The sequence below is a fragment of the Globicephala melas genome, chromosome 1, assembly GCF_963455315.2.
Source record: "Globicephala melas chromosome 1, mGloMel1.2, whole genome shotgun sequence".
Taxonomy (NCBI): Eukaryota; Metazoa; Chordata; class Mammalia; order Artiodactyla; family Delphinidae; genus Globicephala; species Globicephala melas.
In genome coordinates, this window is record NC_083314.1 from 58,518,974 (window position 1) to 58,591,062 (window position 72,089).

The 72,089-nt window shown below is 37.5% G+C and overlaps 1 protein-coding gene across 5 annotated transcripts; it reads right to left on the reverse strand.

Annotated features, from left to right (window-relative positions):
• Positions 1–12,758: 12,758 nt before the first annotated feature.
• On the reverse strand, positions 12,759–36,080 carry GORAB (golgin, RAB6 interacting). Of its 5 annotated transcripts, none has more exons than XM_030875500.2 (5): positions 35,945–36,080; positions 26,124–26,475; positions 23,581–23,682; positions 21,072–21,212; positions 12,759–14,584 (listed from the first exon to the last, which is right to left on the reverse strand). In XM_030875500.2, the coding sequence occupies exons 1-5, from the start codon at positions 36,003–36,005 to the stop codon at positions 14,125–14,127; spliced, it is 1,116 nt and encodes a 371-aa protein (XP_030731360.2). In that variant the 5' UTR covers positions 36,006–36,080; the 3' UTR covers positions 12,759–14,124. The 5 variants fall into 5 exon arrangements, with proteins under 5 accessions (XP_030731360.2, XP_060152506.1, XP_060152521.1 ...); XM_060296523.1 differs by lacking the exon at positions 26,124–26,475 and adding an exon at positions 35,315–35,444; XM_060296532.1 differs by having other exon boundaries at positions 14,401–14,649.
• Between the last annotated feature and the right edge of the window lie 36,009 nt (positions 36,081–72,089).

Consider the following 72,089-nt stretch of genomic DNA (forward strand, 5'->3'; position numbering starts at 1 on the left):
CACAGGGAGCGTGTGCTTGTGATGTATGTATGGTGCCTTGGCATGGTCTCTGAAGAAAAGATCGTGCTATGAGATTTCTGGACTCTAAATACCACTGTCCTTTTGGGACTTTAGAACTCCTCTGAGGCTGTTCCCAGCCTGAGCCAGAATGGTCACGAGAGTCCTGGGAACAAACATAAGACACGCAGCCTTGAGGCAATAGCGATATGTTCACGGCATTTTTTCCTTTCTTTTTTCTTTTTTTCCTCTCTTTCTCTATTTTCCTTCCTCTCTCCCTTCCTTCTCCTTCTCTCCTTCCCTTCCTTCCTTCCTCCTTCAATACCTTCATTATTGATTGTTTAACTTTTATTTTTGAGTTTTATGGTATATTTTTCAGAGGGCTGGACAGGTGGAAAAGGTTAGTAAATGATACGTATTTGTCAAACGCCTTCTTATAGCTTTCTTTTTTTTTCCAAGATGGTTATTATTTTTACTGTGTTGCTGCTTCCAGCAGTGGGGAGTAGCATTGAAGTCCATAGACAAATGGGTTACCTGCCACGATGAATAGATCTTTATGTGCCATTGAGAGTCATCTAGTCATCAAACAGGGAGACCAAGGACTCAGAAGAAAACACTCATCAAAGCTCCTTGAAACACTCATCAAAGCGAGTATACCAAGAGATATATGCACAAGCCCTGTCCTCCAAAAATTACAGGCTAGTGTAAAAAGCAAAAACCCGAGAACCAACACTTACTGCACACTGATTATTCATTAATTCATTTAATACACATTAATTGAGAACATGCTCTGTGCTAGGAACTCTTCTAGGTGCCAAAGATAAAGCAGGGAACAAAAGAGACAAAGCTCTGACTTACTTCGTAGTGTAAGGGACCAGGTACTCTGTATATATGACTTTATTTGATGTTCCTAAGAACTCTGTAAGCTGGATATTATTATTTCCAGGTTACACATGAGAAAATGAAACTGCAGAGAGGTTAAATTACCAGTTCATTAGGGAAAGGTCCCAGATCTCCAACTAAGTCTATTTGATTCCAAACCCTATACACTTTCTATTATCTCTCATGGCCTTCAGAGGCTAATGAAATCATATGAGATATCACAGGGCAACGCAGACTAGCCTAAGTACCAGAGGAATCCAGATGAGAGAGACCCGGGAAAGCCTGGAGCAGCCCGTGAGAGTTTCATGGAGGCATCTAGTCCGAAGGATAGAAAGACAAGAGCTTAGACAAGAGAAAAGAGGGGAACCAGAGCACATTGAAGGTGCTGAGGCACATGTGTGCGTAGCCTGGTTAAGGACAAGTAGAAATGGCCTAAATGAAAAGAAAGATTCTCATAGGAAAAAATTTGGAGACAGAGCTAAAGAGACAGAGCCGCAGTATATGTCCTCCAGCTCTATTATTGCTAAAAGGTTTTTTACCTTTTCAAAGTTATGATTTCCTTGTCAGTGAGATAGAGGATAATCATGGACATGTTTTTAGATGACTTCAACAATGACCAGCTAATAGGAACATTGGTTAATTGCTGGACAAAGGGTTAGCTCATGATTAGATTTCTACCCTGGATATATTTTTTAATACCCACTCAGATTCTTCTTTGGGCGGGCTTGGTGTTCATATAACTGGATACATGAGTATTTAGCCAATAAAACTGGTTGAAGAATGTGAGAAATTTATCTAGTACATGAAGTCATTGTTTCATATTTGTCTGAAGCTCCCAGCGGACTCTGAACACCAGATTTTCGTTCCCCTCTGCTTTCCACATTGCTCTTTCCCATGAGGAGATTCTTTTGATATCAGCATGGGGTATATGGAATTCTTTGGGGGTGAAAGGTGTTCTTTCTATTATAGTAACTTTTTATTTAACTAGTTCATTTCCATGTAAAAGCTGCTATTGATGCAATAAAATAAGAAGGGGCATATCAGATTTGTTTTTAATTTTCCTCTGGTGGGGCAGAGTTGCTGAGCAAATTTGTTGAGCAGCTGGAATGGCTAAGGTCACACTAACTTTGAAAAAAGAAGGTCCTGACATCAACATAGCCAAAGATCTGAATAATTCTGGGCTGCCTCCAATTCTGAAATCTATTTCTTCAGGCTGTTCATTTCTTCCTTTCTTTCTCCCACATTGGTTTCTGGCTTTTCCCCTTTTTCTAACGAACCCAATACTATGTGGATGTTTTAATTTTGCCTGCTCTAATGCAAACAGTTCCTATGGTATAACCTTTAGGTCAATTTTATCAAGCATTATTTGCTTGGTCGGTTCAGGAAGAAAAAAATCACATTCTTCTGCCCAGATCTCATGTAATTGCATGAATTCTCTGATTTAGTTGGCTCTGTGAATCTATCCCAAGGTGCACTGACTGCAGAAATGGAAGGGAATTCATTATACATTCCCTGTTGAAATAGTGACCTGCAAATAATGACGGGGAAATCAACCTTGATCGCTGTGCTTTCCCTTTAGTCTAATTTCTTCTGAACTTTAGACTGTAACTTGTTTTTTGGCTGGATAGCCCCAGGACATACTGGAGTCTGACCGAGGGGGTGCTGAGACCTGGATTTTCACACCATGAAGCTGGTAACAGTTTTGACTTCAATGCCTTGAAAAGTGGGTGATTTCAATTGCCCTGTTTCCTTTCAGGGGAAAATGCTTTCTTTGCACCTAAACAATCTTCCGGTGCTTTTGACTGACAAGCATATTGTTATGATTATGACTGGACTTCTTGACTCCTGCAGGGATAGCATTTAAAACTGCCTGAGACTGGCACAAATCAAAATATTCATCAACTTAAACTATGTCAGCTAAAATGGAAAAGCCAAAATTGTAGTGTTTTATATCATGTCAGAAGTCCATGAACACGGTGTAAGACTGCTTAACTCTTTCCCTGCCTAAAGAAAATTGTAGCATATAATAGAAGGTATCTGGATACTTTTTCAAAATTATGTCTGTCATTAAATGCCTTATATTTCTCCCCTTATAGTATCCATTGATTTTGGGGGGAGGGCTTATTGGTTCAATTAACTCTTTTTTTTGTTCCCATTCATTGATTTTTTTTTTAATTTATTTATTTATATTTGGCTGTGTTGGGTCTTCGTTGCTGCGTGTGGGCTTTCTCTAGTTGCAGTGAGTAGGGGCTACTCTTCATTGCTGTAAGTGGGCTTCTCATCACAGTGGCTTCTCTTATTGCGGAGCACGGGCTCCATGTGCGCGGGCTTCAGTAGTTGTGGCGCGCGGGCTTAGCTGCTCCATGGCATGTGGGATCTTCCTGCACCAGAGCTCGAACCCGTGTCCCCTGCACTGGCAGGCAGATTCTTAACCACTGCGCCACCAGGGAAGTCCCCATTGATTCTTCAATGGATGCTTTTGAATCCTGTACTCTGCAGGGCACTGTGTTTGCCTTTGTGGGGAGGAGAAACAAAGTTCTTGCCCATGGTTGCTTGTCCCATTAGAAGAGAGACATATCCCTAAATAGCTATGAAGTGAGTAGTCTGGTAGGTAGGTAGAGATAAGCTGCCAAGATAGCTTTGGAAAGGCGAAGTCACTTCCACCCAGAGAACAGTAAACTAGACATCTAAAGCACTATGTGTCTAACCTCTTATTTTTCAAGAATTTTCCTTTCTTCTGTTGGGCATGGGCACTTGGCAGTCTTTGTAAAATGGGATTCTGCCCTTCCCTACAAGTGCTCTCTCAGCTATTGTTGCTTGATCATTGACCACACTGATCGATCCGTTCCATTAGAATTCATATATTAGAACAAGAAGATTTCAGTCTCAGCACAGTAGCAGGAGGAGTTCAAATGCAGGCCCTATCTACAGAGGGGCCAGAGAGCGCCATGGCGTACACAGAGCCAACATGAAAACAGAGAAAGCTTGGTTCTGATAGAAATTTACGTCCCTGGTGGCTTCGTGAAGCATGATTACTTTTCTGTCTCAAATCCTTCCCGCTCCTTCTCTCAGCACCTGCATTTCATTCAGGGAGCGGGTGGGCAAAAATGGGTTGACTTCTATTACTTACGTCCCAAAGACCCCTTTCTAATGCAAAAGACTGTAAGAAAGGAGAAAGACGGGTTTGTCATTGAACAAAGAATGAGAAAGAGAATAGGAATCCTAGTGTAGCAGGATAATATTTTTATATATTAACAAATGTGTTTTTCCCCGTGATTTCCTGTTACCCTTGACCCTCCCCCACCGGGCAGCCAGACCATGAGTCATTCCTTGCCTCAAGGGAGGGTTGTCACAGCAGAACCAGAGAACAAAAGAGACAAATTCTTGGCTTTCAGAGTTTAAAAAGCTGAGCTTCAGGCTTCAGACAAAAAAGATTTGGAAGAATATTTGATCAACTTGAGCCAATATTTTCCTGCCCACGTAAAATAAAAATTCCCCTGGCTGGGAGACAAGAGGCCATTCTAAAGCAAAGCACGAGGGTTAGATACTGGTGACTCGCTGAAAGGGACTCTTGCACTCTATTCTTGCCCCCCTCCACAGGCTGAACCCTAGCTTAAGTGTGGGTTTTTCAGGTTCTGAGAACAGGGAGACCTATGCCTTATTTCCAGGTTGGAAGCCAAAAGATGGCAAACTTCCCAAAGATCCCCTCTACCCAGCATTGTGCCAGAGACACTGCCTGGCACACCTAGAGCAAAAGGGTATGGGTTGCCTCAGAGAATTTTCCATGGTCCTAGAGTGGCAAAGGAGTTGTGAGCCTAAAATTTTCTTTGGTCCTGAGAGGTATAGAAATGGCCAAGAGGAAGCCAGATGTGGAAGAATCCCACAGTCTGGTCCAAGCGATGTTGAAGATGTAATCCACATGAATGGAATACGAGGGACAAGTGGTACCATATACGACTTAAGAGGATGCCAGCCTGGACAGATAACCAAGAACCAGACCCTAAGACAGGCAAGGGCAATTCTGGGAAAGTAGCTCAGCTTCCCTTTGGGTAGTGATCTGAATTTAACCCACAATTCTTTGCTCTCTGCACCGAATACTACCTCAAATGAAGGCTCTGATCAGGTCGTTTAGGCATCATTTAGATATGGCACACACCTCCTTAGATGGGACAGAGTTTCTGCTAATCACCTTAAGGGAGGCTGACCTCCCTCACGGCCAACTTGTATTTTGTTGCCTCATATAAAAGCAAGAGCTCCTGATTCAATCTACTGCACCATATCAATTATTTATTGCTGTGTAAAAAACCATCCCTAAAACTTAATCCCTTTAAAACAAAAATCATTTTATTTGCTTCTGATGCTGTGTATAGAACATAAAAACTGCCCCTCTGATCCTAGTCCGAATTGCTGACCCACAGAATGGTGAGAAAATAAAATAGTTGTTTTAAGTCACTATTTTTTTCTCAAAGGCTTATTTGTTGAGTGAGGCATGTGTATATAGAGTGAAATTCACCCTTTTTTTTTTTTTTGCAGTACACGGGCCTCTCACGTTGTGGCCTCTCCCGTTGCGGAGCACAGGCTCCGGACGCGCAGGCTCAGCGGCCATGACTCACAGGCCCAGCCGCTCCGTGGCACGTGGGATCTTCCCGGACCGGGGCACGAACCCGTGTCCCCCGCATCGGCAGGCAGACTCTCAACCACAGCGCCACCAGGGAAGCCCGAAATTCACCCTTTTTAAGTGTATAGTTTTATGTAAGCCATACCTGATTTAGATGAGACTGGACGTTAGACTTCAGATGCTGGAATAAGTTAAGGGTTTTGGAGCTGCTGGGATGGAATTTGTTTTAACAGCATCCCAGTTCTTGCTACATATATGTGTATTAGTCAGCTTGGGTTGCCATAACAAAACATGATAGGCTAGATAGCTCAAACATTAGAAATGTATTTCTCATAGTTCTGGAGGCTGCAATACCAAGATCAAGGTTCCAGCTGATTCGATTTCTCGTGAGCATTCTCTTCCTGGCTTGCAGATGGCCATCTACTTGCTGTGTCCTCATATGAGGGAGAGGGAGAGAGAGAGAGAAAGAGAGAAAGAGGCAAAAAGAGAGAGAAAGAGGGAGAGAAAGAGAATATGAGGGCTTTCTGTTGTCTCTTATGAGGACACTAATCCTATCAGATCAGGGGCCCACCCTTACGACCTCATTTAACCTTAGCTACCTCCTTATAAGCCCTATCTCCAAATACAGTTATGCTGGAGGTTAGAGTTTCAACATACATATTTTGGGAGGACATAATTCAATCCACAGTAGAGACATGGGGTCACAGCTCCCTGACATATACAAGAGAATTGAATTGACAAAAGCACCACCAGTTCGAACTAAAAGAGACTAAGACTTTCCAAAATGAAAAGAGACCTCTGGATCCTCAAGTTTCTATGGACAGGAAGCAGGCTGAGAAAGCTACTCATTTGCAAACATGGGTCATTTCTTCTGGAAAAGAGAAGAGATGTCCGAGTGTGTAGGCTAGAATTGTGAACTAGGGAGCCACTCCCAGAGAGCAGAACTAGGCTCTCATTACATTCCCTGGCCCCAGAAGAGGGAGACCTGACAACATACCTCCGGCTAGATTTCAGAATGCCTTCAGTTTGCCTCATGTTCCTCTTCTTTTTAAAAGGGAATGCCTACTGAAGCTATCCTGTTCTGTCTCACCACTGTATGTTGATATGTGGTCAGGAGAGGTAACTTTTCATTTTAGTTCATAGGTCTTTAGATTAAGAGGAGCCACACTGGAGGAGTTACACCTGAGGAGCCTCACTGTGTGGCTGAACCACATTGACTCCATTCTGTCAGCTCCATCTTAGACCCGCAGTCCTACCCTCTCCCCTTTCTGCATCACTGAGCTTTAGCCTCCTCACAAGCAATGCACCCAAGCCAGATAAGTTCCCTATCAACTTTTACTCTTGCCTTCATTTAATACGAAAACTGGAAGAACGCCTTTTGCTGATGCAGATGATTAGTGATCATGAGACCCCCCAGGGGTGGAGGCAAGGAAAACCTCCTGGTTCCTGTCAACGCAGACATACTTCTCCCTAGTAGTCAGATTCTGTTTTTAGCGTTGACCCCCTTAAATTCCCCTGTGCCCTTTTTGATGGTACAGAGGGAAGCTGTGAATGTCTCTGGATCATCATCAGCTTGATCCTGCCTGTATGGAAGTTACCATAATAAACTCCATAATTGCACTTTATGGAGTCACCTACTTCAGTTCTTGGTCTCAAACTTTCTTAGTTTGCAGGATATTGTTCAATATTTCAGCCTTGCAATACTCATCCATATCTGGACTTGATCAAAGGATGAGATCCTGGACTCCATGCCTGAAATCAGACTAGGAAGGGACTTTTAGGGGAGGCGGTGAGTACATTTTGCATGTGAAATGGCTGTGACTTATAGTAGCGAGGGGGAGGGTGCAGACTGTGGCTAAATTGTTTGCAAAGATGCCTACAACAGTTCCTCCCTTTTCTGTATGATTAACCCTTTTCTGAGTGCCTTTCTGTTCCTCCCTTCAAGATGTAGAGTACATTTTGCCACCACTCAAATCTGGGCTAATTTAGTGGCTTGCTTTGCAGTGGAATGCAGAAGTAAGGTATGTGACTGCTAAGCCTGGGTCTCAAGAAGCTTTGCAGCTTACACACTTGCCATCTTAGAACCCCGGGACGTCCATAAATAGAAATTCATGCTACCGTCTTGAGGATAAGAGACTAAATGGAGAAAAAAGCCCAGGTGACAGACATCCCCAATTGCCAGAATGTGAGTGGGGCTTTCTTAGGTCATCTAGCCCTGGGAAGTTACCAAATTACTGCAACCACATGAGTGTTCCCCAGCAATCACAGTGAACTTCTCTGCACAGCCTAGACCAAAGTATTGACCCACAGAATCATAAGCAAATAAAAGTGGTTGCTGTTTTAAGACACTAAGTTTTGGGATGGCTTACTATGCAGCTACAAATAACTGGTATATATGGCCCGAATGGCAGACTTGGTTTCTTTTCGGGTTGGAGTAATTTTCCTCAAATGAGGATTATTCCAGCATGAGCAATAAAGGCTTCACGGACTCATTTCTCAGCTCATGCAGTAGGGTATGATTTCAGGATTTCCTCAAGTCCTCTCCAGGCAGTAGCACTATTCTCACACCTGCTCTCTGATGCTTGAAATTCCTTTAGCTGGAGGTTAAGATTTCCACTACACAAATTAAAATACATTACTTTAAAATATTCCACTACATTAAAATGCAGACACCCTTGGGAAAAGTAACCTACTGACTTAAAGTTTCCCCAAAATGTAAGTAACCGTTGTCTTGGTCTGTCTGGGCTGCTATAATAGAAACTGGAAGGACATTTGGTCCAGTCCAAAATGTCCATAAGAGACACTTGGTCCATAAGATATTTGGTCCCATCCAAAACCATTTGGCATGGACCAAATATGCTCATAGAAGTTTTGGACAGGACCAAATGTCTGAAAAATGAACAGAATAGCATAGACTGGGTGACTCATAAACGAGTCACTTGAGATATTTATTTCTCAAGTTCTGGAGGCTGGGAAGTCCAAGATCAAGGTGTTGGCCGATTCTGGGTCTAGTGAGGACCTGCTTCCTGGTTCAGAGATGACTGTCTTCTTGCCGTGCCCACATGTGGTGGAAGGGGTCAGAAAGTTTTCTGGAGTCTCTTATAAGGGCACAAATACCATTCGTGAGGGCTCTGCCCTCATCACCTAATCACTTCCAAAAGGCCTTGCCTCCTGATGCCATCACATTGGGGGTCATGGCTCAACATATGAATTTTGGAGGGACACAAGCATTCAGTCTCTAGCAACTGTATTCAGATCTTTTCTCAAGAACAGATTTTGAGTGAGAACATTGGTTACAAAAGGGCCTAGACTATCTAAGATAAATTGTTTGCATAGCATTTTGTCCAGGGTACAACAGCCTGAGACAAAATTCACTGGTATAGGGAGACATTAAAGTCCACAAAAAATCTTGTCCTCTGACTTTGGTTCAGATTTTTAACTATCTTCCCAAGTGATAAAGAATCATAGAAACATGGAGAGACATCTGGCAGTAAGATACCTACCTCTGTCTGCTGGGCTTTTCAGGGCATCCGTCAGAGTCTGGAAATTGTTTACCCCACTTGACGGCTACTGGGTATCACACTTCTCATCCTAGTGAAAGGCTCACCTCCACCGTACTGTGGGGTTCAGTTAGTCACTAGCTCTAGAGTTGTCCCCATCTTCCACCAGCAGCATAGCAGTAGGGAAAGGAAAGCTGACTAGAAAGCTGGAAACGTTTCTGGACCTATGGGGCACTGGGGCCATGTCTACTGGTAGTTTCTGAGGGAAATGCATATGAGATAAATGAGCCAAGATAACAAAAATAACTCAGTGTGGTTGCTTCAGTTATTTTTCAGTTATAAAAGCCAGGTCTGAGCAACTGTAATTATAGTTCTACCAGACTGTAGTTCCATATATACGGCTATGAACTTTCAAGTCTGTTTGTGTCTTAATTACTTGGTTTTTGCTTGGCTAAGAAAATTTGAAATGGAAGATTCTGGGTTTTAAATTAGGTGAAGGCTCTGGTGTAAATACACAGCTTCAGGATGCGGGGTACAACTAATGGTTACATGTAATGTACATATGGCAGTGTAACCCTACAACTGAAATAAGAGTTCGTGAAATGACTCTTCTAACTCCCATTATTCATTTGCTTCTTTTCCCTCTAAGAGCGCGATACCATACATTGCAAGGTTATTATTTCACTCCTCATGTGAACCTTTGGCCTAGTGACTTATCCCTTGAGGCATGCTATAATCACTGAGAAATGTGCTCTCTGTCATGTCTTATTGCTTAATTATGGCTCTATTTTAGATGCCTAGAGTCATTTGGCTTGAAAAGACCTCTCTTATGTGTGTGATCTTTGAACATGCATCCACACTGTCATCCTTGAGTTCACACCAGTCTGTTCCATTTCCATCTTGTTCTGGCTTGGGCAATAATTATTGCCCCTTGGTTCAGCAACACCTCGAATTACTGTAATGAGATATTATATTTATGCTCTTCTCCACATAAGATACCATCAACCCTTTGTCAGAAAGGTATGTGCTTAAAGTTCATTTTACCAAGCTTGATTTTTTTTTTAACTGATAAATCCCAGTGGGCCCCCTGTTTTACATCATGTCATGCAAAAACTTCCTTTCACTCTTGTTCTGGTGACTACAATTTTTTAGCTTAAAATCTGGACATGTTGTCTAGCAGTTTTTTTGTTGTTGTTTTTTTAGTTGTGTATGTGTTGCTCCTCAGTGCTAAAGGCAAACCGAGATATGGCAGGTCCTAAATACATTCAGAGATCGCAGAACAAGTGTACAGACCCTCTAAAATTAGAACTGTTCTAAAAATTTGGGACTTCTGGAGAATGCATCACTGGTCACTTATTTTGCTTCCCATTAATAATACATTACGTTCTTTTATCAGCATTTGTTTTATGCATGTAAATCTTAGTCCTTCAAGCAGACTACAAGCTTCTTAAGGACAAAAGGCAGACTGTATACCTCTTATATAGCTCTGCATGTATGTAGTTACACACAGCTGTTTTTTTGATCAACTGCGTGAAGAGATGATGTTGTATTTTCAAGACAACTGTTTGGGATTAGGAGCTTGCCAAAGTAGCCTGACATTAAGGTAAAGGCAGACTGGAGAATCACGTCCTGCTTCATCCCTCCAGAGAGCAGTTCAAGTCTGGCCTGGGATAGATCTATGTTGAGAAGGGGTATAATTACCCTGGTACAGAGTGGCCCCAGGTCTTGTCTGGCAGACTGAGTTATATCTATCAAGGACTTTTAAAATGCTGACTTAGCTCTTAGAAATACAAAACCCAAAACATCATTTATAAAGGTCACTGGGAATGGCCTGGGTCAGAATAACTTGAGTTCATTTTGTGCCAATGCCTCAGAAGAGGAAGCTGCTGAATACTTAAAGCTCCTTGAGAATACTACGTTGCCAAATCCAAACAAAGAATGAGAGAGGTTTATAGCTGACTTTTTACTCTATAATTCAAATGCCAATCTAGCAATGAAATATGTTCTAGGAATTCCAATCAGAGATTTGTATCAGCTGACTTGGAAACCAGCTGTGCTCTCAGTGAGTACAAAGATTTACCACCTGCAATTGCTATAATTCTGCAGAATTATGCAGAGGTGAAAAACTTGAGAAAAACTTTTTATTTTAAATGTATTGAGAACCATGCTTTAGGAAATTTTGCTTCTCTGAAACCTATAAAAATGGCTCTAATTTAAAGAAAGTAGTAGAGTCTCAAGTTATAACTCTTAAATTCTGGAATTCATGTTTACCCTTCAAAGTATGCCTTTTTAAGATAATGAGTGAAAATTACTACAATTTGGTAAACCCTATCTTTTAAATAGAACAAGTGAGATAACAAAGCAGTTAACTCCTAAATTACATATCACATCATTAAGAGCCTTGATAACATTAAGCTCTAACTATCTGAGAAGAGGGAGGAAGAGAAGAGGAGTTAAACACCAGAGAGGAACAGTTCTATGAAGCATCCCAGTAAACTCATGGCAGTAATTTTGAACCAGTAATTTTGTTCGTAACATTTCATAAATTGTTCATAAAATAATTATTGGGGCTTCCCTGGTGGTTAAGAATCCGCCTGCCAATGCAGGGAACACGGGTTGGAGCTCTGGTCTGGGAAGATCCCACATGCCACGGAGCAACTAAGCCCGTGCGCCACAACTACTGAGCCTGCACTCTAGAGCCTGCGAGCCACAACTACTGAGCCTGTGCTCTAGAGCCCGTGCACCACAACTACTGAGCCTGCGCTCTAGAGCCTGCATGCTGCACCTACTGAAGCCCGCGCACCTAGAACCCATGCTCTGCAACAAGAGAAGCCACCGCAATGAGAAGCATGCCCACCACAATGAAGAGCAGCCCCTGCTCACCGCAACTAGAAGAAAGCCTGTGTGCAGCAACGAAGACCCAAAGCAGCCAAAAATAAATAAATAAAATAAAATATTAAAAAAAGAAAATAATTATTGTGGATTTCTGAATCCATATATCAAAAGTCTTTCAAGTGTATTTTATGATTTTAAAAGACATCAGGGCTATCCTGGAAAAACCAGTGCATATGGTCCTCATACCAATGAGCCTCCATTCTCACTCATTTGCTCTGTTCCTCTCACACATGGGAGACAGCTGCCTTGTACAAAACGGATGCAATATAACTTTGTCACTTATATCATCACCTGAGCACTTGGATGCCACCCTGGGAAAGCCAAGTAAGGTAAGTTTTTCAAAATAATGGTTTCAGTGGACCTTTTATAGACATTTGAAATCATTTCACATGTACAAACCCTGAATGAGTTATAAAGCAAAATTTTCAAGTGGAAAAACGCAGTGAACTTCATGGCCTAATATATGTATGAGATATATTGAGTTTAGAACTGCAACTTTACTAGCACTTTAACATGAGCCAGTCGGCCAACCTGCCATAAGTGAAATCTCTGGCTCTCAAATTCCTCAACTGTAAAATAAGATGATTAAATCGAATCATCTCTGAGTTCCCATCCAATTCATTTATTTCATGGTTCTCAATTCTCCTTGTACCTTATAAGTACTTAAAGTACAGACTGAGAATTAGATTGTACCTACCTGCATTTAGCCAATATTATAGAAGCTGAATTGATGGATTTTCCCTAAAAGAGGCTTATAAAAAGGAGGTAAGTGTATCTACCACACGGAGATACAGGATACATTATTGCCACATAGTGCTTAAGAATACACACTAAACTGCTTAAAACTTTGAAAGGCGACATTATAAATGCATTAGAATCATTTATTCCTTAGAAAAACAAGTGTATTAGACAATGAAGCTTTCCGTTTTTATGTATGTAATTCATGAATAAAAAAACAACTATCTGTATAAAAGCCTCTGTTTAGAGAAGGCAGTAATGGAAAGCTATAAATTCAACTCAAATTACATAATATAAAAATACAAAGTTCATCTGCATTACTAGAAGGTAATACCCTCAAAGAAACTCATTTAAAAATAGTATGTCCCCAACTTTTCAGAAGTTATTATGGATACAGTGTTACATTTGTCCTTATCTTCTTTTATAATAGTTCTTTAAGACTTAAAATGTAGTATTTGTACTTTTGGAATTTCTGATAAATAGATCATAATTTAATGTGATATTCATAGATTTTTGTGACGAAACTACAATATTTATTTACACATTCACATATAGCACAATGTAGGGGTCAAGTATTAGTGACAGTAACAAACTATTGAAGTAATAAGAAAACCATCATTTTAACAATTTAAATGTTTTATGACAGGATAATTTATATCCAACATATAAAACACATATCTTAGAGGTAACTTTAAGAAAATATATCAACTTTTTTAGATAATCCAAAGTAGCAATAAGATTTTTTATATTATTTTCAGCCTGCAGAAGGGTAAATTTAATCAATGTGCCGATTAAAGAGACAATATATTAACAGTGAAATTATTTATATACCATGGTATGTGTATATCTATCTGTGTGTGTGTGTGTGCACGTGCGCTCATGTGTATCAACTAACCAAAACTCAGGTTGTAAACTAAAGCCGTTTAAAAGGCAAATTGAAAACAAAAGTGATGCTGGTTTAAGTTTTCTGGTTCTTTTCATAAACTACAACTTCCAAGTTGTGTTTTACAACTCTAGTGAGATCCAAATAGATAATTCAACCTACTACTTTTGTTGGTTGTTCCTCATTCTTTTTCACATGTTAGCTTTTACGTCTCTTTACTGATTACATAAAATAGTACTCTCATTCTCAACATATCTCCCAGGAGAAGTTAAATGAGTTCAATTAGGTACTGAGTTCATTTTTCACTTTACTTTTCAGTATTCACCTGGTCTAAAAACACTATTAACCGTGTAGTTTTTCTTCCATCCTTTTAAATCACTTGTTTGTAAGCGTACAATGAAGGAACTGGATCAAAATCAAGGTGAACTATGCCTCCATATAAAAAATTATCATAATCTCAGATTTTCTAGAATGTTCAAACGTTATACTAAAACTAATGGATTTAAAAATTAATACTGCTTTGAAGAGGCATTTATCAGAGGTCATGGCATGATCTACAACAGAAAGTTTAGTTTACTGAATGTTAGTTGTAAAGAACAAACACTGGCACCTCATGTGGTCAGAGCAGCTGAAATGTCTTTTACAGTAGTTTCAACTTCTTGATTTGGCTGGTCTGGATCAAGAAGGGCAATGCTACTGGAGCTTTCACACTGTTCATCTACCTTTGGGGAAGCAGCCTGGTCTTGATGCTTTTTGTTCTCTTTAGCAAACCCTACGGTCATATTCTCCCCAGAAGGCTGAAATGGCCTCTCTGAATGAACCACTTGTTTCCCTACTTCTGCTTCTTGTTCACACAGTAGTCTCTCCACCTCCACCTCGAGCTCCAAAGTCTCCTCATCAGCGTGCACATCTAGTTGTTGCATCAACTCCTCCAACTTCTTGGCCTTGCGGAGCTCGTTTTGCTGTATGATCGTACAAAGGTGTTCAGTGAGTTGCTCTTTAAGCTCAGTCTTGCGCTGTAGATCTAGCTTTGCTGTAACATACTCTGCTTCAGCCCTGTCAAACCGCTTCCTGCAGGGACAGGTACAAAGACTGGTCCATTAGTTTTCCATTGAAGAAGACAGTCAAAGGAGGGCCTAGAAATAATAATTAAACTCCAAAATCGGGAAATATATATATATATGATGAAAATATGGCTATTAATACTTTACGAACACTTATCTACACGTTAGACAACGTTGGCTATCGCTGCTGAAACTTCCACAACATGCACATTTGGACTCTCCTAACCTAACAACATTCTTCGACACCCATTTCTTCTTTCCAAGGCTGTGCTTGAATGAAAGCAGGCTGATAGGTTAATTCAGTGGTGTGCTAGCTCCAGTGGGGGAGAGCCCTAATTTGTAGTGTTTATCAATTTCTGTAGTAAAAATACTATTACTATGTCCAATTTCAAGCTATCAGTGAGACATCACTGAATACAGAATTGGGAAGAGATACACAAAATCTCTCTCATGAACCAGGGCGAGCCAGCTCCAGCACTCAACTGGTTAGATTTATGAGACAAAATAATAAGAGATGGAGAAAGTAGAAAATCCATATCTTTTGATTAATGGAGTAGAAAAGGAAGAAAAATTTTGGTGGAGAAGGACATGGACAGTGGTTCAGAAATGACAGAGCGCAGCCAGCCCAATGATACTAGGTGAGAGTAAGAAGTAAACACCAAGTAGAAGAGAAAACTTCAGGATACGTTTAAGCAGGGTTTCTCAACCTCAGCATTACTGACAACTTGGGCCATGTAATTCTTTGTTGTGGGGAGCTGTCCCGTACATTGCAGGATGTGCAGAACATCACTGGCTTTCTCTCCTTGGTTGTCAGTAGCACCCACTGGTTGTGAGAACCAAAAATGTCTCCAGACATTACCAAATGTCTCCTAAGGGGCAAAACTGCCCCCAGTTGAGAATCCCCAGGTTAAGTTGTTTTCACCCTCTCCACTCTGTAACAGACTACTGTTAGACTTCTATTAAGAAAAGTTTATTACTTTTATATACATAGAAACTCCATAGGTAGGTAATGCCAGATTTATTTGAAGTAGGGTAATTCTACTTGGGGAAGTCACTTTGCAATCTTCCTTTTTCTTTTTTTCTTCTTTTTTGCCTTTTCCATATAATGCGTTGCTTTTCTTTTTGCCCAGAAAAGAGGACGACCCCTACCTACCAACTAATTATTCTATTTAGTTACCACTAACAGTTGTGAAGGCCATGACGCCTTACCTGTTATGACTGCCTTACCTTACTCAACATAATAATTTCTAATACTAGAGTTATAGCAAAAAAGAAACAGGTATATCTCCTTATGCAAGATTCTCTGTCTTGGAGGGAAATATAGTGAAAAAATAAAAGGCCTTGCTTTTAGAGAACCCAGGGTTCAAAACCTGCCTTTGCCATTTACTATGTGTGTACCTCCTTTGTTGAAGGCTTTTTCTGGATGTAACGAGCAGATATTCAGTCATACTCACTCAGGTAAAAAATGGGTTTTATTGTAGGATACAAGAGGCAATCTCACAGGCATGTCATTGGAATCAAAGGCTATTGCTCATGCTAATGCTGAGAAACCACAGTTTCTCTCATTTAGGCTTTCCTATCATATTCACAGCCCAATATGGCCACCAGCTGTGCCTTGACATCAAATTCACTCCACTCAATCCCTCAGTGTTCCAATCCCAAAATTCCAGAGGGAGGACCTGGGTTGGCTTGGCTTGACTCGTATCAGTTTAAACAGAACTCTTAGTGCCAGGCCATGCCATGCACCCCAGTTTAGTCTATGGATTAAATGTTCTGGAGTTCCCATCTTTGTTCTTATCAGGTGTGTCCCAGGCTCAATATCATGAATACAAAACACAGCCAGGTTCCTGTGGAAGAGGCTGGAGAAAAGGCATGCAGTGACTGAAAATTCCAGTATGGTGACCAGGGGTGGTTTCTTGAACTAAGTCTTGGTTTATCTGTAGAATGGTGATGATAATAACATCTCATAGGAGTGTTAATTAAGCATTAAATAGAATAAACAGGGCAAGTGTCTAGCCCAGTGCCTGGTAGGCATTCAAGAAACAGAACTACTTCTTCAGAGCACCAGAATAAAAAAGCACTGTTAGTATACCACTAAACATGTATCTAAAATTAAAATTATGTACAATTTAAGGACTTGGTGTTTATATTTGAAAACTTATTTATATTATGTTCATTTCTCATATTTCATTTTTTTACTGTCATCTAGTAAATATAAGAATGAGAACTAGATGTTTTTCAATTACCCCTATGTTAAAAGAATTGTTGTAAAGGAGCTGTGTTGGGTATCTGGATCCCTTATTTCCATACTTTATAACATATCCTGTTTATGAATGTTCTTTCATCCAGCTTAAGAGCTCTGACAACATTCTCTACAGGTATACATATCTTGTCTCTCCCCCCAGCTCAAACCTCCCTTCTCTGCAAGTCTGTGGTCTCCCTCAGCCAAAGTCAGTTAGTAAAGATTTACTGACTGGGCTCATGAATGCTGAATTGAAATTAAAATTTGCAAATAGGTCCCTAGGTTTCCAATGATCTTTCACCCTGGATAAATCACTGAAGATTCTGCATTTTGTTTATTTATTTAAAGCCCTTCTGGCCAGAAACACGCATATATATATTTTTTTTACAGAGTGATTTATGTGCAAAATATTGATTAGTTTCACAAACTGCACTATGAGTCTGGGGGTCAGGGGGATAATACCAAATCAGAGTATGAAGACATACTTTGGAACAGAATAATAAGAGCATTATACATAACACAGTAAGACAAATTGAACTGGAAATGTAATTATAGAATTGTTTTATTATTTTAAAGGAATGCTAAATGATTTAATGAATCTTATTTAAAGGATTCTAGAAACTGTCTCTTGGTTTTGGTTCCCTGAAATTTTTTTAAAACACCATTAACCCTTGGCATGTCATTAGGTTCCAATGAAATACTTAGTTCTTCAGTTTCTTTCCTGAGCAGTTCTATTTGTAAGGATCAACATATCATTATTTTTATCCTTTCTTAGAAGTGTTCCAGAGAACAAAGAGAAAATTTACTTATATTTTGAAAAATAGACTTTAATTATAGTTTGCAATTACTATATGGGTCCACTTTTATAAATCTAAGATATATTATGGGATTGTTGAAATATATTTTTTCCTATATCTTGAAACATTTTGCCATTTCATCACCCTAGGAATTATTTACTCATTACTCATCAATTATTCACATTTATGCTAAAAAAATTAAAATAATAAGAAAACAGAGAATGATGGAATGACCTAAAAGGATGATACTATAATGAAATAAATCATCATCGCTTAGTTTCCTTACTGTTTTGCCAAAGTATTACATCACCTTTAAATAAGGTATAAAAGAAGACTGGAAATAGCACACTTGTAATCTGCTCTTAGCTTTCACTGTTCAGATGAGAATTATTACTTTTCGTTTTCTACCCAGAATGACAAAGAAAATTGACAGATGAAGACATTTTGCAGTTATTAGACAAATCAAAAGATGCATGTTGTGGAGGCTAAAAAATGACCACCCCACCCCGGCCCCGAAAGATAGTCATTTCTTAATCCCAAGAACCTGTGAACATTTCCTTAATTGGTAAAAGATGTGACTAAGTTAAAGATTTTGAGAGGAGTCTATTCTGGACTATCCAGCTGGGCCCTAAATACAATCACATGTATCCTTTTAAGAAAAAGGCAGAGAAACTTTTGAGAGAAAACAGGAGGAATCAATGAGACTATGGAGACCCAGAACTGAGTAGTGTGGCCACAAGCCAAGGAATGTCTCCAGCCACCAGAAGAAGTTGGAATAGGCAAGGAATGTATTCTTCCCTAGAGTCTCTGAAGGAATAACAACCCCATTGACACCTTGATTTCAGACTTCTGGTTTCCAAAAGCATAAGAGAATAAATTTTTGTTGTTTTGAGCTACGCAGTTTTTGGTAATTTGTTATGGTAGCCCTAGCAAATCAATATAAATGCAGAGACAGGCTAGATTCTAGATGTTGAAACTGACCATGTAAGTGAAATCTCAGAGTATGGGTCTTCAGAAAAACACATCTTAGATGAATTTTCTCAAACTCAAGAATCAATGAGTGAAAAATATATTTCTGAGGATAAAAAGGAAATACGTTATTCTCCGAGAGTTAATAATTTCAAGAGGAAGAATTTTATCATACAATATTTTACAAGTACCTGGACCATCCTGTGTGGCTGAAAGGATATAACAATATTCTTTTAGCTTTTTATAATGTTTGCAGTCAAACATTACTTGATACAAAATTTTTTAACAAAGGTGTTTTCCACAATCCTTTATTCTTACTTCTTTAAATTATTCATAAAATGACTTAAAATATTTATGTATATATGTTTACACGTGTATGTGTGCATGTGCGTATGGGAGCGTCTATTAAACATTGATGGCAAATGGTGATCATTGTTTTTCCTGGTATACTGAGGGTTAAAGAAATGTTCTACAGGCAGGCACTCTAGTTTTACAAGCTGCCTGCGCAGCACATGGCAGCACTGTAATCACAGCTGTGAACAGCAGCAGCAGTGACAACTCTCTCCGCTGGGACACTCCAAGTACCATCTCCTCAGAGGTGGATACCCTGACACTGCTCTACAGAAACCAATTTTAGGATGAATTCTGGCCTATTCGTATACAAGAACATTTTGTGGACACAGCACCATGCCAGCCACTACAGAACTACAATGTTTTCATTAAAAAAAAAAAAATCAAGGAAATCTCCCACAGAACCACAGAAACTGCCCTGCGGATTACCTTCTAGTAGAAATCTAGACCATAATACTATATCACCAATCTATACTTTCTTAATAACCACAGATGTAAATTTAGAAAATACTGTCTTAATCTTATGCATGAACAAGATACAACCCTGGTTCTAGTCTAAATTGTCAGTGGCTTCTCTTTGACTTAACTCAAGAGCTTATGTTTTTAAAAATAGCCTCACACATACGATAAGGATACTCACATACATCTATGTCAATACTAGTATCATGATAAACTGTCATCTTTAGCTTAAGAGATGTAAAAATTTACCATATAAAATCTTTTTACTATATAAAAGTGTACTAAAATGTCATTAAAAATATTCATATACTATGGGATGTCTTCTCTTCTAACCAGAATCCCACCTTCTTTGTGGTTCTCAGAAGGCTAAAACTATGCCATTTCTTATATAATTTTCAATGTACAAAGGCATCCTCTTCAGCCTCCCCTAGGACTGAATTAAAACACGATCAAATGATTTTTCTGTGGAGATATCCAGAATAATCAGAATTATTCATTTAAGGAGCTACAAAGGCATAAAAATGTTCCTCTGGTAAACTTAAGTTACAGAGAATAAAATGTGCTAAAAATCTACGCTTAGTTTAATCTTAATAAAATCTTGGTTACCTCCTTAATGACCTTATTAACAGAAATGGAACCACCAGTTATCAGCTACTGATGGCATTAATTTACACAGTTAATTAATAAAAGCAACCCATTAGGTCTAAGAGCATATGGTCAAACAACAATTACAAAAATCACAAGGACACCACAAACCTCTTTCTTAAACAATAAACAGTGAATTAAAAACCACAATCAAGCATTTCCGCTTTATTAAATTGTTACATAAACATTCTGATGCTGTGGTCTACCCTGGACTAATGCGGCACTCTGATTGATTTCTAGTGTTACAGAGAAAGATGCAAAACTGAGTCATTAACACAGCATTCCCTTGTGAAAAAAGACAATCCAGGATGATTAAAGCAATGTTGAAAGGACTGATAACCCTGAAATTGGGCTTAATTTTTTGCTTTTATCTGTTTGCAAAGCTCATGTAATTCTTTACATGTGTTAGTTTGTTTTGAGAATATGCAATGATGATTTTTTCTCTTTAAAAAAATGCCAATCATTAAAACCAAGGAAACACATGATAGCAAGCCATTTTATATACAGTATAATTGCAAAAAAAAAAGAAAAAACTTCAAGCTTTCAAGACAGAGTGGTATTTTCTTTCAAATACTCAAAGGTTTTAAAAAATAAACTAGATCTCCTTTCTTTGATGAAAACTGAAATGAGAAATAGGCTAGTCCCTATACCATCTCACATAATCAAAATTTCTAAAAGAAAGAGCACAGACTTGGTGTCAGAATAATATATAGAGTTCTGGGGCAAGTCATTTAGACATTTAAAGAGTCTCAAATATTAAACAGCTGATGGTTTAGCAGGAAAGACTAAAATGTAAATAAATAATGCAAGAAATGCTCTAACAGGGATATAAACAAGGTTAATGGGTAGGGCAGAGTTAAGGAAGACTTCAAAAAGGAGATACTTGATTTAGTATAAAACTGGAATAAATACAGCGCCTAATAGGGTCATTATGAGGCTTAATGATGATATATATAAATGCCCTGGCCTAGCCAGCAATAAACGTTAACTAAATTAAACTCCTTGTTCAGAGTTCCATTTCCCCAACTTACCAAGCATATGAATAGTCAAGGCTGGCCTGATCAATCCGGTTCCTGAGGATTCCAATGTCAGCTGACACCATGTCATCTAAAGCCTGTAACTCCTTCTGGATCCTCTTTAGTTTCATGGTTTCTGCCTGAGTTCTTTTAGATCTATAAAATGAGGAATATGAGTGGAAAAATAAAAACATTTTAAAATCATGTATCCATACACAATATAAGTGAAAAAAGCAAGCTACTGTATATACAATATGATTATAATGTGTAAGTTTTAAGAATTAAAAAAAAAAACTAGAAAAACTGAGATAAAACAAATGCTGGTAACATTTTGGTATATCTCTAAAACTGCATTTGCACTTTTCCTCCTTATTAGGCCAAATTATATATTAGTACATACTTTTTATACACAAGGAAAAAAAGTAATTAAAAAAAATACCAATAGAGAGTTCACTCATAGGCCTATATTCATTCCATAAGGATGAGAATAAGCACTAAAAGGATGTATCTGTATAGAGAACTGGATATGCTGGAATACTGAACACAGCTTTCCAAATTCCAGCCTTAAACTCTTCTTGCTAAGCCTACTTTCATTTGTCTGATACTTAGTGGACGCCAAGAACAGCTGCCTACATTAAACACCATTCCTTTATAAGTCTGAGAACATCTATTTGGTTTTATTATTTTTTAAAATAATTTTTATTGGGGTATAGTTGATTTACAATGTTGTGTTACTTTCAGATATACAGCAAAGTGAATCAGTTATACATATACATATATTCACTCTTTTTTAGATTCTTTTCCCATATAGGCCATTACAGAGTATTGAGTAGAGTTCCCTGTGCCATACCGTAGGTTCTTATTAGTTATCTATTTTATATATAGTAGCATGTATATGTCAATCGGTTTTAATTTTCTTAAGATTCATTTCCCCAAACTTCTTTGATTCCTCTTCCTTAGGAAAACTACAGGTCCTCAAAATTCTTCTTTCTGGGGCTCAAAACCAAACACTCTTTTTGTTCCTTTGTTTAGAAGCAACCTCAGCCTTCTCTCCAACCCCAAGTACATCATCTACTTAAGAAACAGAATAAACAAATACAAAAGCCAACCTTTAATCACAGTTCCACTCATTTTGAAATTTCATACACATTCTCACAGGAGAATAAAACTCCCAATAAAACCACTATACTGCAACTTACATTCTCCTGATTTCTACTCCATTATGCATTTACCCTTATTTTCTGCCTACAAAAGTTAACCACGTGATCTTTTTACTTCAAGTGATTCACTACCCATTTAGTAATAATCTAATCAGGTTATATTTCCTTACACTTCTGTCTACAGTAATACTTTCTGTCTTAAATCAAAAGCACGTAGAGAAGAGTAAGTGCCGAGCCTGTGAATCTTTTTGTAAAATCCCGAGTAAACAGCCTCCCCAACCTCTTCCAAACTGAAGACTACTAAAATGCTTTTCAATAATCATGTTTCAATAATCACATTGTTTTTCTTCTTAAAACATAAGTTCAGTAAGTTGCTTCACGAAAGATCAAGGTGTACCAGTAAGGAAAAAAAAAATCATTATTTTCAAATACATACATCCCTTTGGCAGATAAAATCCTGAATTACTCTTATACCCACGTGCCTTTCTCTCCATCCCTATTCCTTCCTCTCCCCCTGACACACACACCAGCTTTAATGAGTAATAGTTGTGCCAGACTTTTCTGGAGATCTGAAAAGAAAATGCCTCTGAATACTTGCTTGCATTTAGTTCTCACTATTCTCAATCATTGCTTTATTGACTGAGCTTGGTTTCCTAAGGCCACAGCACACTAGAAACTACAAAGAGGGAAGAGTGGGTGAGGGATGGGAAAAGTGGCTCAAATAGGAATGTTGCTGTTCAAGGCTTGTACAGTGCAGTAAAGGAAAAGGGATCGCTGACAAGCTCACTCTGGAAGGTGAGAGAAAAACTGAATTGTATACAGTATGGGACAATGCTCATAATGGTGACCCACAGTCAAGGATAAAAAGTTAAATTATATCATGTACCTTTTATCAGTGGGGGCAGGATACATTATTTAAGAAAAATGGCCATAGGAAATACAATTAGGATTTGTGGGTGTATAAGTCACTTATGTGGAATAATCTTATTCCTCCACATGTCAGATGATTAAGGCCTATTGTGAAAATTAAAACCTGCATTTGTTGCTAATTTACTTATGTTGATAGCTATTTACTGCTCCCTTATGAATGTGTAGATGGTTAAAACTAAAAACACTGATGATGATCCTTAAGTTTTAATTGCCCCTGTATTCATAAATACATTATAATCTATGCTTAAAAAGCCCTCCTTAATAAATTAAGACTGTAATTTCAGTATCATTTGTAAAGCATAATTTGTTTAGTAGGTCTTAAAAGTAATGGTTGTAGAGAAAACGCCATTTATTAGGACATAGGAAAATAAATATAAAACATGACAAAACTAATTACAGATTACAAACAAGCTCTCCTGGTTCAGGTGCCTCACCTTTCTGCAATAGCTTTAGCCAAAAGAGCTTTCTTACGTTTATTTTTCTCTTCCATTAGCCGTTGTTCTTGTTGGAGGACTTCCCAACGAGATTTTTCTTGCCTAGGGAGCAAAAGTATAAAAATGAGTTTCTGAAACCCTGTTCCACCTTACCAGTCTCAGTTCCTAAGTATAAAATTTAATCAACCAGATTATATATATTTTCTTTCAAAAGTCCTCTTAGGGCTTCCCTGGTGGCACAGTGGTTGAGAGTCTGCCTGCCAATGCAGGGGACACAGGTTCGTGCCCAGGTCCGGGAAGATCCCACATGCCGCGGAGCGGCTAGGCCCGTGAGCCATGGCCGCTGAGCCTGCGTGTCCGGAGCCTGTGCTCCGCAATGGGAGAGGCCACAACGGTGAGAGGCCTGCGTACCGCAAAAAAAAAAAAAAAAGTCCTCTTAAAAGGAACCCGTCTGTAGCTCATTATTTTGTTCTAATAGGAACAAAGACTATGATTTGAAGTAAAGAAGGCTTATATAAATTGGCCCTTTGAAATCCATTATACATATATAACCTAGGAACCCAAACTGGAAGCCAGAGTACTATGGCATTTTTTTGGAGTACAAAGAAACTTGTTTAAGTTAATCATGTGTTATATGCAAAATAGAAAGCAAAATAAGTTGTTCTGTAACTAACTTCATATCTTTTATAGTTTTCTATAATACACATCTTCACCATGTAATAACCCTTAGCACAGTAACCAACGTTTATTTCATACATTCTCTTACAATTTGCTCACTTCTTTCTAGCTCTTAAACATTTTAAACAGAGTGAAACACTATGAACTAAGACTTGAATGCTGGGCTAAAGAAAAACTCCAAAGATCTGAAAACATGAATTGTCTTCCCATCTTTCCAATTCTAAAAGAAATATATTAAAATTTCCTGTAAATTCATGAACTTAATATCAACTCAAATTAAACAAGGTAATGACAAAGCTATTTGCTCCTATTACTGTCATTTCTCACAGCCATTATATCAAAAATCTCTATTCCCAGACCTAGTAACCACTTGCAAAATTATCCTTTTCTCTCCATTCCTACAGCCTCCACCTTAGTGCTGGCATTGGTCCTTTCTCATTTTTACTACCTGCAGGTACCTCCTCCCCAGATACCTTAGTTCCAGCTCACCCAGCACCCAAATGGTGTTCAACAGTGACACCTGGATTTTCTCTAACCATTATTTTTATCAGGGCATCTCTCCTTCAGGGGTCTTGGTGGGGTATTACAGCATCAAGAAACTCACTAGGCAAGCATCTTCTGCTTCCAAGTCCTTTTCACTTCCTTAATTCTCTATTTTCTGGCTTATCTTGTGCCTCTTTCAGAAAAGTGAAATGTCATCTCTGACCTTCTCTAGTATATACTTTTCCTTTCCCCCCTTAGAGCCTCAGAATTTCTCCGTTTTAACAACAGTTCCTGAGATTACATGTCTTCTATGAATATTTTCTCAAGTACCTAAAAAGAGAATAATTTTCCTAATGACATTCAGTCTAAATTCTCCAGCTCAATTTACACACCCCCGCAACAACTTGTCTCAGGACTTTGCTGGTAAACTACACTTAAGACATTAAAAGTATGCATCTGTTTAATTTGGGTCTCATACTTCATGTGGCTTTCTGTCTCTTGTCAAAATGATTTCTAGGCTGTAAACCCCTGGTGGGCAGGAAACACTTAAAACTCAGTACAGAATCTGGATTAGCAGAGATTGGAAAAATAGGTGAGATTAGAAAAAACATAAGACACTTTGAAAAAGAAAGACTCAGAAAATGGAAAAAAGAAACAAATACCATTCTTTCTTCCCTGTGAGTGATAAATCAGGAGGAAATAAAGAGTGGATATTCAAACATAAACTATATAATAAAAAAAAATTCTGATTATAAGAATTCACAAGTCATAGAATGGTAATTTCCACAAAAATGTGGCTAAACCAAATTCTGCAGGTGGTTTCTAATACAAACACATTAAAAAAAGAAATCTAATGATGCAGCTGAATTATTTAATTAGTCCTCTCAATTTCCAATACTTTTTCCTTTGACCATCCCTTCACGTCTCTTCAGAAGTACCCTTTTCTGGGCCAATGGAGATGCAATCTGGAAGTTGAAAGAATGGGTGCAATTTGGGGAGGAGTACCATGCATATAAGAACTGGTTCTGGTGAGTGTAAAGGGCATAGACTCTGGATCCAGAGAGTCCTGTATGTGAACCCCAACTCTGCTACTTATTAGTGGTGTATTCACTTTGGGAATACAGTATCTTTGAGTCCAAGATATCTCATCTATAAAGTGAAAATAATGAACGTGCATTGTAAGACTATTGTAAAGACTAAATAACATAAAACATAAGTGTGTAACACTGCTACTTATATTTAGGTGGTAGCTATTTTTCAATAGTTTATTCATTACATTTCTACGTTAGAATATAAAACAAACAAAACGCATTTCTTCAAAGCCCAACGGGAAAAAAACGTTAAAATGGAAAAAAGTCTCATGGATATACAGACTTACTAACAATTCCACTTTCTTTTTTTCCAATTTGCAATCTGGTTTTGGAGGTAGAACCTCAGCATTTTTGTGACCTTCATGGGAATTCTTAAGTCCTAGTTCTCCTGGTTGACTTTCAATACCCTGTGGTTTTCCATCACCAATAGGAGAGGTGAGTGTGGGGGGAGTGGGGGGAGAAGAACATGGTCTTTGAGTATTATATCTTTGTTTTGGTGCAGAAAGCAGCTGCTCTGGAGGTAATGAGGTTGATCCATCTTGAAGTCCAAGTTTTTGGCTTTGCTCTTGAAGGGCTTTTTCTCGCTGAAGTTGTTGTCGACTTTTCTTCACAGGGAGAAGACGCCGCTGTGGTTCCAATGGATCTATATAAAAAAGAGAATGGAGAAAAATTCCTTTGTGTGAGCAGCAAATAATTATAATTTCTCTAAGAAAATAAAGCATTAACATTAAACTCTGATAATTTTGCAGGGTTTTTCTCCCCTTCTCTTTCTTAAAATCCCAGAGAAAAACAGCCATCTTCTTGCAGAGTTTTGACAGTTCTCCGATCATACCGTTAATATTTAACAAAAACTTCCTTAGTTCTCAATTATCTTTGAGGAAGTCCATTTGTCTGTGAGTTAGGCCTTAGAATACAAAGCAAGGTTTCAACTTGATTTGCTAACTGCCAAAAGAATCTAATATGACCGAAGTAGGTAGACAAATGAATTCTCTGATATGTCTTAATTTGATTTATGGTTCTGTCTGTTCTTCTGAAATAAAACGGTGGTTGTTTTCAGATAGGCTTCACCTTTCTTAAATTTTAACAGATCTTAGGGTAATTTGATACATAGGTAGACATGATACACAAAGTAGAGCTGAATGAAGTCTCTTAATTTTAGGAATGCTAGTTAACCCTAAATTGTTTTCTTTCATCTTCCAAACAGTCCAGGGCTGTGTTCCCCAGAGTGTAGTTAGCCTTTAATCAATGTATGCAAGTTAATTTTAATAGCAGCCTGAGCAAAGCAATAGAGGAAGATAAAACAATCGGGAGAAATTTTTCTTAAAAGCATTACAAACTAAATGATAACACTTCTATTGTACTTTCTGGATTGTCCATATCAGTGTTAACCTTGTAGGTCAGACAACTGGAGAATCTTGACTCACATTCATACTATACTACATAAGATCTGTAAGAGATATTCTTTACAAAATGCCTGAGAAATGAAACTATGATAAGTTCTAATAAATGAACTAAGTGTGTTTTTTAAATCCTGCATATTGACCTTTGAAACAACATAAGCTTAATATTTAAATTTCCCAAAGGAGAGTTAAAAGCTTTGGAGTCAAAGTTCTGGTGTTGCTTTTCTCCACACCTCAGTAACCTTAGGCCAGTCAATTAATTATTCCATACCTCAGTTTCTTCACCTGTCAAACTGGTTGAAAATTTACTTGCTCTACTTATCTCATGGAGTTGGTGTAAGAATTAAAGAAAATATTTTCAAAGACATACAATCAAAAGTAAAATGTTATTGTTGACTTTAGACAGAAACACAAAGTAGAGTCCTACATCTTGCAACAGAAACTTATTCTTGGCTACTGATCTTTATTCACACCATCAGAAAATGTCACTGAGCCTGCTTACCTTTCAGTTACACTTGTTAGCTGAATTATTAATATCCCTCTGAAAGTCAGTAATACAGCTTCCACTTTATTTTGCATTTTCACAGAACCTACCTATGAGATTAAAAATGCTAACTTTTAAACTCCCAAACAACAAATCAGGTCACTTAAGGATTAAACATATGACAAAAAACCTCTTGGAACTAATAAGTCATTATAGCAAGGTTACAGAATACAAGATTAATATACAAAAATCAATTACTTTCCTAGCAGCAATGAACAAGTGGAATTTGATATAAAAAACACAGTAACGTTTACATTAGCACTCAAAAAAAAAAGAATTACTTAGGTATAAATCTAACAAAATATGTACAAGATCTGTGAGGAAAACTACAAAACTCGAATGAAATCAGGGAACTAAATAAATGGAGAGATATCCCATATTCATTGGTAAGAAGACTTAGCATTGTCAAGATGTCAATGTCAGTTCATCCTAACTTGATCTATAGATTCACCACAATACCAATCAAAATCCCAGCAAGTTATTTTATGGATATTGACAAAATGATTCTCAAGTTTATATAGAGAGGCAAAAGACCCAAAATAACCAACATAATATTGAAGAACAAAGCTGGACTGGCACTACTTGACTTTAATGCTTACTATAAAGCTACAGTGGGTATCAGCAGAAGAACAGAATAGAGATCAATGGAATAGAACAGAGAGCCCAGAGCCCATATTAATACACTCAACTGATCTTTGGCAAGGGTGCAAAGGCAATACAATGGAATAAAAATATTCTTTTCAACAACTGGGCTGGAACAACTGGACATCCTCCAGCAAAAAATAAATAAATCTAGACACAGACCTTATGCCTTTCACTCAAAATGGATTATAGACCTAATGCAAAACTCCAAACTATAAAACTCCTAGAAGACAACACAGGAGAAAATCTAGATGATCTCAGGCAATGACTTTTTAGATATAACACCAAAAGGCACTATTCATAAAAGAGATAACTGATAAACTGAATGTCATTAAAATTAAAAACTTCTGCTCTGTGGAAGACAATGTCAAAGGAATGAGAAGACAAGTCACAAACTGGGAGAAAACATTTGCAACAGACACATCTGATAAAAAAGGACTGTTATCTAAAATACACAAAAAACTCTAAAAACTCAATAGCAAGAAAACAACCTGATTAAAAAATGGGCCAAAGACCTTTAACAGACACCTTGTCACCAAAGAAGATATACATACAGCAAATATGCATATGAAAAGATTCCAAATCACATGCCATCAGGGAAACGCAAATTAAAACAAGATACCACTACACAACTATTAGAATGGCCAAAAATCTGTAACACTGACAACACCAAATGCTGGTGAGGTTGTGGAGCAACCAGAACTCTTTCGTTGTTGGTGGGAATGCAAAATGGTAGTCACTTTGGAAGACAGTTTGGTGGTTTCTCACAAAACTAAACATACTCGGGCTTCCCTGGTGGCGCAGTGGTTGAGAGTCCGCCTGCCAATGCAGGGGACACGGGTTCGTGCCCCGGTCCGGAAAAATCCCACATGCCGCGGAGGGGCTAGACCCGTGAGCCATGGCCACTAAGCCTGCATGTCCGGAGCCTGTGCTCCGCAACGGCAGAGGCCGCAAGAGTGAGAGGCCTGCATACCGCAAAAAAAAACCCAAAAACAACAACAACAACAACAAAAAACTAAACATACTCTTACCATAGGATATAGCAATCGTGCTCACTGGTATTTTATTTTATTTTATTATTTTATTATTATTTTTTTGGCGGTATGCGGGCCTCTCACCGTTGTGGCCTCTCCCGTTGTGGACCACAGGCTCCAGACGCACAGGCTCAGCGGCCATGGCTCACGGGCCCAGCCGCTCCACAGCATGTGGGATCCTCCCGGACCGGGGCACGAACCCGTGTCCCCTGCATCGGCAGGCGGACTCTCAACCACTGTGCCACCAGGGAAGCCCCTCATTGGTATTTTAAAGGCAATAAAAACTCATGTCCACATGAAAACCTGAACATGGATGTTTACAGAAACTTTACTCATAATTGCCAAAACCTGGAAGCAACCAAGATCTCCTTCAGTAGGTGAATGGATAAACTGTGGTACACACAGACAATGGAATATTATTCAATGCTAAAAATAAAAGAAATAAGCTGTCAAGCCACATAGAGCATGGAGGAACCTTAACTGCATACTACTAAGTGAGAGAAAACAATCTGAAAAGGCTATATACTGTATGATTCCAACTATATGACGTTCTGGAAAAGGCAAAACTATGGAAACAGTAAAAAGATCAGTGACTGCTAAGGATTGAGGAGAGAAGGGATGAATAGGCAGAGAAAAGAGGATGTTTAGGTCAGTGAGAATACTCCGTATACTATGACAGATACATGACATTATGCATTTGTCCAAACCCATAGCATGTACAACACCAAGAGTGAACCCTAACGTAAACTATAGACTTGGGTGATAATGATGGGTCAATGTAGGTTATAATGAATGTGCCACTCTGGTGGAAGATGTTGATAATGGGGGTGGCTATGTACATGTGGGGGCAGGGAGTAAATGGGAAACCTCTGTATCTTCCTCATAATTTTGCCATGAATCTAAAACTGCTCTTAAAAAAAATTAGGTTTTTAGGAAGAACTGGAAAAAAAAGGAACATACTGTTTTACATACTTATATTGGGGGCTGCAAGTATCCAGAAGACTGTGGTAAACTGGGAGCGCAAGCACAGTTTAAAGGGGGCAATCCATAGCCACCTCTAGCCATTAAAAATGGCAGCTGTCACTAAAAAGTTTAGGTCAGTGTTATCAGACATTTTGATTTTTCACCAGAAAAATTCAGATTTTTATGTAAAATATAGGGAATTGCATCAATCAAGAAAATCTAGGTTATGCTGTAGAGGCAAAGAACCCTGGAATCTTTGTGGTTTTAAACAACAAAGGTTTATTTCTCATTAATGCCACGTGCCAACTGAAGGCCAGCAGCATCTTTCTGCTAATCAGTCTCTTAGGGCACCAGGCCGACTGCACAGCCATTTAGTGTTGCTAGCCCCCATGGCAGGAGAGAAGAGAGCTCAGGAAGGTCCTGGTTCAGCAATTAATTGCTCTGACCCAGAAGTGACATAACACTTCTGCTCACAATTCAATGCTGAACTAGCACTTGGTCTGATCCAAAAACAACGGCAATAGGAATATACTGGGAAGAGAAGTGAACTAGAAGTATTTTCACCACTATTAATTTAAAAAGAAATTTAAAGATTAGATAACCCAAAAAAGGAAAAATAGAAAGACAAACACATTTCTGGGTTAAATCAATCCAAGAGGCTGAGTTTAAGCTCTACTTTCTCCTACCAAGACAACCATCATTTGAATCATGTGTTGATCATTCCCTTCCTTTGCTTTTTATGTCATACTGCATCTACAAATATTTCTTTAAAATTTTATTTTGTTTTAACTTTATATAAAAGGTGTCATGGTGGATGTAATCTTCTTTAACTTAATATGATATTGCCAATATTCATCCATATTGTTCATGTTGCTTTAGCCATTCAATTTTAATGCTAATTTAATTTTAATGTCTCCTCTTGTATAGGTGCAAGAATTTACCTTAGATATCATCTAAGAACTGTTGTGTCATAAAGTGTAACTTTAGGAGAAACGTCAAGTTGCTTTCCAAAGCGCATTCCCTCTGGCAACGTATAAGATCCTGTGGATGCACTTTCTCTTCAATATATAATAGTATCAAACTTTGATTTTTGTCAATCAAATGGGTATGAAGTAGTATCTCACTGTGGTCCTGATTTGTAATTCTGATTGTTGATGGTGATAAGCATCTCTTCATATTTCCTTTACTAAGAAATATATATTCATATCGTTTGTTGATTTTTCTTTTGGCTTGTTTGTATTCTTCATATGTCAGCAGCAATTGGAAAATATAATTAAAGAGAAGATATTTCAATACTAGAAATTATCAAGTATCTAGGAACAAATCTAGCAAGAGGGTGTTCAAAACCTCTACAGGAAAAATTCTAAAAGTTTATTAGAAGATATTAAAGAAGACCTAAATAAATGAAGACACATACTGTGTTAGTGGTAGTGTTCACAATGTGAAAATGTGAAACCTCCCCAAATTGATCTAAAGACTCAATGCAATTCCAATAAAAATGTCAACTGGGTTTTCCATGAAATTTGGTAAAATCACAAAATTTTTATATGAAGGGGTAGAAGTTCAAGAATAGCAAGGAAACTTCCAAAGAAAAAGAACAAGGGGACTAGACTACTAGCTATCAGGAATATTGCAAAACTTTAAAACACTGTGGTATCAGTGCAGGAATAGATAAGCGACCAATGGATTAGAATAAAGAACAGAGAAACAAGCTCATACATGTTTGAAGCACTGGTATACAACAGAGGTAGCACAGCAGATCAACAACAAAAGGTGGGATCTCTTCAATAAATGAACCCGGGAGAAAACTGGTTATCTATATGGAAAAGATGAAATCAGCTCTATCCTTCATACCATATAAAAACAAACAAAACACTCACCAAATGGATTAAGGACTTAAATGTCAAATCAACACTTTAAAACACATCAGAAACACATTTCTTTATGCAATGTTTTGAATCTGCTACAGCTTATAATAAAAACGATTTTTAAAAACTTTTAATTGAAAATAGGGATTAATATCTTTTAGAACTTATAGTAGGGTGCTAATTTCTTAAAATACAGAAAACGTTGGCTATAAAAGAAGAACTAACAAATTTGTCCATATTAAAATTAAATACTTTCTTCATTAAAAGATAAAAGTTAAAAGATAAATTACATACTGTGAGAAGATATTCATAATTTAACTGGCAAAGAACTAGTATCTAGAAAAAAGAACTCAGGACTTCCCTTGGGACACAGTGGTTAAGAATCTGCCTGCCAATGCAGGGGACATAGGTTCGATCCCTGGCCCAGGAAGATCCCACATGCCATGGAACAACTAAGATAGTGCGCCGCAACTACTGAGCCTGCTCTCCACAACTAGAGAGCCGCATGCCACAACTACTGAGCCCATGTGCTGCAACTACTGAATCCTGCGCGCCTAGAGCCCGTGCTCTGCAACAAGAGAAGCCACCACAATGAGAAGCCCGTGCACCACGATGAACAGTAGGCCCTGCTTGCCACAACTAGAGGAAGCCCACACACAGCAACGAAGACCCGATGCAGCCCAAAATAAATAAAATTAAAAAAAAAAAAGAACTCGTGAATATTTTCTTTAATTAGAAATTGACAGCACTGTTTATTTACAATTTTTTTCATTACAAAATAAACTATACATTAAATAATATGTATGTCTCTGTTACATATACACATCCAACTTGTACAAAGTATAAAAACTCATAACAGTTTTATAAAACATGACTACAGTAGACGTAACTGATGTTCAAGGACTGACACATTACCCCTCTTTTGGAACACACAAGATAATTTTACTTCCTGTCCTCCAAGTCATATGACTTACTTTTGCTAAATGAAACATAAGTAGGAGTGACACATTCCCAATACTCAATTCTCAATCTTCTCCTGCCATGGTGAACTCCTATGACAATACCAAATCATGGTGTGTAGTGACCAGGTCAACCCATAGAAGACATGAAACTAGAGTGGAAAAGAGATCTTTATTATTTCAAACAACTGATACTTTAGGGATATGTGTTACTGCAGCTTAAATTGGCTTAACCTGATTTCATAATTTTCAGTACTTCTGAAAGTGTATTTGCCCCTTCTTGTTCATATTCCCTTGCCTTCCCACCACCCTGAATTTTGTGTTTCATTCCTTTGATTTTCTTTATATATCTCCTATATTCCTAAAAGAATATACCTGCTTTGTATGATTTTGAACTTCTATACATGGTATCAGACTGTATATATTCTTTTGCAATTTGTTCTTTTCATATATTAAGTTTATGAAATTTATACATGTTAATACATGTGACTATAGTTCATATATTCCCACTAGCTGTATAGTAGCCCAGTGGATGATTATATCACAATTTATTTATCCACTCCCTTGTTAATGAACACTTGGGTTGTTTCCAGCTTTTTAATATTATAAACAATATAAACAAGATTATTAAGAACTTTTTGACTTTCCCAAATGCCCATATGGGTTTCTCTAGAGTAGTCTTGTCTTTATTTTTGCTGGCAACCAACCCCATCTTCATAGGTTATTTAAATATATATATATATATATATATACACATATATATATATATATTTTTTTGCGGTACGCAGGCCTGTCACTGTTGTGGCCTGTCCCGTTGCGGAGCACAGGCTCCGGACGCGCAGGCTCAGTGGCCATGGCTCACGGGCCCAGCCACTCCATGGCATGTGTCTTCCCGGACCTGGGCACGAACCCGCGTCACCTGCATCGGCAGGCGGACTCTCAACCACTGCGCCACCAGGGAAGCCCTAAATATATTTTTAAGGCTGGAGAACAGCTGGAAGGAGCCTTAAAAATTAAAGATTCAGCTGTTCTAGTCTTATAAATAAGAACTTCAAGACAAAAAGATTTAGAGGCAGAGCTGGGAGATCTTCTATATACCAATCAGCGTTTGGCTATGAGTATACAAAGATGCTGAGATGTTTTCTTAAGGTGATCAAAGACTACTGAGTTGACGTCTATGCTCTAACCTCTCATTGAAATGATAGGTCTTTAAGTTAAGGTCCTTAACGTACGAAACGTTACTTCCACATAATGAACCCAATGTTTAATTTAGCCTTCTACGTTAAGTCTTCTTTCCCCTGGCAAACTCACCTCTGCTAACACATAATTTCTGTGAAATTTTGCCAAGCTCCACCCAACCACCAGCACAGTAAAGTTCCTGCTAATTCTGTAGCAAGCTCTTGTACAACATCTACTATCACATTATATTATAGTTTGTCTCCTCATTAGACTATAAGCTCTTCGAAGACAGGGATGAGGCCTTGTTCATATCAGCATCCCTAATTGCAGAAGCTGATACCCATAACTTCTGGTCAGACCAGAAGCAGGGGTACTAGTACTCCATACATCTGAACATGGGAATGTCAGTTAATTACAAACTGTAGTGTAACTTTTATGATTTAGTTTTAAAAGGTCTCTGAACCAGTCAAAATTTCCTCGATCTACATAATCTACACTGGCCTTACATTACAAATTTACTTCCTTTTCCACTTGTCAGCCCTAGATTATTTTCACAACCATGCTAAAAATGCACAAGCTTACCTGAGAAAACATCCAGTTTTCTCACAAACTCTAATTAAAGGCATGGCAGAGCTTATTTAATTTTCTCCCAGAATGTATATGTTATGGCACCAAGAATGGTGTAAGCTCACAGAAGAGGTGTGCACTACCAGGATCACTGTACAGAACTTTACGAAATTTCAACCACAATCAAAGCACCGTTTATATTACCAAGAGTTTCTCACAAAGTATCAGCAAACTTAATTTCTTCATTGAAAGATAACAAAATAGTACAAGTCCATTCAATGATTACGTTATAAAGCTGGAGAAGGAAGCACAAAATTTTAGCTTACACTAAAGTCAGTAGATATGGATGGATGGATGGACAGAGGCGTAGATAGGTAGCTAGATATTTCACATCTATCTTCTCAAAGACTCTTGGTTTGCTGACTCTCAAGAGTTGGAAAGAACTGCAAAAATCACCTGGCAAGTGAAAGCAAGACTCCAGATGTCTTATGAAAAGCACCAACTTTTTGCATTTATTCAGACCCCTGTGATCCTTTTTCCCAATCATTGCCTGCTTCTATAAATTCATCACAAACCTAATATGGTGTGTGCCCCTTCTCCTTCCTTTACTCAGACCCCAACCCTCCAACCACTGATCTATGCAGCAATCCCCCTAACAGGTCACTTCCTCTCCCAAGTCCCCTTCCTTTCACCGGAAAAAGTCAAATCCCTGAAATAAGTACCTGAAATCTCTTTTCTAAAAGTAGACCCCAGTCCTCTGTGCCTGCCCCCCTCCCCCAGCCGTGGCTCCAAGCACATCCACTTCTGGCGCCCTCTCAAGCCTCTCCTCCCCCTTATAGCTCCTTCCCCTAACACAGATAACCATTTTCCCCGCCCCCTTCCCCTCAAAAACTGCAACCCCGCCCCTTCCCCTTAACAGACCCAAGAATTAAATCTGTGCAGACCCGTCCCTTTACCTTTAGTCTGCTTTAGTCGCCTCAGCTCCTCCTCAGAGAAGCCAGCCCAACCCCGCGCCATCCGCCTCGACTTGCCAGCACGCCCAGAACGCCCAAACCTCAGAACCCCAATTGCCAACACAGCTACCCAGGCACATCCGGGTTCTTCCCCGGCTGCGGCTGACCAACCAATCAGCGCATCGAGCTCTGGACGCAAGGCCCCCTCTCCCCTGCAGCAGGACCCGGCTCTCTTCGAGGCTCTCTCCGTCAGTGCCGGACAAACTGCGTGAAGAAATCGTGGCCTCGCAGACATTCATTTCCCCTGACCTGGCTGCTCTTTCTCCCTGTCTCCTATGCTTGTTGGGTTATCGCTTCAAGAGGTAAAGGGGGAAATAGCAATGGAAATAAATGTGGAGATAAACAGGCAGTGAGGAAGTGACTACGAGTCGGTGGCGGAAAAGGGAGGACAGAGCTGCCTCTTGGCGCCCTCCAATTTACTGGGGCGGAGCACTCTACGTGTTGGTGGTGGAGGGTTTCGCTGTGTGGCTTGTAGTGGCTTCTTCCAAAACTGCGCTGAAATCATCCCGCAAGTTGACTCAAGAATGTTCAGATTTAGGCTTTTAATTATAAAGAATCATTTCAGAGGACTGGGGTATAATAGTGGAAAAGGAACAAGACACGTTTAACAGCGTAGCCAGGTCTCCCCCAGGCTGTAGCGACTTCTAGATTTCTGTTGATTGGGAGTTGGTTCTTAGATTTTGTGAAAGATTCTCGCTAATCTGTAACCTTTCTCCTAAGGGATGTCTAAATCCCTCCTCTTAAAAATGATCTGTCCTCTGTTTTTATGTTCCGAGAAGACAATGTAAAAACGTCGGCGCTGGGGGGATGGGAAAACACTTCCTAGGCTTCTCCCGCCTGGAGTCCTGAATTCAATGTTCTGGTACTACCTTGAACACGTTACCACTCTGGGCTTCCATTTTCTCATTTTAAGCAAGATTTTGGAGATTAAAAGATGCGAACGTTGTCAAAGTACATATAGATCAGGATGATTTAAATGAGACCACTTAATTTTTCGTGTTTCTCTTTTCACTGTTTTGCATTTTTAAAACGAGTTATTTTGGCTTATATTTAAAAATCACATGTGTGGCTTTTGGTTTTAGTGTGTCAATATTTTTAAACAAATTGAAATAAAGAAGTAGACTAAAACTAAAATACTACACCAAGAAAAGAGTTGGAATGAATATTTCAAGCTTAAACAGGTGATTAGAAGGTGAAGGGTGTTTGGAATTCTCTTTGTAACCTTTAAGCTTTTAAACTTAAAAGCGATTTCTTACATTTAGGTGTGCACAAACTCTTCATTTTAAATGTGGACTCATTTTTCCTAACATTTAAAAAAATGCTATCCAAAAGGATTGGAGGAGCCAGATTCATCCAGTTTTTGAAGCTACACTAAATACGTTAAAGTATACAGATAATCTAGCTTCAAAATAGTAGGTGGGGCTCGGTACATTCTGGTAGTTAATTCAGTTTGCCATTTACAGGCATCAGCTATCTAGTTCCATCTAATAAAAATGAACCACCTTGTATGCCCCATGTTAAATTTTATACATAAACTTTCTTTAGCTCACTTTGAGTAGATTTCAAGAAGTGTCGTAATCATAATAGAGATGAAAATTAAGGTATTTTAAAAAGTTTTGCATTAACCCTGAATGAGAACCAAAGCACGAGCAAGATTATGGTAAAAGACAACATCTGTATAAAGTTGTAATTTCCAATTTGCAAGCTTCTGAATCTACTGTTGTTGTTTCTGTTAGCTCTCCCTCATGGTGACTGGTTTCTTAAAATAATGTGTATTTTATTGGGAGTTTATCTTCAAAAAAGTTCTGTGAGAGCCCTTTATATCTTGGATTGAGAGACTACAGATTGGTTTTGCTGGTCCCTAGAAGTTTCATTTGCTTTAAACGAGATTTAAGGTAATTTTTTAAACTTGTAATATAAATTTAGATCTAACCCCCACTGTATGATACAGGCCTCAAGTATCTGTAGATGCCCTTTTAAAAAAAAAATATATATATATATATACACACATATATATATATATAAAACTCAGAGATAACAGTCTTCCTTACTGCTTTTACAGAGCAGTAGGCTGAGTTTTCTCTAATCCTCTGTTACCATGTGGACCATGATAATTAATTTAGGAGTTGTAAATTAATTTAGGAGTTTCCACACTCTGAACTTTATTTCGGTGATCTTGTCTTGTCTATGTGTTTAGGAATCAAATCCCCAGCACACATTCAGGTAGAGTACCCCTTGGATTTGCTTTCTACATCTCTTTTTGCTTTCTTTTAAGTTCTGTGATGTATTTTTTCTTTTAAATAAAAACATGTTGTGTAGTGTACAGCGTTTTTGTGTTTGTAGCAAAAGGGGACCATCTGTGACAACTTAGACTATTATATTGGCTCCAGTTGATTCTCCAACAGAGAAGCTAGAGTAATTTTTTAGAAAAGAAAAATCTAATGTCTATAGCCTGCCTAAAACTGTAAAACAGCTTCCCATTGCCCTTTGAATAAAATCCCAGTTCCTACATGAACCTGCATGATCCGATCCCTGCCTACCTCTTACATGACCATTGTGCTGTCTTTCCCTTTATTCCACATTCCCTACACTCCAGCCATGTTGGCTTTCTTTGGAGTTTTAGAACATGCCAGTCTCTCCTGGTATCCCCTACTGCCCTACCCAAGGCGTTCCCAACTCCTGTTCCATTTGGCTGTAATGATCTTTACTTTACCTGCCTGGCTCTTTCTGCTTCAGGTTTTGACCTGAATGTCCACTTAGACTTCAATGACTACCCTGTTCTATCCAAGTAGCACCCCAGTTTTTTACATTTCTGTGTTCTTTATTATTTTCACTTAGCACTAATTACAACTCCTAAATTATTTGCATTTGTTTATTTTCTGTTTCCCTTTACTAGTTAATATCTCCACAAGTTCAGGTGGTGCATCTTTTATTTACTCAGTGTATAAGTGTTTGACACTGAGCACTCACATAAATATTGAAAGAAGAAACCTTTCAAAGTTAAGTACTGAAACATTTCCACATCTTATATATTCTGAGATTCCTTTCCAGTATGAGTTTCTATGAACCCCATTTGTTACTTATTGCTAGTTGCAGCCATGACCTCATGGTTTAGTAAATAAAAAACATTAAAAATAGGCTGAAAAAGGACTTCCCTGGTGGCACAGTGGTTAAGAATCTGCCTGCCAATGCAGGGGACATGGGTTTGATCCCTGATCTGGGAAGATCCCACATGCTGTGGAGCAACTAAGCCCGTGCGCCACAACTACTGAGTCTGCGTTCTAGAGACCGTGAGCCACAACTACTGAAGCCAACGTACCTAGAGCCCATGCTCCATCACCACAATGAGAAGCCTGTGCACTACAACGAAGAGTAGCCTCCGCTCACAACAACTAGAGAAAGACTGCATGCAGCAACCAAGACCCAACGCAGCCAAAAATAAATAAATAAAATATAAATTAATTTATTAAAACAATAGGCTGAAAAGAAGATGCCATTTTATAAAGCCTTTAAAATAGCATTTCAGCAGTGTCCCATAATTTTCAATATATGTCTTGCACATCTATCAGATTTATCCGTAAGTAATTAATAACACGATGCTATGGTAAATAGCAATTTTATTCAATTTTTAATATTTTGTGTCTACTATATAGAAATAAAATCAATTTTTGTTGATCAACCATGATAAACACACTTTATTTTTTTTTAAATTTTGTATTTATTTGTTTTTATTTTTGGCTGTGTTGTGTCTTCGTTTCTGCACATGGACTTTCTCTAGTTGCGGTGAGTGGGGGCTCCTCTTTGTTGCAGTGCGTGGGCTTCTCATTGTCATGGATTCTCTTGTTATGGAGCACGGGCTCTATGCACACGGGCTTCAGTAGTTGTGCATGGGCTTAGTTGCTCTGCAGCGTGTGGGATCTTCCCGGACCAGGGCTCGAACCTGTGTCCCCTGCATTGGCAGGCAGAATCTTAACCATTGTGCCATCATGGAAGCCCAACACACTTAATAGTTGTAGCAGCATTTTTAAAAGTAGATTTCATTGGATTTTCTACCTGTATGATCATGTTGTCTGCAAACGACAGTTTTACTTCTTTCTTCTAATCTACATGCCTTTTCTTCTTTTCTTGCCTTATTGCACTGGCTAGACCCACCAGTATAATGTTGAATAGAAAAATGAGATTGGGTATCTTTTCTTGTTTCTGATCTTAGGGGAAAAGCATAAAGTCTTTCACCATTAAGTGTGGTGCTAGCTTTAGGTTTTTTTGGTAGATGTCCTTTATTAGGTTGATGTCCTTTCTATTCCTAGTTTTCTAAGAGTTTTTATCAGAAATGGATAATGGATTTTCTTGCATGTGTTTTCTGGGCCTATTGACATGATAATATGATTTTTCTTTATCAGATTCTTAATATGGTGAATTGCATTGATCAGCTGGCCAATGTTACACCAATCTTGCATCCTGGGATAAACTCTACTTAGATGTAGTATAGTACATTATGCTTTTTGTATATTGGATTTGATTGGCTAAAATTTTTGCATATATTCATGAGAGCTATTGGTCTAAAGTTTAATTTTGTGTAATGTTTCCCTTGTTTTGGGGTCAGGGTAATACTGGTTTCACCAAATGAGAAATGTTTTCTTCTCTTTGATTTTCTGAAAGACTTGTGTAGCATTGGTATTAATTCTTCCTTCTATACTTGGTAGAATTTACCAGTGAAGCCATCTGAATTTTCCTTTTTGGGAAACTTTTTAACTACAAATTGAATTTTTTTAATAGATAAAGGCCTACTTAGATTATTTATTCTTGAGTGATTTTGGTAGTTTTTCCTTCAAGACATTTATTTGTTTCATCTAAGTTGTTGAATGTATTGGCATAAAATTGTTCATAATGTGCTTATTGTTCAGGAAAGGGTTAGCTCAGAGGGTTTGTGTTGTTCAAACTCTGCACATTCCAAAGAAATAACTGGCTCTTGACTGGCTCCTGGGAGAAAACCTCTAAGCATCCTTCACGATAAGATTGTCTTTATATGCCTAGGGTCTTTGTGCTTGTCAGATAGTTTATGCTAACAATGTGATTTATGGTGAATGCCTATTTTTGTTTACCTGGATTTCTGGGCAATACTTTATCAGTTTGATCTCTGGAGGGGCTGGAGACTGGATAGCTAAAGTCAGTGATGTTGGTGTTCCATGCCTGCATGACTTGACTCCCAATAAGAACCCTAGACAACAAGGTTTACATGAGCTTCCCTGGTGGCAATACTTCATATGTGTTGTCACACATCATTGATGGGAGAATTAAGACCTGTCCATACAACTACATTGGGAGAGGACAACTCGAAGTTTATATCTGATTTCTTCTGGGCTCCTCTCTGTGTGTTTTGCCTTTTCTGATATTAATATGTATCTGTTCACTGTAATAAACTGCAATTGTAAGTATAACAGTTTTTCTGAGTTCTTTGAGCCTTTCTAGTGCCAATCATCAAAACTTAGGGTGGTATGGGGATCGCCAACACTTATTATCCTTTTAATATCTGTAGATTTTGCAGTGTTATCACTTCTCTAATTCCTGATATTGGTAATTTGTATCTTGTCTCTTTTTATCTGATCACTCTCCTTAGAGGTTTATCAATTCAATTTTCTCAGACAATCAGCTTTTGGTGTTACTAAATTTCTCTATTGTTTAGTAGTTTTCCACTTTGTTGATTTCTGCTCTAATCTTTAGAATTTTATTTCTTCTGCTTACTTCATGTTTTATTTACTCTTCTTTTCCTAGTTTCTTAAGATAGAAATTGAGGTTGTTGATTTAAAATGTTTCTCTTTTCAAAATAGGTGTTTAGTGCAATAAGTTTTCTCCTAAGTACTACTTCGGCAGAATCCCATGAATTTTGATGTGCTGTGTTTTTTCATTCAATTCTAATTTCGCTTTTGATTTTATCTTTGAGTCATTGATTAAAGTTCTGTTGTTTAGTTTTAAATATCAATATTTGGAGATTTCTAGAGTCCTCTCTTACTACTGATTCCTAGTTTAATTTCATTGTGATCAGGTAAGTAGTATATATAATTTGAGTCCTTTTATATTTATTGAGATATGTTTTATGCCCCACAATGTAGTCTCTCTTGGAAAATATTCTGTGTGCAAATGAAAGGAACATGTATTCTGTTGTTGTTGGATAGAGTGTTCTATTAGTGCCAATCAGGTCAATTTTGTTTGATTGTGGTTTTTAAGTCCCCCATATTATTACTGGCTTTCTGTCTACTTATTCTATTTATTGAGAGATGAGAAATGAAATATCCTACTATAACTCTGGATTTGTCCATTTCTTCTTGCTGTTCTCTCAGTATTGCGTTAATGTCTTGAAGCCTATTATTAGGTGCATGAACACTTAGGATTGTATGTCTTCTTGATTATTAGACCCACTTATAAAATTTGTCCTCCTTTTGCCTGATAATATTTGTCTTAAATCTATTTAGTCTGATATTAATATGCAACTCTAGTTTTCTTTTGAATAATGTTAGGAAGGTATATCTTTTTTTTTTTCTTTTAACATACTTGTACCTTTCTTTTAGGCAGCATTGGTCTTGCTTTTCTATCCAATATAGCAACCTCTGCCTTTTAATTAGTGTGTTTATACCATTCATATTTAATGTGATTATTATGTTTGGGTCTTAAACCTCTAAGCTAAACCTTAAACCTTAAACCAAAATATTCCAGTCTTTGATTTCTCTTTGTCTTTGTTGTTTGTTCCCCTTCCCCATCTTCTTTTTCATTAAAATTTTTAAATGATTCTGTTTCCTTTGGTAACTTATTATCTATAACTCTGTTTTATTATTTCAGTGGTTGCTTTAGAAAGATAGTATACAGCTTTAACTTTTCACAGTTGACATTCACATAATATTATAACACTTCACATATAATATAAGAAACTTACAAATACATATTCTACTTCTCTTCTGCCCTTTATGTTATTATTTTCATGCATTTAACTTATACATGTTATAAACCTCACAATATATTGTTATTATTTTTGTTTAAACAATTATTTATTTAAAAGATTTAAATAAAAAAGTCTTATATATTTACTCATACAGATACAGATTTCTGTGCTCTTCATTCCTGTGTGCAGATCCATATTTTCATCAGGTATAATTTTCCTTCTGCCTAAAAGGCTTAACATTTCTTCTAGTACTGTTAAGGTCTACTGTTGATGAATTCTTTCAGCTTTTATATATGTAAAAAAGTCTTTATTTTGCCTTTGGTTTTCTTTGTTTTTGTTTTTTATACTTGAATATACAAAAAAGTTTTATTCATATCAGGCAAAATACTGGGAACAAAAAAAAAAAGAACAAAAAAAAATACTGGGAACAATCCCAATGTCTATTGCTTAATAACTGGACAAATTGTGTTTTACTCATGTGATGGAATACTATTCAGTAATAAAAAGGAATAGACTGCTATTATTTCTTCAAATATATTTTCTGTCCTCCCTGCTGTCTTCTTCTGGGGCTTCCATTACACATTTGTTAGCCACTTGAAGTTTTCCTGCAGTTCACTGATGCTCTTTTTATTTTTTAACATGTTTTGTTTTTCCTCTTTTTGCTTCATTTTGTATACTTTCTATTGTTGTGTCTTCAGATTCACAAATATTTTATCCAATGTCTAACCTTCTACTAATCCCATCAAGTGTATTTTTTCAACACAGACATTGTAGTTTTTTCCTATAGATGTTCTGTTTGGATCTTTTTATATCTTTGGTATCTCTCCTTAAGTTTCTGAACATATGGAATACAGTAGTGATAAATATTAATGTCATTGTCTGATGATTTTAACATCTGTGTTAGTTCTGGGTCAGTTTTAATTGATTAATTATTTTCTTCAATATGATTTATATTTTCTGGCTTCTTTGCATGCCTGGTAACCTTTAATTTGATTCAAGATGTGAATTTTATCATGTTGGGTGTTAGCTATTTTTGTTTTCCTATAAATATTTTTGAGCTTTTTTCTGAGATGCAGTTAAGTTACTTGGAGATAGTTTTATCTTTTTGAGAATTGTAACTTTTAAAATTTGTTAGACGTGACCAGAGAAATGTTTACTCAAGACTAATTATTTCCTACTACTGAGGCAAGAATCTGTTGAATACTCTACCAAACGCTCTGTAAATTACGAGGTTTTCCAGTCTGACTGGTGGCAATAGCCCCTATTCCTGGTCCTGTGTGGGTGCTGTGTACTGTATTCTTTGGTGCTTTGGGATAGTTCTTTCCCTGTCCTCACACAGTTTCCTCACATGCATGTGCTGATCACTATTCTGCTGCATATTTGAGGGGAACCTCTGCTGATCTCCATCATTCCTTTCCTGTGCAGCTCTTTCCTTTCTGGTACTCTGTCTTGCAAATCCTGACCCCCTTGTTTTCCTGGTACTCTGAACTTCATCTCCTCAACCTAGGGAGTCCAGCAGGCTTTGCCTGGATTCTCCCCTCTCCCCCACCCCATTTGGTGGCCTAGGAACTGTCTCAAGGCATTAAATTGGGGCAATCATAGGGCTTCTTTCGTTTTTTCCCCATGTCTCAGGGATAACTATTTTACATTGCCTATGTCTTGAAAATCATTGTTTTATATATTCTATTTGCTTTTTTGTTTGTGGTTGTTTTAGGAGGGAACATAAATTCAATCCCTCTTACTCCATTTTGGTCAACAGTGCAAGTCCCAGCACTGTTTTAAGTGCTTTACATATATTAACTAAGCCTTTCAACACTGTGGAATACTTTCAACTGATATTCCTGTTGTGTAGATGAGGAAACTGAGGCACCAAGAGACTGTGAGTTGCCCAGACTTGCATAGCTTGTTAGTAATAGAGCTAAGACTCAAACTCAGACAGTATGACTCCAGAAGCTATTATCTTACCTACCTGCCATTCTGATTTTGTAGTATTCCTCAGTTTATAAAGAACTGTGGCATACATTTCATTAACTTCTTATGTAGCTGAGTTCTTAATCCCATGTTACTTGCATTTTCAAAACAGTATGCTTATTCATCCAGAAGAATCTTTAGTAAGTGAAATACCATGTGTCCTGACAAAGAGAAAGGAGAAATATTTGTGAAGTGTAGCAGAAACACTTTTTAGTCATTAACTCTCCCAATTTCACTCAACCTTGGAATTTTCTGACTTGGTTTCCCTTAGCTGGTCTTGATTTTTGCCAACTTCTCTTACTTCATTCTTTAGACTGTTACAGATTGCCCAAAAGTTTCCCTTGTTTTAACCTTTGTATTCATGGCATCAGGTACTAGGAAAGATGGTGGTTATTTGTAAGCAAGAGGCTTTTAAAAATGAAGTACTACAAGTAATTTAACAGTTTGCATTTTCCTTTGGGAAGCATTCAAAGCTCTTTCCATTTTTGAATTCTAATTTATTACTTTGTGTTTGAACTGTTGTCTGTCTCCAAGTGTATAACCATTAGGCAGCTAGGAGAGGTATGTGGGAAAGTATTTCTGTTTATGGCTACATTACAAGTAACATTACAAGTCACTTGAGATGGTGACTCAATGAATGAATGGATGGATGGGTGAATCAGAATATGCTGGTGGCCAATTGGAGGGGCCAAAGGGAGACCGGAGGGCAATATGCTGCAAACAGCATATTCCCTATGAAGTGAATATCTAGCACAGAGACAATTGAGTCTTGACCACGTGATGTCCTGGCTTTGGGATGTCTATTCTATTTGCATTTGAATCCAGTTGTTTTTTGATTTCAGAATTCCTCACACTTAAAATAAGAAATCATACTGAGTTTCTCTTTCCTTTTCCATATGCTGTCTTCACTGGAATATTTTAAATATATTTCTCAATGGAGAGGCAATGCCTTTTCATTACACTGGTATTTCAAGCATATTTAAGAAATGAAAATGCATTAAAAGCATTAACTAGAACTTAAAACAGGGCAAAACAGGTCTCCTGTTTAGTCTTCAGTTTAATTACTGTGTTATTCTGCCAGCTTTCGCCAGAAATAGTTGACTGAATGAAGTAATTTCCTTGGATATTTACAAACACTATGACTTGTAAAGGTCTGTGAAGTCCCATTTGGCTTGGAACTGGGACTGAGGATGACCTGGCAGTGCACAACTGTTATTTTGGGCTTAGCATATTTTCATAGTCACCAACTCAGGAAGATAATAGGAAGCAAAGAGAGGAAGGTAAAATGTTTGGCCTTTATACACAGTCCTAGTTTTGTAATTTTAGCTGTAAGTTTACTTAAAAAATGAGAGAGTGAAGCATTGATTTAGTCTAAGACACAAGTGGTTGGATAGTGATTTCTGTGTGTGTGGTTGTTAGAATATCGTGTTAAATTATGAATAGTCTAGAAGAAATTTACAAAGCTTTGACTATCAATAGTCAAAGCTTAAACATTGGCTTATCAGTCATAGTATAAATGAATCACCAAGGTCAGTCTGTTAATGTTATCGATTTACTATTCTGTAATAAAATATTTTTGTTTTGTGTTAAATAATAAGATCTGATTTTGAAGGCATAATGTCAAACGAGAGAGCAGACAAGAGGAAGATTAGACTGGAAATTATTTTATCTGAGGCAGCCTACAGGAAATTCCAAAAGACAAGATAAGTATAAATGAAACTTTTAAAGAATTGAAGTGGAATGCCAGATTGCAGTACTGTGGGTTCAAGTTTAAAGATGTCAGTTCCTACTCAAGGAAAAAAAATGATACAGAAACTTCAGATGGTCTTCAGAAGGAATTTCAACTGTGGTAATATTTACAATGTGATGATTTCAAAGTGGCTATTCATGGTCTTAAAATATTGAGAAGTAGGGAGAGTAGAAGTAATACTATTGGGTAAGGTGTTTTAAAAAACAAAAACAAAAACAGAATAATAGAGGTGATGAATGTTCTAAGAGGAATTCTAAAAAGTGAGACGGTTGAAGCTAATGTTCTTATGGAGCATATAGAGGGAATGAATCTACTCTTAGTTCTTATTTGGATCTACATTTTACCTGCACAGAAGGATGAATACCTCTCTCTCAAAGGTGACCTGAGAGTAATCTAAAGTGAATTTTAGTCTGTCACATCATGAGTAATTTAAGTTCAGCTGTCTCAATCATAACTTACAAATTTGGTGACAAGCTATTGAGTCATTTTCATCTTATATGGTAACAGCAGGTTTTGTAGGACATGAAGATTATACAGTTTCGTAGGGCCTCCTTAAGAGATAAAGATTACAATATTATAAGTGCACACTTACTTTCAGGGACTTGGAAGCCTCAAGCAAGTGGAAGGCCCTCAAGCTTGAGCTGTAGTAGCCTCAGGTGGCCAATCTGCTTCTAGTAAACAAATTTTATTTAATTTATACAGGATAAAAAGATTCATGTAAGTGAAGGGTAACTAGAATATCAGTGTGGTCGAAAGAGGAGTGGATTGGGATTTAAGATTTGTTTTCTAGCTTAGGCTGATTCATACGTTTCATTGTTTATTTACTGAGTGCAGCATCGTATTGGGTTGGCCAAAAAGTTTGTTCTGGTTTTTCCGAACGATACTACCAAAAACCCGAATGAACTTTTTGGCTAACCCAATAAATGGCATTATGGAAGTGGCTGTGAATTCAAAGAACCTGTACTTAAGGAATAAAGCCTTCCATGCTCAATTTGAATTTGGGAAAGAGTGTACACACCACCCCTTTTAGTGAGACACAACGGACTTTAGCATATTAATGGCTCTGAGAGGTGTTACTGTTAACAGACACATCATGTACATACACACAAGGTGAAGCTTCGTTTATTCCAGTTTTTAGCTCTTTTCTTTTTTAGTATGTGTAACACATAGTAACATCACCTGGAAGACATTTTGGGAAATACTGCTATGAGGAATTATCTCTTTCAGCCTCCTTAACTGTTACAGGTGTTCTTAGATTTTCCTCTTTGGCCAAGTGGGAACTGTCATTCTTGAAGGACTCAACATTCCCAGCAGTGTATTTTAGGCAGACTTGCACACTTGGACTCAGTCAGCAGCTCTTATTAAATGGTACCACCCATCGAGCAGAGATTGGCAATGGGGTGTGAATAGGTGCTTAACAGGGGTGGAGGGACTGGCCCGTCACAGCCCAGCCTTGTTCTTCATGATTCCCAAGACTTTCCTTTAAGCATCCTTCAGCCTTCTTAAGTGAGCTCTCTGCTTTGGTAGTTTTCCTTCTGTGCTTGTTTGTAGAAGTCATTACACTTAAGTGGGAATATCACCCAAGCAGCCTGTGCAGTGGTTCGGGGGCCCAAATAAGAGGGAGGTTCTGCCCCCTCTTCAGAGCATTTCTGAATGTAGAGGCCTGAAAGGAGGTCTTTTTGCCAAAAATGGTTTGGAATTCAAACTTAATGCCAGAGCCACCACACCTTTTTTAGGGTAATTACCACTTAACCAAACATTTCTGAGTTCCTTATAAACTGGTCCCCTCAGTCACTTAATCATTTTAGTAGCTCTTCTCTGAACTTAGTACAAGTTTTCCATAATTTTGGTAACAAGGTGCTCTGTAGGGAATGCAGAGTCCAGGTGCAGCAACCTTGCCAGGGCACTTGGTGTGGTGGGAGTCAGCAAGAGAAAGATGACAACCACCCAGTATCCCTGAGGCTCTTATAAGAAACGCAGCTTTCCACCAAATGGAGTTGAGCTCACAGTAAATGCATAGGTGAGTAGACAAGAAATTGCCCTTTCCTCAATTCAGTGGGAAGAAAAGCCCGTGGCCTGCCAGCAAGTAATGTGTGTGTGAAGTCAAAGGAGTCCTTCACCTGAAATAACATTATAGCCAGCCTTTACCATAAGAAATCTTTCTAAAGCAGAGGCTGAGAAATTCTTAAATGGAATATTTTGAGGAAGGGCAGTGGCCTAACCTGAAAGTTATCATTGTTTTATAGTTTTTCAGAATGTATACCGTATTTGTATAAATAAGATAATTAAAATAATGTTCACTATTTTTTTCTCATATTTTGATGGATCTGAAAGGAAATCTAATGAAATGTAGAAATCACTTGAAGTTGAGTGATTTCCTTAGGGTCAGGCAAATGAGTAAATGGGAGAGTCAGAATGATGCCCCAAATATGTATGTCTTCAAGCCCTGTACTTTTCACTTAAGTCTAAACAAACAAGCCAACCAAACAAAAACACTCCTATCCCCATAGCCTATTTCTAACACTGGATCAGAGATAAAGACTTATTGGCAAGTCTTCTGGCCTTTTAATTTAGTTACTCTATCTTTTGTGTCCATGTTTTTTAATCTTATGTCATTAGTTCACTTTTTTTTTTTGGATAACTCTCTTTTCTACCAAAAATGAAATTCCAAAGACATCAGCATCTGGTACTAAAGTAAAAGTAAGTTATTTCAAAGTTTGTTGGGGTTCTGGGAGAGACCCTAACAAGGATTGTTAAGGTTTAAGTAAAAAGTCAATAATAAATTCCTGAAAAATATAGGGTACTCGTTTCCTGATATTTGAGACATTTAAACAAGTATTTAACAATCTGATTCTAGGGCTAATTAAACATACGAATAATGGGCCACCCTAAGAACTACATTAATGAGTGATTCATGCATGAAACTACATATCTTTGTGGCAACTAATGTTTGAACCATATTTAAAATGCAGAAGTATCGCTATAAAACAAAACAAGGCAAGGAGAACCATACCAGAAAGAGTATAATATTTAAAGACAAATATGCATATTATTGTAGCATTTTAAAAAATACTTTTTATAATCATGAGAGCATAAGATTTCAACTGAAATATTATTTCCCACAACCTTGGAAGATTGCTTGCCATTAAGACTCTCAATTCACCATTGCTGACGTGAAGTCACATGCTATCAATATTGGAATTGGGCTTTTGTTCCAAGCTCCTTGCTCTACTGTGGATTTCTTTTTTTTTAAAATAAATTTATTTATTAATTTATTAATTTTTTGGCTGCGTTGGGTCTTCGTTGCTGTGTGTGGGCTTCCTCTAGCTGCGGCAAGCGGGGGCTTGTGGAGCATGGGCTTTAGGCGCACGGGCTTCAGTAGTTGCAGCATGCGGGCTCAGTAGTTGTGGCTCACAGGCTCTAGAGCACAGGCTCAGTAGTTGTGGCACACGGGCTTAGTTGCTCTGCGGCGTATGGGATCTTCCCGGACCAGGGCTCGAACCCGTGTCTCCTGCATTGGCAGGCGGATTCTTAACCACTGCACTGCCAGGGAAGTCTCTATTGTGGATTTCTCCCTGATCATTGCAGGATGACTGTTTCATTAAGAAACCTATAATTAAGTGAGGAATTGGAGGGAATAGGATACTAATGTTGCACCCCAAATTATTCTTCCCTTCTCTGGTCAGCCCTATCCATCTCTGGAGGCTAAGTTCTAGAGATCTTTGAGCACAGCTGGACTATCAGGTAGTTTGGTCTTTGGAGACTGATATACCTAAAATAACTTTGAATAGTTAAATCTGACCATGTGTGAAATGGCAGTTGCCTTTTAATTTTAATGGAATATTTTAGAGCATTTTTATGGAAAAGCTCTTAAAGTTCTGTTTTTCACTACCTTAATGAAAGGGGAAAATGTGTTGCTGTTGCTGTTACTTTTTATAATAAATTTAAAGCAGTTCCTGCAAATCTTAACAACTAGAGTCAAATATTTAGTGCTTTTGGCAAAACATCTTTATAAAATTTCCAGAGCAAAATACAATATTCTGCATTTAAACTTCTTTGAATAAAACAGACTGAATTTCTAAGAGGACTTACATCATGTATCAATATTTCCAAGTTAATTGAGTATGTGGAATCATCAAACCACATTACCGCTATTTCATCTAGAAAGATTTATGCTCAAAATTTTAGAAAGCTAAATAGAATAGAAAGCTAGATTCACAAGTAGGAATATTATAGATAAAAACACACTTTTTTTTTGCGCTGTATTTCTTTTGTATATTCAAATCAGGATGTCTTCTGATACCTGCTTTTAAAATACACTGCATTGTAAAATATAACGTGGACATTCTAACTGGGATTTCACAAAGACTGGTTCTTTTGAGCTAGAGGCTATGATTTGCTGTTAATGTTTAACAAAAGGCTCTCCAGAAAGAAAAGAAAAAAGCCAGCAACCACCTTGATTTCTCGATTCCCATAGTGTAAATATGAAATGTGGAGTTAAGAAGAGATGCATACAGTCACCTCTTATCAGTTGATGCCAGCCTGCTCCAGCAGACCACTGAAGAGGAATTCTTTTATATTTACTAAACGTACATTTTGGAAGCCATCAGTTATAAGGGGCTAAGTTTAAAGGGAAAATTTGATTTAACTGGGTAAGATGGACTAGTACCATTTCTTTAGGGATATACCACCTGGGAAAGTTTTGACAGAATTTAGTCACCTTATCAAATGGAGAATTTTGAGCAAATGCCTAGTTATAAACTTTAGGTAGCTATTGAATAAGTGGCTTGGCAAAATGAATGGAAATAGAAAAAGTCAAAGTGGTCATTTTTTATTTATATTACTTGTTTTTCACAAAGAATCTGAATGAGCTTTGATCTGGGTCCCTTGAAACAATCATTTGTATGATAGAATGCTAATATGTTTCTGGGAAAGATGTCTTTCAGGAAAATATTTTATTAAAATAATTGTAGCTAACGTTTATTTTGGCATTCTCTGTTCTAAGAGGTTCTCATGTTTATCTTTTTAAATCTTCACAACAACCTTATTATCCCTCCCATTTTGCAGGTAAGGAAACTGAGGAACAAGGAGTTTAAGTAACTTTTCCAAGTTGCCACACCTAGTAATTGGGATTAATCCAGGAAGTCTGACTCAAGAGTTCATGCTCTTAATGCACTCTTTTGCTTCAAAAGCAAAAGGGTATTGTATTTGTATTGTTTTTGTTTGTTTTTTTAAAGATTACAGCAGTTAGCCAATCACTTTGAATATTAAAAAATGTTTCTTTTTGGTCATTGAATTTACATAAGATTCAATAAGTGGATAAGAGATATAGTGAAGCTGTCATTGATATTCAGAAGGGTAGACAGTTTGGAAACCATTTTTTAAGGTTAAGACATTTCTACGCCAGATAATCTTTGGATTACATTAATAAAATGGAGATTAAATAATAATGTGGCTAAGGTGTACCCTTGCCTTTAGTTAATAGAAATCATATATCAAGAAATGATAAATTTGTACTCTTTATATCCCTACCTAGGCCCGAAAGAATTTAAGGTGATGCTTACGTATACACACACATATATATTGAATAGGTACGTATGTACACACATTTGCCAATGTATTTTACTTTAAAGGAAATGAGGAATCCAAGTTAAGGGAAAGTAAGGGCAGAAAAAATAAAATGGAGCCAGGAATGAAGGTAGTTTACCAAAACCATGTTTCAAGGTTTCATATACTTTCTAGAGCTACATCACAATTTTGGCTCTGAAACTTTTTAGGGCCAAAGCAGAAGGGAGAAATAATATGCAGTGTCCATGTTATGCTAATTTAAAAATAAACACCTTTACTTATGCATTTATAATTACATACTGATACTGACTTTTCTATCAACATCAAGAATTAATCGGAATCTGAATCTCCTCTATCTCCCAGAGCAGACAAATCCTTTACCATACTTTCTCTTTAACAATGCACTGCATCATCAATTTACATTTGAAGATTTTTTGGAATCCTTTTGGATTGATCTGGATGTATTTGCATCCTCTTCTATCATTGTCTTTCTGATTGCTGATGAATCACTTCTTGGCAATTGAATTAACTTTAGAGTCAATTGTCAATTTCTACTTGAACTTAACTGCAGGCTTCATCTTTCATTTGCTCACAGTTTTTTCTTATATTAGCCTCTTTCTTAAATTCTGTTTTTAGTTATAGTACATTATTTTGTATTTTTTCAGAAAGATTATTGGTGTTCAACTCTTAGACTTTTCATATTATTATTTGCCCTGGCTTTTAAATGATAGTTTACTTTGTATGTAAATTCTAATTGTCCCTTATTAAAGTATTGTACTGTATCTTCTAGGTATTTGTTGCAGATGAGAGGTCCGATGCTGTTTTAATTTTCATTTCTATTTAGTTATACTCTTTGTTTCTTTCATAGTTTATTACTTATTGTTGGAGTACATATAGTTTAATAAAATGTGTCTGGATGTTATTCTTTCCCTGCTATCAGTGGGTTCTTTCACTATGAAAGGACTTTCTTTATCTAGGGGAAATTTTGTTGCTGTTCTTCAGTGTTTTTATTATTTATTTGATTTTTTTCCTTCTATTTTTTAAATTTCTCTTCTTGAACTCCTACTAAATGCATGGCAGAACTTTTAGATATATTCTACATATCTCATCTTTTCTCTCATGCTTTTAATCTCTTTGTCTTTTTCAACTGAATTCTGATAGAATCTTTCGGTTTACCCTTCTGGCTCACTGATTTCATCTTGAGTCTCATTCATTCTACAATTCAGCCCATATTTCATTAATCATGATAATTTCTGGAAACTTCTTTTTCATGGCATCCTGTTTTGGTTGATGTAATTTTTTTTTGTTAACACCTTTTTAAAAATTTGTTTATTTACGCTTTCTCTGATTTTTAGGAGGTGAAACAGATGAATAATTATGTTTAGCTTACCTTCTTAAACCAGAAGTCTTATCTTCTTTATATTGGTTTAAGTAAGGATTTAGAGTGTTTTAACAGTGGTCCTCAAACTTGCAGAACCCTTTTAAAGAAAAGCCAAAATTTTTGCAGGCTCCTACTGACTTAGCCTGAGAAACACTGTTGTATATAAAATCTTCATTGGATTTCTTCTTCTCTTCTTCTGTTTCTGCTTCTGCTTCTTTTTTAAACTAAGGCATTTGTAAATAGAGCAGTGTTTATCTTACAGTGCTTTCCTTTGACTCAGCACACCTCTGCAGAGTTTTTAGTGGTCTGTGTAATTATCATCATATTCTTTGGTGAGACACCTGTCTTATATCAGACATCTATTATTGTGCCTTGTTTGTTTGCTGTTTAAAAATAAATTTAGTGAAGTTCCATGTGTGCTTTATTTGTCTGGTTACACTCTTTTGCCTGATATCAAGGTAGTTCCTATGTTGGAACCTTATCAATATGGACCCAGGATGAGTCATGCTTACAGGGACTGCCAACAATAGAATTCTGTATGCTGAGTTTTCCCACATCTAAAAAGTCCCAATGATTTGACATTGACATAAATATTACAGATATTTTGGTTTGCACCAAATTAATTTGTGATCACTAAAAATTGGAGATTAAAGACATGGCTTCTGCTTATATTTTTAATTTATTAAATAAAGCTTTGCTTCTTAACATTATTTAAATTTCATTTTAGAATTAACTCATAATGGAACTTCTTCTTAATTTCAGTTTTTTAATTATCTCAGAACTTTTCAAATAATAGAGAAGAAGAATTTTGAGGGAAAGAAGATAGAGAATTGAAAAAAACTGTCCTACTTCCCCCAGTTTTTAGCGTGAAATTCAATCTAAAACTTTTAGTTCCATCTCAGGTTATAGTTAAACAAAAGGATATCAACAGTTGGCTCCCTAAATATCACCAACACAATCTGTGGGTAAGATAGAGCTGAATTTATTGCTAAGGTAAGGTAATAAGTACCACCTCACAAAGCTTTGGCAGTATATGGGAGGGGAAAGGGGGAACGGTAAGATCAGAATTTATTAAGGATTGCAAGTCTGGTTTAAATCTGCTCTCTTAATGTGGGGACTAGATTAGGATTGGGTAAGATGTCCAGGATTGGTAGAAAGTGCAAGGGGAAGGTTTTGAACCAAGGGATTCCAAAAAATTTGAGCATTTGTCTGTTGATGTTTTCTGTTGAAGAGTTGGTAGGTCTTTGGGGAAATTCCTGTATTGAACAATCAAACAGTAGGACAGTCCTGGAAGAGTTAAATAAATAAATAAATAAATAAATATTTAAAATGCTAATGAAGACAGTGGAATAGCAAAGTCACATGAATCTAGGCAGTAAGTTGTTATTTTCTTTCTCAGTACCCAGGCTGAGTGTGTGGGTAGTTGGTTTTACTTCTCAAGATTCTCGAGTTATCCAGGTTATGTACTCTTCTATTTGCTCTGCAGTCAAATCTCCTAATTTTCCAACTACTCCTCTCTAAAAAGTGGTAGAATAAAATTTTGCCTGGAAGCAGGAATACTGATGGTCTAACTGGCATATTCTGAAGTCTTTGAAGCATGGTGTGATTATCTGAAGCTCAAATCTAGGAGGCCCGAGACCTGAGGGCCAAGTTCTCCACTCCCAAGCGTGGGCAGGAACAAAGCATATGGGCTAGCTGGCCCAAGCATTGTGACTTCAATGAATATCAAGGGAGCCTTAGCCATGGAGAACAAGGGCCTAGAGGTGATGACATTGAAGCAATTTGTTTCCAGAGTGACTTGTGAGATTGTGAGGACAGGATTAGAAACAAAGAATCTTCAAAGGTAGCTTTCAATTATCTTTTGAAACTGGGCATTTTAGAGGCCTCAAACTGGGCCTTAAAACAGCTGTCACACTGTCTCAATGCAAAGGAAGATGAATAAGTCTTTCTTGTACCATCGATTCTTCTTTCTGCAAATACGTATCACTTTCCTGCCTCCATATGAAAGATCCAAATTTTTATTTTATTAAAATTTGCACAAAGGCTTCTGTTAATATACCATTTTCTATTGTATATTTAAAGTACTTCAAAATGGACATGATACCCAAAGGCTCAGAACACACATCACATTGTTCTGTGCCTATGTATTGAATTGGAAAAAAATTTTAACCAAAAAAAAAAGAAAAAGAGAGAGGATGAGTAAGAGGCAAAATAAACACTTCAAAATCTTATTTCCATGATGCTCAAAGGATCTCTCTTGCTCTCAGAAACTTCAGAGCAAGATAGGGGCCTTTCTTTTTTGTAGCTTGAAGCAACTTTCCTGTCAACCATCCATCTAACCTCTGTCACTAGAAAGCTATGCGCTGGCAAACTGGCCTCAACAATTCAAGGTTGGAGAACCACAGCCAATGCCCGAGGGTGGGACAGAACCCAGGCGCCAAGCAGTATCCTTGGGCTGCTAATTTGCTGGACACACAGAGCCCTGTTCTGTAACCTCCCCCTAGGTTGTGGGTGAGTGGAACCCATTAACATTTAAAAATATTTGCAGAAATCAGAGGGGTGGAAAAGGTATTTCTGGAGGGCCAGTACTCAGTGCACTTTCATGTGTGCCAAAGTTGGCTGCCATGGCTTCGGCTTTGATAGAGAACATCTGGGCAACTGCTGCTGCAGCATATAGATGGGGCGGAGGGCAGGGAACAAAGGGGGCTTGTGAGAGAACGCTCAAGTGGGGGAAATGGTCTCGGAGAAGGAGGCCTTACTTAATGCCTATCCCATGCTTCGCTGGGGGAAGGGATTGAGGACAGGAATGGAAGGTTTTGCCTTCACGTTGCCTCATTAATGAATGCTGAAGACAGAAGCAGCACAGCACCAGCTAGTGGGGCTGCAGAGACCTTTGTTTCCACTGCTAGACAGACATGTGCCTAAGTTCAAAGATGCAGCCAACAGCAATCACCACTGGTAGCAATCTAATGCTACTCCTCTCTTGAAGCCACTTGTTTGGGGCGGGGTGCCGGGGTGGGGGGCAGGCAGGCAGGGAACAGGAGATGGATTGGAGAGGAGGGAGGATTGGTAGAACACTTTCAGTCAAGACAGATTTGTCATTGTTTCCCCCATTGCCAGCCCCATCCATATGGAAACAAGATAAAGTGAATTGCATATCGTGAATGGGTATATTTCAAACACAAAAAATGCTTTTATTTACTGAAGGTTAAGGTCAGACTGTTGAAAATCTGTCATTTATGAGTAGAATTTTGTATTGAATTCTGATTTATGCATGCCGCACCTTACCCAGCATGCACATATATGTAAGAAAAATCCATGTTTAGGCATTTATTAAATCACAGAAATCTTGACTTGCTGATATATGATAGGAACCACTATAGTTCTTTATAAGAATGAATAAACTACTACCCCCTTTACCAATCAGATACTGGTTATAGATATAAGCTGGTCTAGGTATTCCAATAAATGTGATGTATATACTTCATTTTCAAAGTCCTCCCTCCCCTCTTCCCTTTGCTCCCCAGGTTATTGGCACCTTCTGACTCAGCTTTGAAGAACTAGTCCCATGTTTTGTTTTGGTTTTTTTGCGGTACGCGGGCCTCTCACTGTTGTGGCCTCTCCCATTGCGGAGCACAGGCTCCGGACACGCAGGCTCAGCGGCCATGGCTCATGGGCCCAGCCGCTCCGCGGCATGTGGGATCTTCCCGGACCGGGGCACGAACCCGTGTCCCCTGCATCGGCAGGAGGACTCTCAACCACTGCGCCACCAGGGAAGCCCCTACTGGGTTTTTTTTTTTTTTTTCATGTTTTTAATATTACTAAGAGCTCTCTTCCCAGTGGATTCATCTCAGAGTCCAGACATTAGTATTTGAAAGGGCTACAGGTTTTTTGATGGTAGGGGAGTTTCTGCAATATCAAACTCCATTCATTTAACAAATATTTATCAAGTGTCTATTGTGTAACAGGCTCTCAGGTTATGCTATTCAACAAGATAGTCCCTTCATTCTAAAGCTGAGAGCCCCAAAGGATGATATATCAAATAGCGTATTCTGGTTTGCTTGAAAATAGGTGGGCAAACTTTACTTCATTTAATTCCATTTATTGTTCTGATGAGTTTTAGTCTATATTGGCTCTTACTACTTCATATTGTTCACAGTATTTTAAAACTTATATAAGATTGCCTGCTCTGTTGTTCAAAAAATGCTAATAAAATAAGGCTACTCCATGGCTTTGAATTTTAGGTGATCTGGTATCCACGGTTGATCTATTTACATCTATCTCCATTATCCATCTAGCTATATCTATCTTTAGCCTAAAAATAGGCCAAGTAGTTTCAAAAGTTTGGCTTTGGCAAAAAGTAATTTTAAAACTACTGTTATTCCTAAGTTTGTTTAAAATTTGAGTTTACTTCAATTGCTTGTTAAGAATTGTATGTTGCTGCTCATGTTTTCACATTTCTAATTGTTTTTTTTAATATCTTGACTTTTTTTTTTTTTTTTTTACTTTTAATCATTTCTAAGACTTTCACCTTAGAAAGTCTTCCTTCCCCTCCCTTTCCAAAGCAATAAACCAGGTCCATCTGAATGGCAGATTTATGGCCAGTTACACCAAGAAAAACAGTTTTTAAAATTAAAATCTGTAGAGGTTACTTCAGATCCTATCAAGTATTCTCTCTTGATAATAAATTATCAGCACCCTTATCTCAGAAATAATAGACATCTGGTGCTATGTGGAAACAGAATCTACAACTCAAACTACAAAACAATAATCTTGACCAATTTTTAGTCTGATGAAAGCTATGGTTCCCTTTTACAGAGAAAAAAATGTATATTAACACCAAATTTTGCCCCCATCCTTTCACAACTATGTATCTGTTAGTAAGAAACTGTACCCCAGGTAACTAACTCCATTTCCTTTTGAGGTTAACTTACATTTTTATGCAATTACTGCCTCTTGGACAAAAAACATTTCATATTTATCTGAGTATCAGTGTTTTGGGTGTATTAGATATTCAAATATTAAGTGGAACTTACATTCTTAAACTTAGGACATTATAAGGATTGAGAAAATGGGATATTAGTCTTAGTCATGTTAGTGATCTAAACGTTGACATCAAAATCGTGAACATACTCTCAAATTTATCCAGCTCGTATTGATTGAGAGCTAACCAATATGTAGAATGTTTGTGTCTCTCATCTCCAAATTGTTGGGTCCCTTTTATATTATGTGGAGGCTGAAATGCCAGAAATGATTCATTAGCTTCCAAAGAAAATCTAGAACCTATCATTAAGTCCAAGAGTAATGCTTTGATTTCACCATCCTGAGCAAATAATTAAGTCTGAACTAAAGCCTTAGGAGAGTCTACTCTTATTTTATTTTCTTCACCAAGCTATATACAGTGAGTCCTTTGAAACTGATCCTCCATTTAAGAGTAGTCCTAATGGTATAGGTCCATGTCATAATTTCTTCCTTAATATGTATGGCATCTTATATTCGATGTCTATTTCATTTTTTCATCAACTAGAATATTGATTCATGTGAATGTGTCTTGGCTTGCAAGACAGTGAAATCACAAAAATATCCAGTGGTCAGTCTTACAAATGCAATGGATGATTCAAATTACCCACAATTAAATAGTTTTCAAAGAAATCTTCTGAGTTTGATATCAGGGACCCACTGCCAATGAAGCATCTCAGGAGTTAAATCCACCTCATGCCATTGTTACCTAGTCCCAAGATGTCCACTAAGATAAATCATCTGCATACAGCAAAAGAATTTGGAGTTGCCCATCTGGGCATGAGGGGAAGATTGACTCAGCTGCTACATATGATCTCAAAGCTGTCTGTTTTCCATGACTGATTTTATTACCTTATTTGGGTCCGTCTCTGGATGAGCTCAACTGTCTTGTCCAGCACTTTGCATAGCGGCCCTGCTCTGCCGTTTCAGCTAGTCCCAGCCTTGCCACATATACAGTGAGGCTTTATCAATGGTAGTAAACAGTGTTTCTAAGTATCCTTCACGCAAGGAGATGTAACTTGTTTACTGAGCTGCATAGGCTTTTCTTTTATACAACTCTAGAAGCAGCCTCTACTGTTGTCTGAGATTCTCAGCTCTTAACATCCGTTTGTCCTTGAGCCCATCCTTATTCTAACTGCAGCATCAACCAAGTCCTAGCAAGACTCAAAGTGTCACAACCCCCTTAACCATCACCCACAGCCCAGCACTGATGCAACTCAATTGTCTCTAGCATGTTTATTCCCTTTATAATGTAAATATTGCAGTGATTCTATCAATGTAAGCCTAAGTGTCAGCTGATAATTTTGACATATAAGTATGTACTTACAACCATGAACTGTCATTAATAACACAAACTTTCCTGAAACATTCAGAAATTCAGCAGCAGATGAGATATCAGAACTTGCCACATCTATGGTTCTTTAGCACTGTGCTAATCATCTTGAATTGGTCATTATTGCCCAAAGAGAGCAATTTTTTTTCTTTTTTGTGAAATATTATTTCAACTCAAAAATCTAATCTTAATGAGAAACCCCATTGAAAAAAATGGGGTTGAAAACACACTGAGCTCAATGATGCAAAGAGATAAAAATCCAATGGAAGGCACTGAAGTCATATACTTCATAGCAGAAAGCAAGCAGACTCTTAGTATAAGCAAGAAATACTTGGCTTTTATAGAAAATTTGTGTATATCAGTGCAAGTCTCATTTAAGTGAAAGGTCATTTTTAAAAGAGTAACCTATATTAAACGCATATAAAACTGGCATTTATAAGAGTAATATTTATTTTTTCATTTTTCTTTTTAAATGAGTGTAGGACTAGCAGTGTGTAAAGATCCTTATTCAGGGATCTTGTTCATTTGACTATTCCTAAGAGAACTGATAAGAGCAAAGGTCTGACATAGTCACTGCAATAAAGTCTTTGGTGGAACCACTCGAGCTAGTATTCCAATGTTTATAATCTGATTTTGGGGGGCTCCTTTTACCACAGAAGAGATTAAAGGCTTCAATTCCTCTCCTTCCTGGTAGCGTGCCTCATGGGGGGAGTATGTTGTCCCTAGTGATGTTTAAATAGTTCTCCAGCTGGTGGGTTTCTGAAGGTGTTTCTCGACCTTTTTATAACCTCTGCCCCTCTTTGATAAAGAAAAATTTCATGTTTCTCTGGAAATTATATTACGGCCCGCCTGAAAAAGGGGAAAGACCAAGATGAGTGAGGAGTGGAGGAGGGATGATTGCTTCATTTGTTTTCTGTTTTCTGAGTTTCTTCACCAGCCAAGAAGTTTATATCAAGCTTTTGTTTCTTTTTCTGTAGCTTTCGAAAAATCTTATTGATTTACATGATTTGAGATATTAAAAATTATAATACTGAACATGTTTTATTCAAACTATGTATCTTCCACTCTTTGCTTCTATTACCCCCTCTAGATATGGAAGACAAGAGCAACTTGCTCTGACAAATGGAAATAACACTGTTTTTCTCAAATGTTAAAAACAAACTAAATTTTTGGAGCACAGGATATGTTTTGAGCCTCTTTGGGTATAAAAATACGTATTTGGCTTATGTAAACCTCAAAATTAAATCTAGTTTTTAAACTATGGAACAAATGGTTTGGGGACAAGATGGGCAACAACTGACTTTAGTGGACAATGAAAACACTACTGTATAATTTTCCACTTATCCAGCCAAGTGAAGGAATTCTTAAGGGGTATCTTGAAACTATTAGTGATCATCAGCAAGTAATACTCTGAAGACCGTAGTGCTTTCAACTCTTTTTGTCTTCTTTAGTTGGTACACTTTTCTACTGCCTGATGATACTACATCTAGATATCCTTTACTCTTATAGTTCTTCAAATTATCTCTAATTATTAGTGAAATCTACTTTTCATTCTAGTTGTGCATTTGTTTTATATGGTTACTAATAAACAAGCATTTCACTTAGAAAATCAGAAGATTTAAATGGGGTGTCTGGATTTGTCATGCCCTCTCCCTTGCAATGGTAGGACACTACTCCTGTTTAGTCCACATAACCTTTTGGTTACATCTTTTCCCCTGGAGTAGCCATTTTTTTTAAATCTCTTGCTGTGTGCCAGGCACTGTGTTAAGCATTCACACTCAGGTGCCCACCTGACCCCATAGCAGCCCATGGAGGCAGTCAGCATTATCTCCACTTTCCAGATGAAGAGACTGAGGTTCAAAGAGATTAAGCAGCTGTTGCAAGGTCAGTCAGCTAGTAAGTGGTGGAACTAGAGTTCAAACCCAGATCTGTCTGACTCCAAAGCCTATGGTCTGCAGTGTGACCCCATATAGCTTTTAGAAGTAATACTTGACCCTTCTTACAGCATTTTGTGGGACCCTCACTGAACTCCTTCTGGAACCAATCAGTTTACTTGATAAATCTTGTCTGGATTTTTGATAAAGAAAGTCCACCCCCTTGGACAATACCACCTCATACAACCTTGGTATATGGAGGTCACATGTTGATGCTCCCTTTCTTCTGATTTCCTCATCACCCTGATCCAGAGATTATTTCTAAGTAAGTCCTGGTTGTTTTAGTTTGCTTAGGCCAAACTATATGGATGTCTTCTTTTATCCTATAGAGTCATTTTTTATTTTCCTTGTTGAACTTGTCCTGTAAGTGAAATAGGAATAAGTTTTTCCTAAACTTAAAAATTCAGGAAGTTTTTAAGGGACATTAAAATATTCCTGTCTGTTGTGAGTTAGCAAAGTCCACCCAAGAGTATGTTTTGACAAACCAAAATGTGTGGGAATTTTCCATGGCACCTCTGTCACAAGATATGAGGAGGATGACCATGTCTCTGGGAGCACTTTTCCATCTCTGCAAATTGAAAGTGTTAGTTGACAAAAATTTAAGAGCCCAAGAGGGTCTTGATGGCAATGAAAGCTCTATATATTAAAATACACCGTCTGGAATTTCTTTGGTGAGGGAAACCAGATCTGAGGATCAACTTCATTCCTCTTAGGTATCTTATTTCCTTAGCAACAATACTGTTTCACCTGGTAGAATTTGGTCCTAGAACTTTCTGATGATGACGATAACTAACGTTGCTATTCTCTAGAGCTGAGATGTAAAATCAAGTGTGGCAGTTTGAACCATTTTTTCCCCTGACAGTGCTGACAAAAAGCTAGTTTAGGGCTTCCCTGGTGGCACAGTGGTTGAGAGTCCGCCTGCCGATGCAGGGGACACGAGTTCGTGCCCCGGTCCGGGAAGATCCCACATGCCACGGAGCGGCTGGGCCCGTGAGCCATGGCCGCTGAGCCTGCGCGTCCGGAGCCTGTGCTCCGCAATGGGAGAGGCCACAACAGTGAGAGGCCCGCGTACCGCAAAAAAAAAAAAAAAAAAAAGCTAGTTTAATTTCACAGAATAAACCCACTGAAATTCAGCCACTTCTGAAATGAGAGAGAGGATGTCATTTTTATGTGCTCTATGAATGTCCTCTGGAGAAGATGCAAAAGAATAAATGTTGGCATAAGGCATTTGACATCTTAGTTAACAGTAAAGATATTTAAGAAAACACAGGGACAAATAGAAACAATAAATTTTTAACAATAATAAAAATTTAAGCAAATAAATTTAAACAATAGATTTTTATGAATTCAAATATCTGGTATATGTCCTTCTGCTTCAAAATGAGTAACAAGTGAAATAGTGTCAGGTTGTATCAGTGGAGTAATTCTATTTTTAGAAAGTTCAAATGCTAAGCTTAAAATGAATTATAACTTGACTGAAATATTTCATGAATGAGTTGGTTCATAAATGCTGATAATATTTTTAGTAAATGCCAATTGCCTTGAATTCATTAACCAACTATCTGAGTGGTCCTGTACATATTTTTAAATTAAATTTATTTAGTTTGCTAAAATAGGAAAGATTATTTTCAGTGGGGTTTTCCCTAATGAAATAGAGTAATAAGGAAAATAAGTTGCATAGCAATTAGAAATTATTTGTTGAATTCCGAAGTTTGGAAGTATAATCAATTTTTTTTTTTTTATCAACAAGTTCTGTATCCTTAAACTCTTACTAGATCTCAGAGTATTTTGCAGAGGGGTGTTGCTTTTTCCCAAGGAGTATATTTATTATTTCGAAAACATAATATAGCTTTCTTGGAAGTAGCCCTACTAGATGGCTTCCCTGTTATACACAATCTCAGGTTATTTTGAGTTTATTAAAATGGAAGTTCATTTCATTGTTATTCATGTAATGTCTGTGCTAGACCCTGAGAAAGATACAAAGTTAATTCTCATCCCTTACTTCCAAAGAGATACCATCTGGTAGGAATCCTTTTTTTTTTTTTAATAGATCTTTATTGGAGTATAATTGCTTCACAATACTGTGTTAGTTTCTGTTGTACACCAGAGTGAATCAGCCATATGCATGCACATGTCCCCATATCCCCTCCCTCTTGAGCCTCCCTCCCACCCTCCCATCCCACCCCTCTAGGTCATCGCAAAGCACCAAGCTGATCTCCCTGTGCTATGCTGCTGCTTCCCACTAGCTAACTATTTTACAGTTGGTAGTGTATATATGTCGATGCTACTCTCACTTCGCCCCAGCTTCCCCCTCCCACCCTGTGTCCTCAAGTCCATTCTCTATGTCTACATCTTTATTCCTGCCCTGCAACTAGGTTCATCAGTACCATTTTTTTATAAGATTCCACATATATGTGTTAGAATACGGTGTTTGTTTTTCTCTTTCTGACTTACTTCACTCTGTATGACAGAATCTAGGTCCATCCACCTCACTACAAATAACTCAATTTCGTTTCTTTTTTATGGCTGAGTGATATTCCATTGTGTATATGTGCCACATCTTTATCCATTCATCTCTCGATGGACATTTAGGTTTGGTTCCATGTACTGACTACTGTAAATAGTGCTGCAATGAACATTGTGGTACATGTCTCTTTTTGAATTATTTTTGAATAGTACTATTTGCCTTTTACAATGAATGTTACATGCCAAATCTTCGTTTTATTCTAATAATTGTATGAAACAGGGTAGATGAAAAAGCTGGGCATAGAGAGCTTGCAGAATCTTTTCAATATACAATAGCTAGTTGGTAGGAGAACAAGTACTAGATCCAGAGTCTTCTGATCCCGAAATCAGAGAACATCAGAAGTCTGAAAGATAAGCTCTAGTCCTGGTTGACCAGTTACTAGCTGTGCAACCCTGGGCCAATCACTACCTCTGGGCCCTCAGTTTTCCCAGCTGTGTAGTAATGGAGTTGAAGTAGTTGGTCTCTAATGGTCCTTCTAGTTCTAAAGTTCCAAGATTATTTTCCCTGAAAAAGGTAATGTGACAATGTGGAAGAAAGACTATGCTGTTTAGAGGTATAGTTTCCTCAACTTTCTCTTCCTAGGTTGATATTCCTTTGCTTCTTTCTGTGAATCCAGATAGAACTGAGTATTTCTAAAGATGTGTCTTTTCTCCTTTCTTCCTATTCACTTCATTATAGGTCAGTGCTTTTGGCATCTTCTTTAACAGCTCACTGCTGTGGTTCCCATTTCTAGGACCTCTTTTTCAGAAGTCTGTTTGGCTCCTTTGAATATATTTAAGCTCTTTGCACTGGAAAACTCTGAATTCTCAGCAGCAGCAGCAGCACTTGCTCTCTAAGGACTCATTGTAAGGAGTTAATGTCACTTCCACATCATCTTCCATGACCTCATTAAGACTGTCCAGTTGTACAAACCATGCAGTGTTGGGAATTTGAGACATATCAAGTTCAAGACTAAGGAAATCAGGTCCACTCTCAAATTAGACTTCTTTCCACACACTGTTCATATCACTTCCCACCATCACTTTTCAATATTTTTCTTAACCTGTTAGTAGAACTGTGCCAAAATCCCTGACACATGCCACCCTCAGCCTCAGTATCATTGATGAGCTCTGAAATCGGTGTTATATTCAGTACATCTTGGACACACACTTACTTCTTGCTTCATTGGATGCTGTATGGATATGTATTGGGTAGAAGAAACTTAAAATTTGCTGCCAAAGACTCAAAGTTTATTGAGTGACCAGGGGCATTGTTCAGGAATAGCAATGCTTTCTTTGAAAGATCATTATTCTCACAATACCTTATTAACAACTAAGCAATAATCACAAATCAACCACTTACTGAATGTCTCAAATAACCCCTGTTGGTATATTTGAATACCATAATACCAGCAAGTTTGATTTGCAGTTAGCCGATTAGTATTGGATAGTTTTCTGTGTGATGAACAAGCTGGAGTTTTAATTTTAAATTCCCTGTTGAGTCCCCTCTAAGCAAGAGAGCGAGGTGGTCTATGCGGCTGCCTTAAAGCCAGACAGTCTTTTTTTTTTTTTTTTTTTTAATGCGCAATAAACACAGAGGAAGGTATCTGTTTCCATGGTAGACTGATTCCATCCACATTAAAAGAAATTGCAGAGGGCATTCACCAATTTCTACTATGAAATTGAGAAGTTCAAGGAATTTCTCTACTGCTGCCTAGTCTGTATTTATTCTCTATGCTAAATTTTGGTGTTAGACAATTGTTTGTAACATTCAAGTTAGTTAAATTAACTGTGTCTGGCATTTAAAATTCCTTTGATTGTCTCTTATTATCACATAAACTGAGTGCCTTGTTTATTAATGCTCAGAGGCAGTGAGTGTAGTAGAAAGGGCACTGAGACAATCTGTCCAAGCATGACGATGGGGTGTATGTGATGGTGACGGTGGTGGCGAGTGGCGTGTATATGTGTGTGTGTATGCATGTACACACATAGGTAGAGAGATTTAAGGGGGTACTTATGTATCAAGCAAACAAGATCTTATAAGAATCCCACTGAAAACATCACATATTGACTTGGCTGTGCTCCCAGCCTGGCTGGAATGTATTATATGCCCCAATGAGAAAGTCTTCTGGCTGCACTGAGTTCTTGGACTCCTTCTTCTGGAACACTCTTTGTGATGAGTCAGGTTGATTCCACTTGACAGTCATCTTCATGAACCACGTCAGAAACCATTGCTTTGGTGAAGCATTCCCTGACATTTCCAAACTCCAGGCCAAACGAATAGCTTTCTCTGTGCTTAGTGCATTTTACATACTTGCAATAAACATGATAGTGGGTGTTTACAAATCTGTCTCTCCAGCTACATTGTGACTTATTTTAGGGTAGCAATTTTGTTTTATACTTTTTAATACAAACAGTGTAGCAAGTGAGGAAGAATCTGAACTTCCAAGCCAGACTTGGTTTCAAATCAATTTCACTACTACGTCTGGTCTTGAATAAAGTACTCAAAGCTTAGCCTGAGTTATTTTATATGAAAAATAAGTATGGTGATGTCTAATTCCATAAGGCTTTTTGAGAAGTGCAGAAAGGCCCTTATATATTTCATTTCTTTGTATCTTACCTAAAGCCTAGTGCCTACCAGAAACGTAAGGATCATTCAATATTCTCATGTCCTTTGACCTAGAATATCCTAGTAACCTAAAGTCCATCCTTCTTCCTCCAGAGGTAGTGGGCTCCTTCTCAATAATGGCAGCCTGACAAAGACATGGGATACCTTGGTGGTGGCGAGGCTTTATCATTGAGGATATTTATGGAGACCATGGTTAGGGAGTCAACTATTCAGGAAACTATATAAAAAGATGTCATCTCTATGTAGAAGGTTAATTCAGATGACCTCCTTCATTCAAGAGATAGTTTTTCTATACTTACTATATGCCTGCCAGCTGGGCCGGATACTATGAAGATTACAATCTAGCAGATGGCAAAGATTTTTAAATTAAATAAATAAAAAATTGCAACTAAATAAAGTAACTGTAATGAAGGCAAGAAATAAAAGCTGAGATCCTGAGTTTCTTTCCAAATGTAAACTACCTGATTTAGTGTTTAAATTTCCAGGAAAGTAGAAAATTGATCCACAAATTGCAGATGGAAATTTCAAGGTCCTTTGTAAATTTTTTCAACCCTACTTATTAAATCTTGTGTTCTCTTTCTTCCTGATTGGCCCATTTAGTCAGGTTCTTCTCCTGGTAGCCCAGTCAGCATTCCTGTGTCCATGGAGATGGAGTTTTCTTTACCTAGAAGCTTTTCCATCCCACTACTTAAAATACTGTTAATAATCCTGCCCAGTTTCCGGTATTATAAAATAAGCTGGTGAGACTAAATAATCTTTAAGATTTCTTAGCTCTAAAATATTTTGATTCCTTTAACCCTGCTAGTGAAGGAGGAGGGCAGAATGTGCCCCCTGTATTTTTACTTCTAAATTTTATTTTCTGTGCTTGGTTACCATGATGAACTGTTTTTAGCTATACCTGGTACCAGAGCTCCAAACAGAAGAAGTTGGAATGTAGGGCATGCATTACATGAAAAGTAAAATGTTTTGAAAGGGCTTTGAAGTGTTGAATAGGAATATTGTATTAAGAACATTCCACCAAATGGAAGAAGCCTGGAAACTGGACAAACTGTGAATGAGCAGATGGTTATTACCAACCATCAGTCAAGTAGAGAACACAGCCTATGCGTACGGATCAATATGTCACGTGTCTTTATACATTGGGATGTACCAAGAATTTGTCAGCAGTTTTTATCTCTGTATGTATTGCCTCCAAGGAGAAGAGTCAAATTGCCCATGTTATGCAGCCTAGAACTTTTAGTTTTGTCTGCACCAATGTGAATGAATCCATTTAAGATGTCTCATAGGAAAGAGGAAGCTTCCATAAATGCAAATTGACATAAAATGGTGGGTTTGTTTGTTTGTAGATGAGTTGGGGGGCAGGGGGGCACAGAAGGAAAGATCCTCTATCTTTTTTTTTTTTTTTTTTTTGCGGTACGCGGGCCTCTCACTGCTGTGGCCTCTCCCGTTGCGGAGCATATGCTCCGGACGCGCAGGCCCAGCGGCCATGGCTCACGGGCCCAGCCACTCCGCGGCATGTGGAATCGTCCCAGACCGGGGCACGAACTCGTGTCTCCTGCATCGGCAGGTGGACTCTCAACCACTGCGCCACCAGGGAAGCCCCAAGATCCTCTACCTTTATAGTTCTTTTAAAAATCTTCTTTATCCTAATAGACAATCCACAAGCTATAATAATCCAACATGCTCCATATCACCCAACAACATTTTACAATTAGAATGTGGGCAAATCGCTCTGCCTCAGTTAACACTGATGTTAAAGAACAGCAGAGAGGCCTTAGGTAGGTATGACCACTAGTCAGTCAGCCATCTGAAGTATTACAGAGAGGTGTTATTTCTCAGAGATAAGGAACAAAGAGGTCTTAATATCCGGCTCAGTCAGGGCAGGAAATTGCCTACTTCCTGAGCCAGAGTGGTAGAGGCTGTGGATGGGAGCCAGATATTGGAGGGAGGAGGCATGTAAGCACTGGAGACCTCAGGATTTTATCGTCGGGCGCATGGACTTTGTATCAGAATGTCAAGAACTCATTTTGTCTTTAGCCCAGAAAGATGCTTGGCAAAGAATTAATTACACTAAAGCATTCTTATAAATGTCATGGCTGGACATTAATTTTCACAGAAGGTTATTCATTCTCAGATGTTTATGCTTTTCATTCCTGAACCTCCCCAGACTGTGGTATGTGACAACATTTTAATTTTAAAGACTATCAATTATCCTGCTAATTCTAAATTCTACTATAAAAGTGTGAAGTACCAGATTGACCTTGCATCCCTTGCCCTAATTACGTACATGTGTTTTTATAGACGTTCTATCCAACCTCAACACCAACAAACTAGTTTACAAAGCACCTAACCTCTCCAGCGTTTTTTGTCCTCATTTGTAAATCAAGAGTGTTGAACTAGATGATCTCACATTTGTTTGGGTTCTAAAGAAAAGTGGCAGAAATTCCATGGGTATTAGTCTGTATGGTGGAAAAAGGAAATTTGGGGGATCCTGGGTACTTGAGTCTAAACCTCTGCATGTCCAATTATTAGATGTGTGACACTGGGAACATTCTTTAATCTCCTCAATCTAGTTTCAACATTTGTAACTGGAACAATACCTGAGTTATATGGTTGTTATACAATTAAGTGTCATGGTGCATTAAAGTGTCTGGCAGACACATATTTAGTAGCTGTCTCTTTTCCTTTCCTTCCCTTCTTTCAGCATTATGTAGACAATAGATTTTACTAACTTTTATTAGAAAAAAAATCCAGGTTCAGATGGTAATGTTGAAAGAAAAGAAGATAAAGACTAATTTACAGGAGGATCTAAAGATGGATTGAATTTTGTCAAGCAAAATAAGGATGTAGGACATGCTACCCAGGGAAGAATGTAATCAAATGTATGATGGCTTTAATTAAAAGGTGTATGTGGAGAATAAGTCTCCTGATGCTATTGAAATGTAGACTCTATTGGCCAGGGTTAAGATATATATTTTATGTTTCTATCTCTTGACCTATAAATTAATTTTTACTCAATTGTTTGTATATTGCACACAATATTCTCTGTTTTTTTCTTTTAAAAACATACTTTGGAGATCATCCTATCTGTACATAAAGCTCCTTCTTTTTCTTTATTTACTATTTATAATATACCATTATGTGTATATACTACAATTTATATAAACAGTACTCTAGTGGTGCATATTTAGGTGGTTACCATATTTTGCTTTTATAAACAAGGTTGCGGTGAATAATCTTGTATACACATCACTTTACCACATGTGTAAGTAAATCTGTAGGATAGAGTCCTAAATGTGGATCTGCTGTATTTGTAATTTTGATAAGTCTGGTCAAATGCCCTGCAAACATGTTTTATTGATTTCAATGTACATAGTCTATGTGTGAGACTGTTTCCCTGAACTCTAGTCGATACAGAGTTAATCATAGTTTCTGAATTTGGCCAAAATCTTCTAGATTAAAGAAAATGCTATTTTAATGTACTTTGAAGAGGCATTTCTTGAACGTCTTTTTATGTATTTAAGATTTGTCTGTATCTCCTTTCTGTGATCTATCTGTTCATAGTCTCTAATCATTAGGCTGCTGGATTATTGGGATTTTCCTTATTGATTAGTAGAAATTCTTTATATATTAGAGAAATTAGCTTCTTGTTTCTTATGCAGACATTTCCTCTCAATTTTTTGTTTGATTTTGATTATTGTGATTCTTACCACACAAACTGTTTAAAAATTTTTTTATATAGTGAAGTTTATCAGTTTTTTATGGCTTTTGGATTTTGTTTATACTTAGAAAAACTTTTCTCACTTGAGAGAATTTTTTTTTTCATGGTTTCATCTATTTTATTGTTTCACTTCCTACACTTAAATCTTTGATCAATTTCAAATTTACTGTGGGGAGAGATATGAATCCAAGTTTATTTTTTTAAGGTGGCTACCCAGCTTTCCCATCACAGACTACTATATAATCCATATTTTCAATGCCATTTTGAAATGTTTCCTGTTTTTTACTATATAACTATATGCATTTGGATTGATTTCTAGATTTTATTGTATGTTTCATAGGCTTTTCTGTCTATTTATGTGCAAGTAGCAAATTTTAAATTTATATTAGTTTTATAATATGTATCAAAACCTAGTAAAAATGGCTTCTTGCTTTAGTTTTTCAGAAAATGTATGACTATTTTTACTTGCTTATTTTTCTGGATGAATTTTAGAGTCAATGAGGTGTCCCACACCTACCCTTTAAAACAAATACATCAAATTTATAAATTAATTTAGGTGACATTGACTTTTAAAGTATTTTTTGATATTCCTTTCCAAGCACATTCTATACTTTTCCTTATGTTCAAGTGTGTATGTGTGCAGGTGTGTATATCTCTATGTATGTGTATGTATATTTTGTGATTCTCAAGAGAAGTTTAAATTTTTCTTCATATTGATCTGATTTCTCATTAAGTTAATTCCTAGATTTTGTTGTTGTTATTGCTTTTGTAAATCTTTTTCTTCTGTAGATCATCCAACTGGGTATTGTTTATAGTATAAGGACTGTGATTATTCATTAATCTTTTACCAAACCACCTTATAAAGTTCTCTTATTGATGTAATACTTCTTAAAATTGATTTCTTTGTTTTCTCCAGGTATACAATCATATCATCTGCATGATGGTAATTTTGCCTCCTTTTTTTTAGACCCTAGTTTATTTTTCTTTTTGAATTGTGTTGGCTAATACCTCCGGGATAATGTTAAATGAGGGTAATGGTAATAAACATTTATGTTTTATCCTTGACTTTAGTAGAAATTTTTTCTCTGGAACAATTTTAATATCATTGGAATGATCAATTTTTTGAAGATTTGGCAGAAGTAGCCCATTAAGTCAGATGATGATTGAGATGTACACTTCTTTGCATTATAAAGTATGATTATCATTCCCTTATTAAGAGTTTTAAAAATCAAGAACATGTAAATAGAGAACAAAGGGAAGAAAATAGATCATGTAGTGTAAAGTTTTTTAATAGAGGCAGTAAAAACAGAAAGCATGACAAAAATGACAGAATTAAGACCCGA

Bases quoted from the DNA above. Each gene is read 5' to 3' on its own strand.
- GORAB (XM_030875500.2), bottom strand. From the start codon at position 36,005: ATGGCGCGGGGTTGGGCTGGCTTCTCTGAGGAGGAGCTGAGGCGACTA. The intron at 26,476-35,944 runs GTAAAGGGACGG...TTTTTTATATAG, and splicing joins GCGACTAAAGCAGACTAAAG to ATCCATTGGAACCACAGCGG. The intron at 21,213-23,580 runs GTGAGGCACCTG...CTCATTTTATAG, and splicing joins GCTAAAGCTATTGCAGAAAG to ATCTAAAAGAACTCAGGCAG.